Genomic DNA, 72,089 nt, shown 5'->3' on the forward strand with positions numbered 1-72,089 from the left:
TGTGCAAAATCTCTGCACATCATACCTACCTATCACAAGAAGCTAACAGTGGTTAAAAAGATAACAACTCAGTTGAAGGGAAATGTAAGAGGAGTTCATGTAGCTGTCTTACATCCAACTTTAATGTATACAACTTAGAATCACACCAGGATTATCTAGCTAATAAATACACTCCTAAACCCATCAATTCCAATGAAATTTGGGATAAGCAGATAAACTTAGGTGCCTACAATTGTTTCAGCATTCTTCTTTCCAGCAAAACTTGTTCTAAGCTTTCCTATAAACTTTATTATAATGTATTTTTTTTTTCTCAGCAAAGGAAGTCAAATTTAATAATGGTAATGACACTTTTTTTTTTTTTTTTTTTGAGATATGGGTATTTTTGGACCCTAGATTTCAAAATGGATAGGAAGATAGACATTGCTGGCCTATATGAATTGATACAAAAAAAGAAGCTTATTATGAAACCTGGAGTTGATCACATATACTCTTTGACATCCATGAATATCACATTTCTGTTATGAGAGACCTATTAAAATTCACTATGTTTTTACCTAGCAGGAAAGTTCCAACTGTGATCAGGTAGTCCTCATCTCCGCACAAATATCATCAAAATGGAATGTGTGCCTCAAGGGAGTGGAACCGACTCCCCAGATGCCTTTAGATTTTAAAATATTTTAAACTATGCCACAGTACTGAAATCCAAATTAACAGTTCCTATGGCAACTACAGTTTACACATGGAAAATATCTGTCCTAAACAATCTATTCAGTGATGCATGAACCATGCTGTAGGAATTATAGAATTCTGTATTATGTTAATTTTGAATCATAAAATTCCCTTGCTCACAAAAGCTAGTATCACTTTGTGTGGACTACTACAAGACTTTGCTGAAATGCAAAAAAGTACATCTGTTTGTAGTGAGGATGCAGATAATTCATTTTAATAGGATTTGGACATCTATAATTGCTATGTTCTGTTTGAAGAATATTTCATATAATCTTTATTGGAGATATCCAAACAAAATGATTCATAAAAAGTAATAATTAATTGGAGGAAAGCCAGATATCTAAAACAAACACTACCATTATCATCTCTGGTAAGCCCAAAATAGCCTTGAGAGATGCCACTGTCATGATGAAAAAGCATTCAAAACAGTATGTAGATGTATTCTACAGGTTAATAGAATTCTGCACAGTCCAAGACCTTGAGAGATACGTTTAGAATACCATTTTTTAAAAATAGTCTGTCTACATTATTGCTGCTAACTGACTGCTGTCTCTAATTTAAGGACCAGGTCATGGAACATTTTACTTATGCAAAGTGAAAAGGGAACTCTAAAAGCTCTCTTACTTCAGCTGAGTGCTCCAGTCTAGGAGGACAAAGTGAAGAAAGGAGATTTCACTTGACTGCCTTGTTGCCATTCTTATGTGTGTGGGAAGGCATGAAGAGTGTGGATAGTCGGTAATAACTGCTGCATTGGGTTTGTAAGCATTATGAGACACTGTAAAACCTATAATCAACCTTATCACAATTTCTTTTGTTTATCTGAATTGTGGAAAGGTCATGAACCTTGAATAAGTACATAAGCATGTTACTGGAATTAACTGGAAAAAATATTAGATCAACCAACTGAATATGTTGTAACAGAAAACATGTTAACAGCACAGAGAAATGACCTACTGTTGTTAAATGAGGGTACTATTCAGGACTTATTTAATCGAATTAATCATGTTTCATTGGTAAATTTTCCAGTCAATATTGATAGCAAAAATACACATAGTTCACCATCTAATATACTGGATCAAATTTTACTTCACCAGCAAGAATTGTAAGCACTAAGTTGCAGCTTCCTGGTTCTTTGCCCAGCCATTTTCTTTTGACCTAGTTATTGCACCCTAGACAGTGCTTTTAAGTGCATCTACTGGTTAGAGTCCCTAGTGGAAAATTTAGTGCTGCAAGTTAGCTAAATGTGCATAACCACATTTCCTCCCTGCTCCTCCTTGTACCTCACAATGGCCATTCCATTAGCTAAGATAGGACAGAAGGGTAAAAATTAATTAACCTGTTATATGGGTATATCAAGATTCTTGATCCTCTTTTACAGTCTATTTTATTGATTTAGATGCATTAATGATTTTGTAATATAAATAATGAGCTTGATTATGAGGATAAGAAGAAAATAAAGCTTTCTGTGCCTTCCTCTCTCTCGCAAAGTAGATACTAATCATAATGTTCAATACCAGCCACCAGTGAACTAGTGCGTTCAGGTTTATCTCCTGGTTTTGGAAGCCAGAAGCGTACCTGAGTGAAAGATAGCATTTACACTTAATTTCATACTTTCTATCAACTCAGAGTCCTTCAAGTCTGATCTTTTAAAGGCTGAGAGGCTTTTGTGAGCATACACTCTACTCAAGATCATATTAAAATTATGTGTTTTTATCAGCAGCATACTAGAAATTGACCCGTTTGTTGAGAGTTGTATTTAAGCTAGTGATTGAAAAGATATTTCTCCTGTACAGTTTTGTGAAATACAAATAAACAAACAAACAAACAAATAAGTAAATAATGTTCTGTGATTGGTCTGCTTACTTACGTGTAATTTCATATAGCGTTATATAGAAAAATTGCATATTTCTTATGAGCCAAAGGGAAAAAAAGATGGGTGACTATGAGAAAGCTGTGAATTGAAATCTGTCCTCAATTAATTAAAACTGTACAAATCTTTGTTGGCCTATAGATATGAATGTTCTCTTAAATGCAAAGTGGAAGTCCAATAGCAATTAAAGGCAATCACACTGAGGAGAAATGATTACTAATGTCAGGAAATGTAAGGAAACAATACCCTTTTCCATTAAAATGACATGATACCTTGAAATGTAAACATGTTAGCCATCAAGGAATAAGATTAGCTAGAGGGATGAATTTGTGCATAAGTCATGGTGATTAGAAGGTCTATAAACAAAAGTTCTGTTAAAGCTCTAGTTTGCTCTCCTGCTACCTACAAGTTTTCATGTAGAAATAAAAGGAATTAAATGAAATCAAAGGGGATTTTAAAATCTCTAAAATTAGTATTTCAACTCTTTCCATGCAGCTTTCAAGATAAATTGGTTTGATAATGTAGGCAACAAAAGCAACACAACTTTTACTTCAATCAAGTACTCCAAGGGAAAAACTACTGATTATGTGTTCTCTTTCTCTGCATGCAGTAATTCACCTCATAATGCTCAGCTTCCTTGTTTTCCCATAGTCACTTAGATCAGAAGCACAGAACTGTAGAATTGTTAAGGTTGAAAAAGACCACTAAGATCATCAGTCCAATCATCAACTCATTCCCAAAATGTCCACTAACCCATTTTCCTCAGTGCTACATCCACCCTTTTCTTGAACACCTCTAGGGAAGGTGACCCCACCACCTCCCTGGGCAGCCTGTTCCAATAACTCACCACCCTTTTGGAGAAAAAATTTTTCCTCATATCCTAGGCAAACCTCCCCTGGTACAAGCATCACCTCTCATTCTATTAGTATTATGTGGGAGAAGAGACCAACCCCACCTCATCTCAATCTCTTTTCAGGAAATTATAGAGAGTGATAAAGTTTTCCCTTGAGCATCATCTTCTCCAGACTTAATCATCCCAGTGCCCTCAGCCAGTCCCCATACGATTTGTGCTCCAGAGCCTTCACAGCTTGTCTGCCCTCTCTGGACAAGCTCCAGGGCCTCAGTGTCTTTTTTGTAGTGAGAAACCAGCCTGATCATCCTGCCTTTGTTCCCAGCAACTTTAAACAAAAAAGAGGAAGAGAAATACTTTGATGGATGACAGAGTTCAAGGGTTGTGTAAAGAATTACTGATCTGGATGTCATTGTGCTGCGGAAGTGACCTACTTTAGCTTTATCTGGTGTATCTCTGTTTGCCTTGGTTTACTGATGGCAAGAGATCTTCCTAACAGTTTTCTTGATTGTACCTGCATGCAGTAACACAAACGTTCTTCAGAAGACCCGTTGCTTCCCTTCTGTGCAAAACTTGACAATATATGAATAACTTACATGCTATGACCCATAATATGACACATCCTAAAGAAAAAAAACATCAGGGTGCATAGATGGACAACATTTCTTCAGAAGCTTGACTAGTTAACTTTGTCAAACTTGAAGATTTCTATCAAACTTCACTAGCCCCATTTTCTCTGACTTCTGAAGTCTTCAAAGGAATCCTACAACACTGCTATCCTGATGTGGTTGGAGGAAAAATCACAAGATGACTGATTTGTTCACATTTGTTCCCAGCCATTGATGTACTTACTTCTTTTCAGTAAATTAAATGCAGCTAGAATCACTGCTGGCATCAGTGAGAAGTGCTTAACATCTATGTTGCAAAAATTAGAATGAAGTATATCAAATTTATCTGATGCATTTTTCCTGGCTCATACCATTGCCTTTTGTACTCTCTACTCCTTTGGAACCCATAGCATTAGTAATAATGCCCTGCCGAGTTCACCTATGTGTTGCCCTTGTAGCTATCTTCCAATAGGTATCAGAAATGGGTGATGATTATGTGAAAGGAGTTTGGGAGATGTTAACTCTGGAGATAAGCCTCTGAACAAGTAGATATCTGAGCATGATTAGGAACCTTAATGTCTTTAGTTGACACAAGGCATTTGGTGGACTGGATGGATGTACTGATGGACAGGAGGAACTATAGGTTAATGGCTAAACAGTACAATCATAGTGATGTCCTCTACTATTAGGGTTGCTAGGAAATGTCTCCTGGTAACCTGGTAAAAGATAACAGAAGCAGATAGCCACTTAAAGTATCTGGAAGTTCAGCAAAATATACAAAAAGCCAAAAATCTGATAATTTCTGTATCTCCTATTATTCTGTATCTCGTACTGCCTTCTGGTGGAAAAATGGTACCTTCAGGACAAGGCATTTCCACAATGCTTGGCTGATGGAGATGTAGCCAGAATGTGGTGGCCATCTGACAGAATTGGACCACACTAGAGACATAGTTAGGATGTAAGTCTCTGTCTCCCCCGAACTCTTGTCTAGGCACAGGACTGTGCAAATAATTACATTCAGAGGGTTTTATTAAGCTGGGAACTAGTTAGTGAGTTGCAGCTAGAAAGCTGTCAGATGAGAGCTAAGTACTCTTTCCTTGTAATAATATTAGCTGAGCACATAAAAACTGAGAACAGTTTAGTCAGCTTGTCTTTTGTCCTCTGTGTGAAATAGGTAAAGGATGATAAAACAGCAGTACTCCTGCCTTGAAAGGGGAATTTAAGCTTTTCAGATGGCCTTTTACGTACTTTTTGTACCTTTGGTGTACTTTGGTGGCCTTTTGGTATACTTTGTTCATAATAGCTCATATACAGCAGTTTGAAATTCCAGAAGAGGGCGAAAACTATGTATTCATAAGCCTTTTATAAAAATTCTCACATAAGTACTGATACTGATATGACAGAACAAAAATGATATGCCAGTAACTATTAAACAGAAGTAACTTTTCAGTGATTAAGAGAGAATGTTAAATACTTAGGACTAAAGTGCATCTGAAAGTAAGATATCACTAAGTCAGACCGATGAAAGGCTTTTCAGTCAAAGAATAGAATATAGATGTAGAGCTTAAGTGAGTGTCACTAGAACTATGGTCTCTGTCCCTTGAGGCACCATTCATGTCATTGTAGATATTCGAGTGAAGTGTGTGCTTCATTTTTTCTTTCACCTGCAAAGGAGAAAAAAAGCATTAACTAAAAAGCTTAGTTCTGTCAATGAGAAATAATGCATGCAGGCCCTTGTACCCTGAGATCTAGATATATCAGATAGTAAAATGAATTCACCTTTAGAAAGCCAATTTAAATTTAAATTGAGGTTCTGTGTTATCATTTTAATATAAAATAGTATTGTTTTTAATCATCATGTACTAATCACTATGTAAAGAGTTAAAACAAAGCTTTCTAAATGAAACAGGTAGTAAAAGACAGACAGCACTTCTGCAGTGGTGTATATTAAAAGTAATTGCCAGCAGAAACAAGCTTGGAACTTATCTGTACATTCACTGTAGCCTGTTTTATGTTTTTACTATAGTATCTTGGAGGTCATAGAAAAAATGCACATGAAAGAAATCCATTATGACGTACTCTCAAATTAAGTAAAAAAAGAGATGACTGCACTGGATACTGGGAAAGGTACTATGAGAGATAACAAACTTTGTAGAAGACTGTTGTTTATCTTATAAAACTGCACACTAAGCAAAAGCCTGTGCTCATTTTCTTCTCTTAGTATTTAATGCATAGGAAAAACTGAACACGTATACACCTATGTAAAAGGTCGAGAAAAGTATGACAGTCAAAACCATCTGGACAAACACCCCAGGTATCATCTGGCATTAGAGTTTGCTCCTGCTGTGATTTGACTCACCACGAGGTCAACTCCATGGCCAGAAACACTGTGTCTTGGATCAGTTGGAAGGGGAGTAGCATGACTCCAACAGCATGGACATTAACCAGAAGAGTTTTCACCAGCACAGTACAAGAGGCTGAGCCATGGAATATTGTAGATCCTGAAATTAATGGCCAATGCCTACTTCGTTGATTTGAGGCTCGTAGAAAGGAAAGTGGATCCACTGACTCCTGTGGGAGTCTTGGTCTACAAAGTGATACTTTTAACAGGACTCCTTCCATTGAGTTTACCAGACTTCAGGCTGGGAAGTAGAATGGCTATTCTGAGACAGATTAGGCCAGATATAAACTAGAAGCCTCTCTCCAATATAGAGAATTTAATCTTGAGACAAACTCAAGAAGAAAGGTAAAAAAAAGAAAAAAAGCCAACAGTGACAGAGGACAATAATAAGATTAACTTATCCCACAGCACACTTTCTTCCGAACTTTCATACTTGGAGCTGAAGTGATTTCCTATTGAAAGAGGTCAACAAATAGATCAGAAAATCTCTCAGACAGACTGCTTTGGGTTATTATTATTTTTTAAACCATATGTAAGAATTTCTTTTTTTTCCTCAAAAATTTCCAAGTATTTAAAATTATGAGATTTATTTTTACATGCAATTGCAGCTGACTATACACTCCCCCTTCCATCTTCTGAACACAAAAGAAAAAGCAAATCTGAGCTCCAAAAGCTGCGTTCATTTGCTAATGAGTGTCACCTAATAAACCATGCAAAGGGAAATTTTACCAGCTGAGGAATGTTGCGTGTTTTGACAGTTCAGAATACAGGTGATGGACTTCTACCTTTCACCTATTCCACCTAAGCACTGGGATGTGGCCACAAAAATGATCCAAAAGATAGTACACCTCCCTTACAAAGGGATCTACAGGCTGAGATCTGTAGCTGTTCAGCCCAGAGAATGGGGAGGCCTGAGAGTGGCCTTTCAGTATCTAAAGCGGGGCTCTAAGAAGGAAGGGGATAACTGTTTGGAAAGGTCTGTTGTGATAGGTCAGAGAGAAATGGTTTCAAAGTAAAAGAGGGGAGATTCAGATTGGCTGTAAGGAGAAAGTTCTTTACAGTAGGAGCAGTGAGGAACTGGAACAGGCCCAGAGAGGTGGTGGATGCCCCATCCGTGTAGACACGCAAGGTCAGGCTGGATGGGGCTCTGAGCACCTGATCTAGCTGTAAATGTCCTGGTTCATTGCAGGGTGGTTGAACTAGTGATCTTTAAGGATCCCTTCCAACTCAAACGATTTCATGATTTTCTGAATCTATGTCTGCTGTGTGACTTTTGATCTCTAACACACCCTGTACATCTTTCCATCTTTTGCATCATTTGCACATCCTACTTTTATTTTCAATTAATCCCTTGCTGGTTTTGAATGTTCCTGAAGACTATTTTTCCCTTCTTCTCATACAGCAGATGAGACCGAAGTTCTTACTTTGTCATCTGTAAGATGTAATCTTCTGGGTGCTTGTACGTGTGTGCATAGTTTGGAGGTCATGGAAAAGAGAAATGTGAAAAAAAAATCTATTATGATGTATGTTCTCTTATTCATCATGTTCTTTCAGCAGCCAAGAAGCCATTCTTTATATAGAAATTATTTTGGAAAAAATGCTTTCCCAGAATTCTGACACAAGATTACAACACTCTTATGTGTCGAGGATAAAAAAAATCATTTGACAGAGAAATGCACTGAACTAAAGTAAGGACAGATCACTCTTTTTGTTTCCATTGTTATTTTCTAAAGTTTCAAGAAGATTTAAAGAAACCAGAAAAACAGTCTAAAAATTCCTTCAATCACAAAAGGCTTTTAAATTTCTTGAGAAAAGCAGAGAATAATTTACAAAGAGCCCTTGGTGCCTACAAAAACATAGAGGCCTTTGGAACTTCAGAAGACTGAAATTCTGATAACTAAAATGGAAAGACAGAGGTCAGACCTTGAGATCTGCAGAAGCTTGTAAGGAATTTGGTTGCTAGGAAGCAGTGTATTTTCTAAATGTGTTTTATAGAAAATGCTTAAAGGATTTAAAAGAACTCCATCTACAATATTTTCTTAATTTGCACAGTTGTTTTTATTATATGTCCTGCTTTTATTGCTTTGAAATGATAACACATGTAGTGTCAGCTACTTTCTGCCTCACAAATGCAAAGTGAGGCAGCTTAACCTCTCTGTTACTATGTTACAAACACATCAGAGTTTATTCCTGCAAATGCCAATTTTTTGATCTTTTCACATATGGGTCATCCCATGAAAATCAATGGGAACTCTCGCCACCTGCTTGAATTTTCTTCATAAATCTTATTTACTGCTATTTTTTATGCCAGATGCCAAGGAGGACATCCTTCTACCGGAGAATTCAGTGGCAATATAAAATAGACCTTCTAAATCCACTGGAATAATTTGGGATTTACACCACAGTGTACAGCGAATGGCACTTCACCGATGCCTGGGCAGCAGCAGCCTGTGTACTGCACTGCAAAGAGCACAAAAGATAGGAGCCAGCAGAGTCTGCTCTGTGCACATAGGATGAGAAAAGGAAGCAGATCTGCACACAGTATATCCTGCTTAAGGAAAGAACAGCAACAGGAATATCCCCTACTAAACTGCATGAAAATAAAATTATGAGTAGACTTGAAATATTTGGATACGAGGTTGGTTTCACATTTTACTTTCTATAGTCTGGCTGTAAAACGACATCAGCAAACAGCTCAGGCTTTGTAGCTGTGAATTTGTCACCATGCCTAAAGGTGCGAGGGGTGGTTGTCTGCTCAACTTCCCAGGGCACCTTCTCAGTGATTCAGATCATAAGGTTCAGTTCCTGTGACTGAGGAAAAGTAGTGTATCATACTTTAAAAACTGCTCTGAGAAAGAGTCTGCCAGGTCAGCCATAGTAACAGAAAAAAAAAATGGCAGTGATCTAATATTCTTATTACGTTATGATTATCTGCAGAGCTTTGGCTCTGCAGTCTTTTTCTCTTGTTCTAATCCATGTAGGCATTTCTATTATGCTTGTCACCATAGCATCTGAACACCTTCCAAGCAAGAGGAAATACTACCTCTTTTTTTTCTCCATCAGCGAAATATTAATGTTATCTGAGCCAGAATGGGGTCTCCTGAAACTGTCAGCATGCCAAGGAGAGCATGGCAATTTATCACACAGATACAGCACCTCATTCTCCAGTCTTTTTTCTGCAGTTTGTGTACTGCATTGGGTTTCTCTGTGACAAGGAGAACAAGTTGAAGACTGTGGTATTAATAGGATGTTTATATAATGAATAGTTCTTTAAGTATAGCGACAAGTTTAAGTATGCGGTAGCAACTCAAGAAGTGCTTTTGATAAACTGGGTAACTCCACACAGAGGATTATCCATCGTCTGCTATATTTATATTGCAAAGGGTAGTTAAATGTAAGATACTGCTTGCATTACTGTCTGTCTTCTGTGTGGCTTTGTCATACAGTCTCTGACAGACCTAAACTAAGTCAGAAAATAATCACAAGTCACTGTGTGATAGATGCTTTAGGCATGCTTTATATGCTTTAAGTCTCCTGAAAAGATGCTCAAATTCTAAGTTATGTTGTCTTGACAGGACTTTAATTAAAGTTTCAAATCAGTCATCTCCTGTTCATCTATTGACCAGGGAAGTAGACTTGAGTCCTCTCACCTCCATGTTTCAAAATGAATGAACCTTCTGACAGTGCCTCGTTTCTATTTTCACTGAATAGAGAGACAGGCAGAGAGGTAAAACGTGAAGTTCTATAGAATTTTAAGAATATTTATTTTATCTTTATTCTTCATATTAGTAATTCAAACTTTCATACAATATGCTTCAAAAACGAGACAGGAAGAATCTTGTTAACCTCTTTCTTTTTCATTTTTTTTCATTTTTTTTTTTTCAGAAGAGTCTTTTGAAACCTTATTTGCATGGAAAATACTTACTGAAAAGCTAAGCCTCATGTCAGGGTTCCTATTCTACTCAGAGGATGTAATTTTGCTTTGTAAATTGGTCTCTCATCTTGAATGAGCAAATAAGCATCCTGGTGGATGCCAATTAGGTGAACTTTTGTATCCCAAGTAGAACTGCTGAGAGCAATTTTGATGGACTGATTTTGCATTTGAATGTGCTTTCAACTGGATCTAAAACACATTTTAAAATCAGGCTGACCTCTCTAGAGTTTTTGTGAAGAAAAATTTCCAGTTGTGCTCAGACATTTTATTCAGACAGTTTCAGAGCAAGACATGTTGATTTCTGTTTAGTTCCTAAGGCTTTTTTTGTTGACTACTCAAACACCGTAACTTAAAAAGTCAATGTGAAAATATTTCAATTTTGCTAAAAGTAAACATTGAGAATGACTGCATCTACATTGTTTGCCTGTTTTTGAGATTTATCTTCAAGGAAAAGACTGGAACACTGATTCTTATCAGAATCAAGTCAACCGTTGAAATCCTAACATTCTTTTGAAATGTAACTTCCATTCTCCCAGCTCATCTGTAGAAAGAAATGCATTGGTTGCTTAAAATGTCTCCAGCTGCAATAGTCTAAATCAGGAATTTGAAGACATTTTTTACAGACTCTGCCTTCAGTAATCGTAGTGCTGGGTATAATCAGCATCAGGAATAGCAGATTATAGGCGTCAATCAAAAGCACTTCCAGCTCACACTGCCTATCACTTACAGCCAGCTTCCATACCCCTACTGGTATATGTGGTACCTCCAGAACTGCTGGATTTGTACCAGGGTTTCTGGTTTACTGGAGTGTGCACTGACCTGGGCTTTCATTGCTTCCTCATATCTGAGGCTGTTGGTAATGTTTGTACATTCAGAGAAAATAACTTTCAAGAGGAGGTGTCAGTCACTGTCCTCCCACTGCCATGGAAGATATGGAAGAACTTTTAAAATATTTTCCTAAACTACTGATGCTCCAGTGAAAGCAAAATATGCCTTCATCTTGGACAAATGACATACCAGTCTTTTGCTCCAAGGATACATTGTTCAGCTCCACAAAGCTACAGACTAGTGCTATTGATATACTGCTGTAATTCTCATTCATCCATACTCATAACACCAAATCTTTTTGGAGGCAACTGACAGGGAAGAAGAAAGGTGACAGATTTCCTATGAAGCCACTCACAAATGGTCATTTCTGTTTGTATTTAAAGCTTGGATTCAGTAGTTGTGGGCACTGCAGCACAAGCACAGGCATGGGTCAGTGCTCTGTGACATGGGATCATCTCAGCTGGCTGCTCAGAGGCTGTGTGGTTACCCAAGAAATCCCTCTCATTTAGTTCCTGAAGTCTAAACTAAAAGCCTGTGTCAGTGAGAGGCACTGACTTCAGCACTGCATGTTAAAAAGGAGCCACTAAAGAAAAGACAGCTCAGTGAACTTCTAGATTCTTTAATTCTTCCCATTCTTTAAAATAGTAATGGTAAAAGTACAGTACTTCCCTGGAATGGAGAGAGAGTGAGTGGCCAACACTGATTTCCTTCCTTTTATCTGCAGGTTACTCTACAACAAGAACATTTTACTAAGTATTTTCCAGCATGACTCACCTTATCCCTGAGCTATAACTTATGAGATCCATGGCAAAGAAATTTATCTGCTGTTGTTTTACCTAACCCTGATCAGTATGAAAGTAATAGAGGCAGCTATTTAAAACCAGCTAGCAGAGGGAAGCAGAGGGAGCATGTTCTGGGGCCTGTGGGTAATGAGGAAGTTCTCTCCAGTAGCAGTCTGCACAGGGCAGCTAACGGATTGCTGTGTAGCCCAGTGTCCTGAGGATGAAGCCCTCCTCACATGGCCTCCAGAGCTGTTTCTTCTGTCATCACATTTACAATTGTCCTCATGCTGCTTCTTTGTGGCTGAAGGGAAAATGAATTTACCAGAGGATGTCTGTTCAACCATCAAGTCTCTGTCATGATGAATGACTCTATGGACAGCCAATGTCAGACAGATAATAACAGGGAACTGGAAGGGAAGAGGGAGAGAGAACTGTATCATTTTGATGTCTTTAAAGGCTACTGGTTTCCAGCACTAAAGATAGCCCTTACCTCTTCCATACCCTCCAGCAGTCAGATCCCATCTCCCACAGACTGCTGGGTAGTAGTACTCTTTGAAGGACAGCCTCTCAGTTTAAGTGCTCTATAGCACATAAATCCATGTTTTTATGGCAGCTAGACAAACTCAAACATCTCACAACAGACCGAGTTCATATAAGATCCTAGTCTTCAGGGAGCTAGTGGATAAATATGAATCTGTTCTTCTCAAAAACTGAAGACCATACCCTTAAGTAGAAAGTTTTGAAGCAAAAGACAGCTTTGTTTCTTCAACAATGCCCACAGTTTGGAGATATAAAATTTGACTCTATTAAAGCTTACTAGAAGCACAAGTAACACTTAGCTACAGTGAAGAAAAACTTTCAAATTATTAAGGGTTTAAAGCTTGAGGTTGTTCATTTTTCTGGGCTAGCTCCCTGTCTGTGCTCTGATTTCTGTAGCTGTAGAAAATGGTATGCTGCAGTAAAGAACTGTTTGGGAGAAAATATCTATTACATCCAGATGGAGGGGTTGGGGCTTTTTACCCTCAGGAAGACCCTATGAAATGGAAAATATCAAAAGCAACCCATAATTATTTTTGTATTTTTCATTTAACAGTGTTTGTGTGTATGCACACGTGCACATTTTGGCACGCCACTTTGTTCTGACTTATATCAGGTGGCCATACTTCATCCTGTGGGCCAAGTTTGTTATAGCTATTTTTCTTCCCAACAGAACTGGCTCAACATCTTCACCTCTCTTCTATCCAGATACTCTGCCGAGAGGTCAAAGTTTGCAGGGTAGTTTCCAGAGACTCTCTCTGCAGTCAGTGCCAAGCTCTAATCACCTTCAGCAAGATTATCCAGGTCATCTTGCCCCTAGGGAATTTGGAAAATGGCAAAAGAAATAACAGTCCTCTCCAGAAGGCTCAAAAGCATTTAGGTTGCTTGGCCCTAGATATGAGAGGGAAAAAAAAGACAGCCTAAGATTCTGCTTCAGCTTCTTTTTGTTGGTGGGCAGCTAGTTTTGCTTACCTAGACCTCTCCTCACGGATGCAAAGAGTTCCCTGGAAAATGTTCATCCAGTGCTTTGAGAACATGAAATGGAGATTTGATGCCAGCTAACCCAGGAGAAGGCAAGATCTTCTCTGGTTCCATTGCATTTTTTTTCCCCTCATCAAACAAAACTTCCAAAGAGTAGAAAATCTTTCCCTCACTGAAAATCATTTTCCTTAGAGGAAGAAAGTGAAGTTAATGAACCCGGAAAAGGAAAAATAAGTATTTGCAATACTGTACCTTTCCTATTCATGAGGAACACTGTGTTTCAGTCTGCCACACTGAACAGTCATTATTAATGTCATTTAAAAGCACAGATTACATTAAGATTATTCTTCTGCATTGCACAACACTACATAGCACTGAAACCTCATGGAATCAATACACAGAATTACAGAATGGCTTAAGTGGGAGGGGTCCCCAAAGACCACCTATTTCCAAACCCCCTGCCATGGGCAGGGTTGCCAAACACTAGATCAGGCTGCCCAGAATCCCATCCAGCCTGGCCTTGAATCACTCCAAGAATGGGTCATCCATAACCTCTCTGGGCAGCCAGTTCCAGCATCTCACTACACTCTTCTTCCTACTATACAACCTAGACTTCCCCTCTTTTATTTTAAAGCTATTCCCCCTTGTCCTGTCACCGTCAGACTGTGTGAAAAGTTGGTCCTCCTTCTGCTTGTAAGCTCCCTTCAATTACTGGAAGCATCAAGGAGACAGAAGCTAAATGGTGTGGTTAAGAAGATGAATCTATTACAGCTCAAACTACAAAAGTATCTGACCTGTGGTTGCTGCAGCTTGAAAGATCTACTTCCTAACAAACTACTCAGAGAGAGGCAGAACAGGCAGAACTTTTTACAAGACATCGAATACGAGCTTTTTCTTGGCTAACATTTTTTCCCTCATGACAGCACTCAGTCAATTCCAGCTGAAAGCATCTGCTTCCCTGGAATGGGCCACAGCTATTCTGACTTCTCAGTCTTGCCCTCATGACTGTCAGAATTTGATATACAATCTTTTAGTAAAAAGCACATGTAAACTTTTTTTTCTTTCTTCTTTTTTTTGTCTCTGGAAATCTTCTTGCAAAGATCTCTAAAGCTACCACATGTTCCATCACCTCAGAAATGCATTCTCTGCAATTCTTTCTCTCTGTATTCTCTTTATAACTGCTCAGTGTGTATATTTTTGACTGATTTTGATTGTGCATGTAAATTCCACGATACATTGCTGTTCTTTGTCATTAAGTGGTTATTTGTTTTTGGCATTCCACTTGCTGTAAGACAATAAAAACACTAAGGCACATTCAGATTTTTGGCACTTTTTCTGGCTTCCACAAACACTTTACACTTTGAGGATCCAGTTCTTTTAGATGCTGAGTACATCTAGCAAAGTTATCTTCACAAAGGGAAGGAGGTAGCAAGATATGGCTTTTGGCTGCTAGATTTTCTTACAGAGAAGTGGCTGGGTTCTCCCTTATGTCTAGAAAAGACTATGTCCCTGTAGCCAAACCTTCCCTACAGTTTCCTATTGTCTGCACTGAGTAACTTTACCACACGCTGCCTATTGTAAACTCACACTGACTTACTGAACTTCCCCCTCTTTTTACAGGGAACCTCACTGCTCTACTCAGGGTGTGAATTTTTCCCTAAGAGCTGCTTGTTTGCATCTAACTCCCTTTGCCCTATGGCACAGAGGCATTTCTCAGCACCCAGGTCTGGATGTCAGTCTGAGCTATATGACACTGCAATGAAAACCACCACCTTATTTTGGGTGTTTAAGAACTGAAAAATCCAAAATCAGAAGCAATCTTTGAATGCACTACACTTTAAAACAAGTGAGTCTGTTTGGGTTTTGCTTGCTGCCTCCTACTCCTTCCCAATCCATCTTCCGGATCTGTACCAGCAGCCAGAACTACATGACTTGCACTACAGGATGAAATGATTTTAAATGGCAACGTGGCTGCAGTACAGCATTAACATCTCAGCAGCAGACAGTTTGAGATTAATGTCACAATTAGCAAGTGGATGTTTGATATCTTAACCTCAAGGATTCATTGCACTTGTAAATCTGTGGAGGCTCAGTTGGGTGCTCTGTTGTTACAGATCCCTGAGATAATGTAAACAGGCGTTTGCTGAGGCCTGGTGGAACCAGAAGGTTTCTGTTTGCATGAGCAGCCTTTTCAAAAGGTGAAAATCTTGTTATAATACAAACATCAGGTGTATGTATGTAAACGTTGCTTTATGGAAGAAAATGGAATAAAACAAAATTCAGTAAACACCAGTTAAAAGCAACTCCACTTTAACTACTGAAAGGAGGAAGAAGCAGCTCCCTTCTACTTGTGAACTCAGGAATGATAACTCTAAGCAAACATCATGGGCAGAGTTCCTCTGTTCCTGGCAACCTAAAGAAAAACATAACTGAGGACATTAAAATACTGCGTACTATTGCATGTGCAGATCCTGAGATGGGAGTACTGGAATAAGGCATAGAGAGCTGACATTGATGAGCTTTCTGGATGTCAGCTGTGAGTCAGTGCCTGCAGCCCCCATTGTGTACCAAAACTGAACAAAAAATAGTGATCCTGCCAGGTATAGCCCATGCTGGTGGGGGTACTGCTGCTTTCTGCTGGTGCAAAGGCACTGTTAATAAAACATTTCTGCATGTGCCCTGCTGATGTGAACTATCTCTGAGAAAGTGAATGCTGTGGATAAGAGCTATGCAGAGAATGGGCATTCCTCATCAGTGAACATGCTGAGAGTTTCAACATTTATATTTGTATCTGTTTTTTTTTTTTTTTTTTAACAAGTGCCAGAAGGTCTTCACACATCAAAAGGGAAATAAGATAGGGTTTATCAAAATATTTTAATTCAACAAACCAAAATGTTTTGACAGAGCTTTGAAGTTTTCAGTTACGATATGTGAAATTACAAAAATAAAAATGATTTTGAAAAGGAAAAAATGTCCTCTGAAGCCCCCAAAACATCATACACATATTTTCTCTGCTTCCTGCATCTTTTCAGAAGATTTATTTCATTCATAGAACTTCAAAGTAAATGATAATCTGCTTATTCCAAAGAAAAGGTATAATGTATTTTATTAAGACCTAGCTTTTGTTTTACCTTCACGTAGGGACTACATACATACTCTATTTAACTAATGGACTTTTTTTTTTCCTCCAGTGGAAGAACTGTCCCCTGTTCTAAACAGAGTTGAAGCACATTAGATTAATCAACTGAGTGCATTATTTAAAAGAGTCATTATTGATTCCATGTAAAATAAAAACTAAGGAAGAGAGTTGTAAATAAACTTAGACACTGTCACACACATATACTTAAAAAAAATCAATGGAAATTCTGCATATATACTAAGTCTAAATGCTATTCTATTACTAACACAATATATAGTGAATATCTTTTTTAAACAGAACTACTAAACAAGATTTGTATTGGCTTTTCTACAATAGCACAATAAGGACAAAAAATGTTTTCAGATCCAACAAAGCACAAAGAAAAAAAATCACCTAAAGTACATAATATTACTGATGTTAAGTGATCCACTAACTTTTAACTCATGGTGAGCTCTGACATTAAAGGGTACCCCTTTGCAAATGTATTTTTATAATTGGAACAAGCATGATTCCTCCTTAAGATGCAGGTCTTTATCACAACTACAATAAACACACAAGAACAGCATAAATATACTCAGCTCTAATACATTATTTCCCTTTGTAAACCAAGCAGGATATGAAGCCTTATCATTCCTCTCTATACATCCTGCTATCACAAAAACAGCCACTGAAAAGTGCTGCTAGGCAGTGAATGAGTTTTGTAGATTTTGAGAAAAATTCCCTAAGTACATCTCCCCTGGCTGTATAATCGAATCCTACAGCTTTTTGCTCCTGTGTGGACAGAATTTGCACCCCTTGGGTACACACAGAGGTTATGCTCGTTGCACGTTCAGCATGTATGCACTCTCGGGTCTAAGGTCTCAGATAATCTTCCTATGTGCTTCTTCAGAATTTATGATTTGTTTTTAATGGACTGTAGCAAGCCTAAGAAGCTTTCACAATGTTCATAAGCAGAGTCTCAGTATTCTGTGATATATATGCCACTCTATGCTTTTAAAATGTTCTAGAAAAAGGCAGTATTTATGGAAGGTTTTCTACAGTGTTTTAGAATTGGGTTCAGGACATGTCATGTATCTTATAGATTATACATAATAAGGAGAATATATTATCTTCTCTGAGAGGCTCGCAACCTTCATTGACACTAATAAGATTTACATGTCCCAGTGGGCAAAGGAATAGACTTCAGAGTCCTTAATTCGATTTATTAGAATGAGTGGCTGACTCAGAGTTGAGAAGGAACACGACCTTTTGACACTAGCTGTTTGCTTCTAGGGCCAGTGTAAAAAAATTCCTTGTGATCCTCAGGGAGAAGTATATTCTTTGAGTGTTTCTTCTGGCCATTTTGGCCACAGCAGAACAGGTCAACAGAACAGCAGCTTCTTTTGCTTAAATGGTTCTTTTCACGCTCTTAGTGACTGATGATTTTTGCTGAATCAGGGCCTTGGGAAGTATTTCATCTTCAAAGATAAAGCAGTGCAAAAACAAGTAACATCACAGGGTGACTTGTTTCCTTCTCTAAGGTGGTGCCTATCGACAGTTCTCAAGGGAAGAGCTGAGATTTTTTTTCCTCTGTTATGTTTAAAGGGGCCACATTTAGATCTCTTTATCCTTTTAGACACTTCCTAGGATTAGAAAGGGAAAACAGAAGGTGTACTTAAAGAGAAAAGAGGAAGAAGACTGATGGAAACATAGGCAAGGGAAATCAATTCATTTAGATATATCTTGTCACTGAAGTGATCCATATCACAGTTCAGTAGTCATGAAACTATCTTCATAGACATTACACTTGTAACTTCTGAATTTCAGAAAAGTTACAGGTAGTCAAGATCTAATTTATTTACTGAAATCCTTGGGGTAATGATCAGTAAAGACATAAGAAGTCACCTTGTGACCTTGCCAATATGCTTCATGCCATTTATGTATCAGACTGACTCAATGCCAGTTCAAGCTCAGTGCATGAACAAAATGATCTCACTGACCTAGATTTATATTTCTAAAGAAAACAAAGCTGCTTTCTTGATACAAAAGATAGTGAAGTTTTGGATGTCAGTTTCGAATTAAAGTTAATCATTCAGATATTAATGGACTATCAAAGACACATGCAAACTATTGTAATAACAGTACCAAGTAAAAACAGTGTAAAAGGAATGCAGTGAAGTCTAAGTTTCTGAGTGCTCCTTCAGTAGGTTAATGCTGTCCATAGAAGATTCTGAAAAGTAAGCAAAAATTATAAATATTCTATGCAGGAAATTTTGTCTTTTCTATCACCTGGAAGAGTCCATACACACAATGAATGCCAAAGAAACTTAGGGATGAGAATTAAACAGAATCAGAACCATAGTTCCTGAAACAAGAAGCTCAAAGACAGTTACAAAGAGGTGTAGTGTCCAACACAGTGAATCTCTTCTCATTTGATCCCACTGGAAGGCATGTGCATTCCTAGAGATCTTCTGAAAAAGAGGGCAGGGGTCATATAACTAATCTGGTATCACTTCTATGCCAGAGTGTTTGTGTATGTCATATACACTGTGCTTGAAATCTTGTCATGGGCAAAGAGAGGACTGTATCTGATATCTAAACCCAAGATTTTATTGTTAATCTTGTTTAAAGGCTTGACTATATAACCAAGACACAGAAAACAGTCAAAGCTATTAGCCTGAAAAAAGTTTAAAAATTTCTTTTAAAATTATATCTCATAAGCAGTGCTACATTTGAAGGTTGCAATAACATACCTCTCCTAGATCTAACGCTTTTTCTTTGGTGTTGCATTTACTGCACCACTGCTCCACTTGCTACATTTACCTCTCCATCTACTAACGCTGACAGTTTTTTTTTTTTTTTTTCCTGAGGTAAGAGGTGTGATAGAAAGCTGTCATCCTGAGATACTCGGGAGGAGTATGATTTTCATGTAGGAGATTTTTCCTCTTTGCTAGGAAAAACAAGGTATTGATGTTAAGTGTTTCATCCTCACTCTACGGACCATTTTGGTGTATATTTATGTTTGTTTATGTGTATCCACCTCTATTTTTCTTCTGTAGTTTGCCACTCTTATATTACATCTACCTTTACTATATGTGGTAGGATTTATACATGAGACACTTGATTTTTCTGTTATCCCTAAACTGCTTTGGCTCAGCTCCTGGGCTTGCAGTATCCTTTCTCATGACTAATTGAGAGCCCTGGGGCCTCTATCATGCCATACCTCCATAATAGTCATTAATCTAGAGGTTCAGGGGTCATTTTACACAGCATAATTAATTGCCATTCCTATTTATACAAGAACTTTTAGCTATAGGCATTACATCAATTATACAATGATAAGAAAAATGAAAACAAATAAGGGAAAAGACACCTGATCATTAGACAACTGCTGTTAGAGGTAAACAAGCTGAAACAAAGCTACAAGCTGGCTGAGACTAGTCTACATAGAACCTGACAAACACTCAGGACTGTGTTAACTTAATACAAAGCCTGTGGCTTGTTATCAGCAACAGAGATGTTGTTTTTATATAAAGACACAAGACACTCTCAGTTGGAGTAGAAATGTCAAGGGATCCAGTCCTTTTTTTTTTTTTTTTTAACCATTTAATGATTAGTTTTGCGTCTCTGAAATATACAGCATTTAGACTGAAATTTAGAGTGAGAAGACAAGTACAGATTTTGGGCATGAACAGTTTCGAGAAATTTGAATTCACAATGAATCAGTGAGAACTCTAAGAAAAATGGAAAGGACTAATTCTACTGATCTTCCGTCATTCACATCTCAAAATTGGACCTGATTTCTAGGTAGGATAGGTTTGAGCTAGAAACGGTGTTAGAACCTAGGAAACTACAGGCCGAGAAGCCCACTTTCCTGCTTCAACTTACAGGTCATTTGGAGTAGGGAAAGGGATTTGTCTGATTTTCATCAAGACTGTTTTCTTAATGATTTGTTGGTTCCCTTCTCATATTAACTGTTACATTTTGGAATGAGGTAGGACTGAGACCCAAGTTACAATTAGGGTTTTGGAAAGCACAGGATCACAAGCCCAGGTTCCACCTATGGGCAAGAACTGCAGTATGGTTTTGAGTTTGGGAATTATGTTTTCTATTTAGCATCTTTTCTATGGAAAGTTTAGACTCACTGGGAGCATTTTCTGTACAACCTTGGCTATCTTTTCTATGGAAGGGAGAGAAAATCACAGAATTACAGAACGGCTTGGGTTGGAAGGGACCTCAAAGATCACCTAGTTCTAGCTCCTGCCTCAGGCAGGGTTGCCATCCACCAAAAAAAAAACAAAAAAGAGAACTAGAGCAAGTTGCCCAGAGCCCCATCCAGCCTGGCCTTCAACACCACCAGGGATGGGGCATCCACAGCTCATCTGGGCAGAAGTGACGTTTCATGATTCCACCTGGTCTCAATAATTTACTTCCCTTGTGCACAATGATGTGTTTTTAACAAAACAATAAAATTAAATAATGAGAGGATGATTAACACATCTTTCATCTAGGAACATCTAGGAACATGCTAATCTTCTAAAACACAAAAAGCACATGGTAAATAACAGTTTTCCCTCTTGCTTCTTCCTCTAAAATATAGCTTCTTCATTGCAGTCATCCTTCTAGCTCGTGCATTGTTCCCTCCTGGAAATTCAGAGTTGGGGGGTCACCGTGGGCTGGCTCCAGCACCACGTGCCTGTCAGGGCAGACCTGCCATTGCTAACCACGTGTCAGAGCCTGAATTCGGGAAGTGAATCTGGAGATACTGAGTGGATTTCGGCACTTAGAGCATGAGCCATCCTGTGAGCAACCCGGGCCTCTGCCGGGAGGACGCAGCCTCAGAAGGCACAAGTGTACGGGGTCCCCCGCGGTGTTATGGCGCCCTCTGGCGGCCGTGCCCCGCTCTGCTCACTGGCGGCAGTGTGGAGTGGGACGCGTAGTCCGGGCCAGCCGCGCTCCCCAGCTGTGCTCGTCTGAGATCCCTGGCTTTACTGGGAGACGTGTGGACCGGGGATGGCTGGGCTCAAAGCAAACCTCTTCCTGAGGTGAAGAGAAACGCATCGGTGAGTTTGCAGCCACTTTTCTTGAAGGATCACAAAGCGTCGTGCTCACATATCCCTAGTTTGCCAGAAACTCAGGTTAAGGACTGAAAAATAAACAGGTCACACCAATCATTCCATGTCTAAGTATTTTGTTTTTACCAGTGGTCAGCCCACCTCCTTCATGCATGACATAGGATATCCGATCAGTACAGCCCTATATTTATCAGCTTTCAGGATGCGGTGTGAGGTCCATCTCATTCTGAGGCACTTGCTTGAAAATGTTTGAGAGATGTGTTTGCTCATGGGTTTGTTTCTTAGAGATCTTGACCTTTATTATTCCATTAGGACCTCCAGAAATTAATGTTGATGCCACAGTTCAAATTATTCATTTAAAAAGAGATTTATTGCTGGAAATGAAACCAGAAACCTTGCCACTGGAAATCCATTATTTTCAGTACAAACAAGGAATCAATCAAGTGAAGCATTACAGATCAGGCAGTAATAGAAATCCGGAAAGTACAAATTGTATCTTAGTCATGTGCTGCTTTAGGACAACTCTCTGCACAACTCTTGCTAAGGCTTTGTGCACATGATTTTCAAAATTAAGTGTAGAAGGACTGACGTTTAGCTTGGCAAGTGCCTGTCAAGGTGCTACTCTATGAACCAAAGCCTAATAATGACTCTTGAAATGCCTTAAATTGAAGGTGTTTTATTTTTTTTTATACATAATTTATCATATTTCAAAAGAGAGGGTTGCTCCAAGACAAAATTCCAAAAATATGTTTCATGTGCTTAGAAAGAATGCTGGTTTTGTTTACTGTAATTAATTCTTTTTTTTAGTTACTGACACAATAAATTAGTAGGAGCTAGATGGGAGCAGTTCTTTGTTAGCTATAAATTTGCATGGATAATAGATCTCTGCATCAAGGTCTCACAAATGTGCTTTGCCCCAGGGACAGGGGCATCTCAACTGTTCTGCCCTGGTGGAAGTGACTATTGCAAATGTCACTGGAAACGTGCTCAGATGGAGGACTATTAATTACTGTTGTTTTTTGTTTTGTTTTGTTTTGTTTTGTTTTTCATTTTTACTTTTATTTTTATTTCAAAGTTGAGTATTTAATTGTTAAAAAATGTTTCAACTTGCCTTTATGGCATGTGCAGGAACTGACAGTTACTGCAGTTTTTTTTTCTCTCTCATTGGTTCTAGAAACTTAGCTGCTCTCTGCCTCCACCTTACTTTCCTGTCCTCCAACAACTGGATAGCAGCAATTACAAATTCCACATACATGCAATTTTTAGGTTTGTGCCCCTCAGCAGTTTTATCAGAACACTGTCACCAAACATCCAGATTTGTACTGCCCTTTGTCATATGCCAGTTAAGGCTGGGAGTTTGGTTCTGTTAAGCTAATGGAATGTCATTGATGTCATTTTTTGTTGTTAATAAAACACAAAAACATGAGTAGTGAATGGAAATTATCTGCTGATACTTTTTAATGTTAGGATTTTCTTTTTTAAGACTTTAAACGTGTCAGTTATCTAACAGCTGTTCTATATTATCCTTTTAAGCCCTCTCACTGGAAAACACAGGACACTACAGTATGAATTTCCTGAGAACTACTGATTACCTACAAAACATATTGATTGAAATAGGAATATTCCTTTGATTCATGTAGGATTTATCAGTGGCTAGCATCTCTGTAGAGCAGGAGCAGCATGTTTTTCAGTCTTCTTATGATCCTTGGTAAGTCAGTATAGTTTTGCAATGCTCAGGCTGTACCCAGGGCTTCAATTCACAGCTAACAAAAGTCTAACTGATATTGTTTCATTCCTACTGTGTTTTATTTCAGACAGCAAGCAGGATGAAGAGAAGAAAGTGCACAGATATAAAACTAGGCTACAAGATAGGGAACAAATGGCTAGAAAAGCCCACAGTCTTTCAGATTTTCTTTGATTATTATATCTGTGACTGCATCAAAAACAAACTTGACATTCTGTGTGTCTGTGGCACAGGTCAGGTGACAGTATATCTCCTTATCTTCTTTTCTTATATTCAAGTCTAGGAATTGTTGCTTGATGTAATTCCCAGCATCTTCAAATGTATTGAGTCCTAGTAGAGATGACAGTAAGAGACATAGGAGATACATATCAACTTCCTTGTTTGTTTTTGTGGAAATTAAGAATTAGTTATTAGAAGCTTGTATCTATACTGCCCATCCAAATTTAAATTGCAATTCCAACCAAAAATCCTCATTTCTTAAGTGAAATGCTCACAAGTGAGTAAGGAAGTGTTAAGGACTTCAGAAAGAGAGCAGAAAAGTGAGACAAAAGGGAGAAAAAAGGAGGGACCGTAATTTCTGAGAGAATTAGGTACATAATTTACTGCTGTTTGGCAGTACTTTGTTAGAGCAACTGCAGGTTTAAGCACTGGTACTGGGACTCAGTGTAGATCCAGAGAAAGATAAGGTCAATTTTAGGTCAGTATGTTGATAGATTCTCAGAAAAGAAGTGAAGCAGCTGTTTGTCAGGAAGTCCACACAACCTATCTTCCATTAATAAAATTTATTGAAGTATGCTTTATTTCAGGCACTCTCTATCTGAAATATAGGAGGTTAATACTAAAATGTTGATAGCATTTGTTTTGCACATCCTGACGTAGCTTCTTGTATTCTCTTGCATTAACAGCAGTTATTCTCTTTTTCCAGTAGATACCATTGTGACATACAAAAAGAGGCAGAATTCCTTTACAGAAATGGTTTTCCTAATGGGGACAGGAAGACCTGGTTAAGTATGTGAGTGAAAAACCACTGACTTCTACTGTGTGGTTTTTATCATATAAGACTTCAGCCATTTGACAATTCTAGTTGTCACAGATTCCTCTACTTACACTGGAGAGAAATAAGCATCTCCAGAGACAACTGACCCCTAGCTATGTACCCTGAGTAGGTGAGATGAATTATTTCCTTTCTTTTGAGGGAATATCTAGATGTCCAGGTAAGATGCTTAGCCATTAAATGGCTATCTGTAGTTGACCCGAATCAAAATCCCAACCATTCAAATGCATTTTCTTTTGAAAACCCCAAACTTACCATTGTATTCAGGGAAGCAGATATTCAGATGAACTTTTGCTATTTTCTCTCGAAAGAGGTCTTTTTTGTTAAGAAACAGCACGATGGATGTGGTTGCAAAGCACCTGTGGTTGCAGATGCTGTTGAACAGATGAAGGCTTTCGTGCATTCTGTTCTGTTGTGATGCAAAAGGTGAACATGAGAGACTGATAAATCTTACCCCATATGTCATTTCTACTGTAATGTTCTTCACTGACAAGAACGCATACAGCGTAATAGCCTTTAAATCGTTCTAAGGGAACGGGAACTGTTCTGACAAGCCATCAGAGAGTACATTAAAACTAAGCAGCAAAAAGGATTGCTTGTTTCTTCTGACTCACCACTTCTTTATCTTCCACCAGAACCATGTCATAGGCACTGAGTGCAGCACAGAATATGATGCAGGTAACTCCCTCAAAGCAATGAATCCACTTTTTTCTCTCTGATCGCTGTCCACCCACATCAAACATCCTATGCATAAAAGAAGAAATAACATGCACAATGTGAAGCACTAACTAATAGGGATGTAGTCACACTGCTAACATGCAGAGTGCAACATGAGAGGGATGACAATCAAATATCCATTTTGACAAAAGAGATATTTATTGGTCTATTTACACCTCAACAGGTGAAGGAGAGCTATGTATTATTTATGTCTCTATATGTAAAGGCTTAAATATCATCTGCACAAAGCAGATATTTTCAGCACTCTCTTGAGGAAGTGGGACTCTTCACAAGAGCTTAGGGCAGGATTTAGCTCTGCAGGTAAGGATTTTTCAGGGCAGAACTCATACATGAAACATTCACTAAGCAATGATCCTGTGTTTGTAGTATTGCTTGCGGTGAACTGACATGCTCACCAGTAAGACATATGATTGGAAGCCAGCCACTATCTGATCCTCCAGTTATGCTTCATTGGCTGGTGTAATTTTATATTTAGTCCTCTATGTGTGATCATTTGGGTACTGTATAACCAGAAGCCTGTGTTTATGTGTAGAGGTCTCTGCCTTATTTAGTTTCTCATCTCATTTAGTTTCTGTTTAAGCAGTAATTCATGGGGAGCATAAATTCATTCATTTGTAGAGAGGTAAATGCAGAGTTGTCCTTCCCTGCATTATTTTCCTTCAGCTTTTTGCCAGAAATTGCGGCCTTTGGGTAGAATCCTATAAACCTTTTATGGACTTTTTGTATGGGTTCCAAAACTAACTGAGTATAAGCTTCAGTACAGTACAGTTTAGTGCCTAATATAGATGGACCTTTTGTCAAAATTACTGTTGTTTTTCTTAGCACTAGGTTTTAAAATTACTACTTATATTTGCAGGCTTACAATGCCAAGGGATTAGTCTCTCTCTTCACTATTTTTCTCTGCACAAAGTGAGCATTTTTCAAGTGCATAGGCATGGAGAAATATGTTAGAAGTCTGATTTCTTGTGACCATTATGTTTTTTCCCTGTTCAGTGTGTTGTTGAACTTAAATTGTAAAGCCTAATCCCCTCTTACATGAAACTGTATTGGGTCTAACACTTTAAGTGTATCTCCTGCAGTATCTATAATTAAATACAATGCCCTTCTACTAGCAAATTGATCAACCAAAGTTGATTCAGTATGAGAAAATCAAGTCAGTAGTAATTAGAGCAAGATAAATTTGTTACTGAAACACCTTTTTTTTGCAATACATCAATTCTCTTCACCATCAGCAATACATCTGATTGAAACAAAGTTTATTGTTTATCATTTGTTCATCCTTCTTAGGAAAAATGAAATCCTTCCCAATTCTAGCAATAAATAACTTGGTTAACTGAGGACCAATTAGAGAAAATAATACTTTTAGTACATTTCATCTCCTTGATTTTTGTGTGTCTACCAATGTGAATTATTAGGAAATCAGGAAGTTGTTGTGGAACAAGGTTTGATTAACACCAGTGGCATTCTTCCAACACATCTTCCCTGAGTTCATTGAGCTAAATTGAGTGAGATCAGCATAAAAGCATCTTGACTTTTGGTTCTGATTGTTGCCCAAAAGTCAGTTGACATTATGTGTCTTCCTGGGTTTTGTGGTATGCAACTCTGAAATCATGGACGTGGGAAAAAAAGAAACTACAAAATTTAATCTTAATTGAAGTTTTACAAACATAAATTATCATACAAATCTATACTCACTTCCTACAAACTTTTAGCATATGGCTCTGTGAATATTCATAAGAAGCCAAGTTAAAATAGTAAGAGATCAAGGCCAGAAGCAATGCTTATGGACAGTTTTATTGTACTGAGTTTACCTTGCTTAGTTCTTCTCTTGTCAGTCCAGAACATATGTGTATGTAAAGCTGAAGTCATGTAATGAGTAGTATATTGCTGTTGTTAACTTATTCTTTTATCAAGATAGGCTAAGTTAGTCTTGAAAGCTCTGCATTTTTTTAGCACTGCTCATGGAAAATCTAGAAAATCTGGAAAATCTCATGGAAAATCTATGTATGAGACTAGCTGTGTATTCATTTGTGCCAGCAGTGTGTATAACGAGACCCGGAGGCTAAAATATAGCTTGCCTGATTTCAGTGAGACTCTTCCTAGCTCTTCAGTGGGTACTACAGCATGAGAGGATCTTTGGAGATAGATCTCCTCTGAAAAATATGTATTCTCAATTCTGGAAATCAAAGTCAATTAATGGAAGAAATTGAAGACAACAAGAAAACTAAATTATTTTAAAACAGCAGCATAATGACTAAGAAGATAGCAAATAAAAAGTCGTGTTTCCTGTGGAACTGCAGTACTGCAATATTCAGACTTCTACAGAACGAAGTATTTTCTGCTTCATCCAATTCAGAGAAGGATAAAAACTTCAGTGAATAAGGCATCTGTTCATGATTTCCTTTTATTCACATTTGGTTTGTGACCCCAAGGCCCTCTAAGTACATCAACTAAAACTCATTCTGAACACTGAAGTGTCCCTCCCTTTATAGATGTTTCTATGGCACTAATAAAACTAAGTGCAGAGTCATCAGGATCTCCCAGATGTTTTGCATTGCTCTGGCAATGCAAACTAGCTGTAACTGGCTGCTTAAGATGGATTTATTGCTGTTCTGCATCCCTATCAATGAACACAGCTCTCAGATTGTTTTATAGTGACTTCATATTACTTAAGTCATAAAACCATCAGTTAATTTACTGACATAACACTACTGTGATGCATAAAAGACACTAATATAGACTTTTTTGGTGTGTTTTCAATGTCACTAGGAACCTCTTCCTTGTTTACAGACATTCAGATAGAAATCTTATTTTCAGTTGTGCTACATTTCATCTGGACCTAATTCTAATACTTTATTATGACTGGTAGCATTCATCTCATAGAGAGTTTGCAGACTGACAATTTTGTTCTCCATTCTGATTTAGTTTTTTTTATCTTGCATAAACTATGGTTGTTAACTGTGTCAATGGTCAGATTTCCAGTGTGCAAAGCAGTCTGAAATATATTTATCAGAGAAAAAAGAACATTATGTTTATGACTTTACACTATAGCATTTGGTAGTGAGTGCTGAATTAGGAAAAGGCTCTTCACTAGAGGGCAGTGGGCATGGAAGTGGCTGCCCAGGGCAGTGGGCACAGCCCCATGCTGCCAGAGTTCAAGGATGATGTTCTCAGACATAGAGTTTGATTTTTGTGTAGTCTTGCATGAAGTTAGTGATTGTTGTAGGTCCCTTTGACTTGTGATATTCTATGATTTTATGATGGCAATTTCCAGAGGTGACCTATTTATAGGTGATAATGATTTCTTGTTGGGCATCTATTTTAGAGTCTTATTTGTATGTATAATCTCAGTTAGATCAAAGCATCTGTGTGGTTAGGATAGATGGTTTGGGAGATATTTAATTGCCACAAAAGGAAATAGTAAGCTCTTTGAAAACTGTAAAAACTAGAATCCTGATACTTCCTACAACTGTTTCTACAGATATTTTCTTCTCTCAGCTACATTCCTTAATACACACTGGGGCCTTTAAAGTAAGAATTAAATTGAATTCAATCCATAGAGAGAACTGGGGTTATAGAACACTGAAGTGATCATAATTCATTCAAATATATTTTAACATAGAATTATGTTTTCAGTTTGTTCACCAAGCGTAATTAAATCTGGAGTATCTGAAAATGTCTTTTTTTCAGTCAAATTTATTAGAGACATTATTTTTGAGGATTCATTTTCTGAACATTTTGCTTTTCATCTTAAAAGAGAATGATGGCATGCATGTTAATACTGAAATTTCCCATGGGATAGATTATTTTTTTTTTTTGCCAACAATGTAATGTATTCAATTGTTAAGAGCAGTTATTTCTGTTCCCAAAAGAAGAGAGTGAAAAGTTGAGAATGCCTGCAAATTAGTAGTCATCAAATGTTTTGCATGCTGTTAAGGACTTTCAGTTAGGCAAATTTCATAAATGTCACAAGCAATTATTCAAATGGCAGAATAGAAATAATGCTTTGTAAACACTTACATATGTAAAACGTCCTTTTAGAATCTGATCTTTTGAGATCTCCTAATAACAGTCCATTATATACTTACAGTTGGAGTGCTAATACTAAAATATCTTCTCTGGGACTTACAAACAGAAGATTCAAAAATATCACAATTGGATTCGTAATAATATAATAAATGCCTTTGATTAAAAAAATACCTTATGAAGGTAAAGCCACACAAGCCTGACAAATGCATCTTTCATACCTGAAGTTCAAATCCTTGAAGGAAAACTGAGTCTCAATAATCCCAGTTGTTTTCACTCGGGAGTGCAAAACATCTTGCTCACTAGGCACGTAGTCAGGCATTGCTAACCTATCCAAATCATTGAGGTAACTGAGGAGAGTAAAAAGAAATGGTGATTGGTGAATTCAAAAGGTGAACTGAGCATGACATATTCACTAGTCCATTTGTATTGAGATTACACACTTAAAATACTATTTTTTTATATAATCTTAATCCACAGTCTAGATTTTTTTTATATTACATATATTAAATGTCATGAATCTAGTTGTATATAATAAACATCTTTCTGATATTTCTGAAGTTCAGGAAAACCCATGTTTTTCTCAGGATGCTAAAAAAACACCTTGTCAGGAAAGAGATTTTGTCCATTTGACTTCAGTAAATGGAAATAAGTACCTCAGGGGAAGAAACATTGCATCTTCATAGCAGCGACTAGAAATATTGTAGCATATGAAACCATTCTCTTGTAATGACATCTTCCTTCCCAAGTGATAGAGAAGGCAGGAGAGTTTGGAATAATTTACAGTTAGGAGCTGTTTTCCCCCTGGTTAGGGGTTTGTTTGACATGTTTACAAGGGAAGGGTTCATGACACTTAAAAACAAATATTTTACAATCAAAAACAGACGTTTCAACCAAGTTGAGAACTCATGAGGTTAACAGTCTTACAACTCCCTGGAAAAGTGAATTATCTCGTTTTGCGTCTTGCATACAGAGATAAAATCAGCATGAAATGAGAATCTGAGCAAGATCTCTGAAGCTAGCTTTTGGCCTTCCCCCAACCCTTCTCCTTTCTCTTCCCGGGAGAAGAAACTTTCTACAAATGCTGAACAGAGTTCACAAATATTACTGAGTGGTCTAGGAAGCAATCAAGTTGGTTTTTATTTGACAAAAGGAAAAGAAGCGATGTGTGAGTAGTTTTTCAACTACTAACTTTTCTAGCTAATAACAGTCAAATAATGAACTAAAAGCAAGAAACCACATACAACAGTTGAAGCATTTTCAAGGTTTTTCACTGTCACACTTGGCACCTTTCTCTCTGTAGTATGTGTCTTGTCTCCAGCAAAGAGAACACAAACTCTCTAATGTTTGTTAGTGTTCATAATTCTTTTTTCTTCTACAGTACAATCTGCCCAGCATAAGGTTTTGCTGTTCGTCTTAACCAGAAAGCTGCGCCTGCAATATTTAACACATCTGTGATTAAAAAAAAAAAAACCACAAGAACAAAACCACTTCTGTATATACTTTATTATAAAGATCTGGTGGTGCGTGGTCATAAAGACCATAAAATACAACTGATCCAAGTGCAATTGCAGGTTAATTATTTAATTAATAAAGCAAGAAACATCTTTAGATTCTTTTCACCACTGTAAATAGCCTCAGGAGGGCACTTCTGGACAACACTCCATTGGCAGAATGAGGAGCGGGTCAGTAGATTAGTTTAAAAGCCTGATCTTTCCTTGTCTTAATATAGGAGACATGAATCCTATCCTGAGAGGCAAGTGCCTAAACATGTAGTAAGTGCCACTCAATTACACTTAAGGTCAAAATTTGTGGTCATAATTTTGCCCTTTCCTTACCGAACACTCGTTCTTACAATAAGAGAAAATCCAGATGAGTCCAGGGAAGAAGCTCCAGCTAAGTTTGATACAAAGGGAATTTTACACTGTTCACATCTCAGTTGTTTTACTGATTTAAACACAGTTAAAGTAGAGAGATCAAAATTCATTAACATAAAGAACTTCAGAAAGTCAGAGTTTATATAGTATAAATCCTTACTCTGTTGAGAAATGGGCTTTTGGTTTCAAAACAAATTAAAATGTAGTTTTAGATGACTGATTAAACTGATCATTAGAAGCCCAGCAGCAAGAGCAAAAATGTAAGTTGGCTTTAATGGCAGGGCCAAAGATGGGATTTTCAAAAATGTTAGGAACTTGAAGATGGAGATGAAGGATTTGTGGGATATTCAGATATGTCCAAAAAGAGACAACATATATCCATTTCTTGTTGTTAAATATAACTATGGCAATAAATAATTATTTTCTCCTTTACAGTATGCATTGGCTTCTTTAAATACTGATATTTATTGCTTCAAATTATCCTAATCTACCAGTCACAATGCACACAGTAAATGTTAGCTGTTAAACAGGTAATTGTTTTCATTTTTCTGCATGTTTTTATTTTATTTTATTTTAAGATGTGTTTTTACTTTTAATTACCATTACTGACTTGTTATATGATTTTAGTGCTCCTAACTGCACAATGGCTTATCAGAAAGGGCAGAAAAAGAAACAGAAGATTGCTCTGCACTTCTGTCAATCATTACTGCCATAATACAAGGCCAAAGAGAGAACTGACCTGAAATAATGACAATTTAGGCTCAAATTAGCACGTTTTCCGTGTATAGGTGTCTTGCTTAAATATCTGAAGGTATGAATACCTGAAAACTTATTTCTTTCCTGTGATATATCTCTTCTATTGTCTAAAATTGGCGAGTTATTACTAACCAGAATCAGGCAGACTCTGACCATGCCATTTTCTGCCAGGTGGAAGCGGCACTTAACACCTTAAGTTTTCCTGTGGAGGGGCCCTCATCCAGCAGGAGGAGCTGTAGGAGCAGCGAAGGCTCAAGGTGCAGCTCTTGGGAATAAAATGGACCTGAGCTGGAACAGCCCTCTTCTCCAGGTCCAGGGTCAGATTTCTGCACTCTAGGACAATCATCTGTCTTTTATCTTACAATCAGCACGCTGTAATCTGCGCAATCATCTGTGCAATCGTCTAACTCCATAGAGGATTACTGATCCCCAGCTGGATCCTGACCCTCAGTGAAGTCCAAGCTGAGCAGCACTAGTGTCTGCCATTTCCCAGGTCACAGAAAGGGAATGGAGCCATTGGGCAGCTGCAGCATCACAGACCGAGATGGATGCTGAGATGCTAACAGCCCAGGGACCGCCAGGGCTTGCAGCCAGATTCCCTTATAGGAAGCGTATGGTTTCTGCTGGACTTATGTTTAGCTGCTTGAAATCTTGAATGTATTAAAGTACAACTTCAGATAAAACCCAGGTTGTTTCAATTCACTTTTTCCTCCATTTTCAATCCTAGATTACCTAGAGGTAATAGACATTTTTAAAAACAAGAAGAAGACTCACAGAATTGAGTTATTTGGTTTTGCTTGCTTTCCTCAATTGAATGTCTCTGATACATTATTAACAAATCAGCAAAACCCTCATTCTTTCTCAGGTTAAGAAGCAATAATTTTCATAGATTACTCTACACTTGTGAAAAAGTTCTGCTTGCAAGGATCCTGTGCTGTTGCAGTAATAGCTAGATGCCCAACACCTGCAGGTTGTGTCACTTACTAGGCTGCCGAGTCATTGAGCTCATACTCTGATGCCCTTGCAAAGCATGCCTGGATCCCACTGTCTTTCCACAGTTGTTTGATGAGTTCAGCCAGTTCAGAAGACATATTGCCATCATCCAGATGTGATTCCATGTCACGGAGTTTCCTTTCATCTTCCTAATAAGAAATTTGAGTAAATATTCTGCAAGCATGCTGTACCCTCCTTGAGGATGTGCTCGGTTTACTAGGAATTGCAGTGTCAGGGAAATTTCTCATTTTCATAGTATTTTCCACGTAGCTGTACTCACATGTGCACACAAGCATCCTTTTACATGCTCACTTTCCATTAGTGAGTGCAACAGTTAGACTCAAATCATAATATGGAGGTTTTTTGCTTTTTTACTGTTTTCTTTTATTCATACAAGGGCACAGTTTCATCTCTTTGTAAGTGTTCACAAAAGGTCCAACTTTGAAGGAAGACTTATATTTTAAGACAGAATAGCAAATTATCTAACACTAAATGTAAAAGAGTAAGTGTTTTATGACTATACTAGGGTAGAAATATATGGAAGAAAAATTTTTGAGTTCTACAACACCATGAGAAAGGAGGCAAAGGAAATATAAACAGTGAATGCATTTTCTATTTTTTGTTGTTTTGTTTGTTTGATGGTTTTTCTTTTATTTTTTCTCCCCAGGAGAAGAAACCTGAAAAATTCCAAATATTTTATATATTCTCCAAATTCTTTCTTTTGCAGTCATTCCAAAAAGTCTTCAAGCAGTCTGTTACATTAAAAATCTTTCTTTTCAGTAGTTAATGACTTAGGGATGCACTATAAATAAATAATTAAAAAAAAAAGGACTAAAATAGGGTCAAACAGAGGGCAATTACAGAGCATAATTGCTTCCTAGCTGTAAAGTAGGCAACTGAAGCTACTTGCAGTCAACAGTTACAAAAGTACAAATTAATTCTGACAGACCCTGTTTTGTCAGGGAGTGCATTTTATTCAAAAGTGGAAAACATTTTCACAGCATTTTGTAACAAATTATTTCAGGGATGTTATATATTTTTTACATTTCACTAAAAATTGCATTCTGTAGAAATGTTGTGAAAATCAGAGACCAATCAAAAGAAAAAGATCGAAAGTTTGGTAAAATATTGGTGAAATTAAGTTAACATGCAGATATAAGGTGGAAAAATAGAAACTGAAGTTTTGCTTAAAAGAAAAGAAGAGAACACTACTTCCTTGTACATCCAAAATCCCACAGTTTCATTCTACAGCCCCATCCTGCAGGTCAGTGCTGGGATAGCAGACCTGATTCATCATTTCTTGTATATGCAACCTCATTTGTCTTTAGGGCTGCTGTTTGGACTGCACACATGTTCAGCTTCAAGATAAGAATTGGAAAGTTCTCAACTTCATGGTATCACAAATCATCTAATGTTTATAACAGTTCTCCTGCAATACTATAACTTTTGGCTGAGTAGTATATAATGAGATGCCTTGAGTTCACTGGCTATTATGCATAAAGGTGGCAACCCTGGATTTTGTTTCTTACGTCAAAGAGGAAGATAGCAGCAGACAAAGAGGAAGATAGCAGCAGACAGAGCTTATCATTGTCCTGATTTATATAATGTTTTGCTTGTGTTTGCTGTTTAGACAACATGATTTAAATATTAAGATTACAATGGGGAAACAAACAAACAAATGAAGAAATGAAGCAAACAAAATTACTAACTAAGCAAAGAAAAAAAAAAAGAAGCAAAAAGATAACCCCAAACCTCTCTCTCCCTAGATCAGGTGCTGCTCAGAATTGCTTGTTTAGGCACTTTCAATATCACAGTTTTTATAGGCAGTCCTGGAACATGGTAAACCCACGGTTTTCAGGGCTGAAGATAAGCTCAGTCAGCACCGAAATGGCTTTTGTCAGATAATTCTAGACCAGAACTCAGCAAGAACGAAGTCCAGCTGAAATCAAGCTTTATACCTGAGCAGTTCAAACTTATGTATGTGTAATGATTTTACACAAAAAGCAAGCTACCTTTAGAAGAAGGGGTAATGTTTATAAAATGTGACTGAAATTTCTTTAAAGAAGAATCTTTAAAACTTAGAGCCAGATTGTTCTTCTGTGATTCTGGGGGAAAAGAAACAAGTCACTGCAAATGCCTTATACAGGTGTAGTTGACTAGAAATAATTAAATAAAAATCGATCAATTATTGGTTCTCCAATCTGTGAAATCCCTTGGAAATAATTTCTATGAAACTGGTATAGATTTTTGGATGTAGCATTATAGGATCTGCTTGCAGTGATTCTTCTAACTTCAATTTTCTTAAAGTAAATGCACGCAAAGGAAAAGAATAGAAGTTTTATTTGTCTGTTTTTGTACAATTTGTCAAACTAGCTTTGGGCTTCCTTTCATATTTTAATTTTCTTGTTGAAAATTGAATCTTTGTATTGTTGCTTACAATGTGGATTGGAGGAGTCTCCTAGAAGCAGCTGGTACTTGGTGTATGTTCATTTCTGAGAACCAATAATTGATTGATTTTTTTTTTAATTGAATAGGCACAGTTCATTTCTGAGCATCATACAAAACAAATGCAGAAAATACAGACATTCTAAGTTCATAACTTACAGCACTGTAAGTCCACCCTTTTTTTCACTGACACTGGCAGAATAGGCCTCTAGTCAACTACGCCTGTATATATTTTAGAATGATGGCACAAAGTGATGTAAGAAGGTCATTTCCAGCCTCAATTTTTTCAATGGTTTTATGGTTCCTGTGGCTTAAAAGTTAATTTGCTGTACTGTATACCCTACATCTGTATTTTGTCATATAATAATATAATGGTTTAGGTTGAAAGGGACCTCAAGGATCATCAATTTATAAACTCCCTTAAATCTGATCTTTAACACCTCCAGGGATGGGGCATCCACAACCTATCTGGGCAGCCTGCTCCAGCACCTCACCACTCTCTCAGTAAAAAAGTTTCCCTGACACCTATTCTAAATCTTCCTTCCTTTAGCTTAAAACCATTCCACCTTGTCATGTCACCATCCACCATCTTAAAAGTTCCCTCATGTTTATAAACTCCCTTTAAATACTGAAAGACCGCAATGAGGTCTCCTTGCAGCCTTCTCTTTCCCAGACTGAGCAACCTCAGTTCCTTCAGTCGGTCTTCATAAGAGATGTGCTTCAGCCTTTGGATCTTTCATGGCCCTCTTCTAGAACTTCTCCAAAAGTTCCACATCATTCCTATGTTGGAGTCCCCGGACTTGTACACGGTCCTTCTGGGGCCTCACAAGGGCAGAATAGAGAGGGACAATAACCTCCCCCACCCTGCTTACCACTTGTCTTCTGATGGAACCCAGGATACCATTGGCCTTCAGGTTTGCAAGAGGGAAGAATAATGAGTGAACTTGTATGAACTTGTAGAACAGAAAGTTTGGTAGAAATAGAGAAATAGGCTGAATTATGGAGTGTGGACAGAACTTATCTCAAGTTTGGATTTCAAGTATAGGTTTTATACCGTTCAACAGATTTAGGCCATGTAAGCTGGCAAATGTATCCTTTTGCAGTGCCCATTACATCTGTCTATTACAATTGAGCCTGGGCCATAATGAAGCATATTCACATGGGCCTATATTCTGAATGCTAGTGTTGGGCACTTTTACAATTGTTTGCATGATTTGTGGATGTGAACTCTTAAAAAAAATACAAGAAGAAAGCATTAGAAGAAAGCCAGTCTTCGCTTGTCTTTTGATAGTTTTTGCTTTAGGGCACATAAAAGGGAATTGAGTTTTCCGCATTTTTTTTTTGTCTCTCTAATTGAACTTCTGATCAAAACTACTTCCTGATGATTTCATAAATCTAATTTAAAATCTCTCGATGAAGTCCACAAGGCTCTGAAATCAGTGTTACAAGTTCCTTAAAGAGACTGGACAGTCTGGAACGTGTTGCTTTTCCTCTATGTTCTTGTGTATAGGATTGCAAACCAAACCAGAAAAATCAAACTCCACTTCTCTGCTTCTGTACATGGAAGACATCTCTACTTCAGGAGCAGGACACAACCAAAGTAATCCCAACAGGTCTAGATGACATTTCCTTACTTGAAGGAGTTGAGCTCCAGGTTTTATTCTTTAAAGGGAAAAACTTATCACATTTCCCAGTATCAAAAAAACAAGAAGAGTTTTTTTTTTTTCTTTCTTTGCTGTGCATTTTAACATACAAAGGACATCTTGTTGCATCCATAACACAAACTTAGTTTTCACTATTATAAATCAAATACTAAATTCTATTGCTTTACAGTTATATTACAATAAAATGAATAATGAACTCTCTTACTTTATTCTATTAGAATCTACTGTTTCTTTCAAAAGAATGTATTTTGATGCCTACTTAAGAGAAAGAACTTCATACTCACAATTCTAGCTGGGTTTTCGTAACTGATCCCTAACTTAGTCATTGCTTTCACGATAGACAGGATAGACTGCACTGTGTTACTGTAAATGATAGGTCTGAACTCCATGCGTTCTTGGTATGTGAAACCATCTTTATGGATGATCCTGGAGTAAAAACAAACAAAAAAAGTGTACAGGTTGCATTAAAAAGCATGGAGAAGCATTTATTAATGGTTAATCTGCCTATTCTGGTGGAATGGGTTAACAGTGGTTTCTGAAATGACACAAAGCTAGGTTTTGACTTCCCAGTTTTAGTGAATAGATAACCTATAACTCAAAGTAGTGCTGTATGTCTCCAGTATAGATCTTCAGCCCACTCCTGTGGATTCAAGGCAGGATGCATAGCTGGACATAGATCTCAAATATTTTACTATTAGAATCTTCAGTTTTAGACTTTGGCTGTCACAGTGCTTGTTGAGTCACTATTGTTTTTAGCCCAAATCTTATCTGAGTGGAAAAAACATGTAGTTATATTAAAATGCCCTGTAAGATGCTTCTCAAGAAACGAACAAACAAACCAACATATATTTCTTTCTACATTGATTACAACTTCCAGTTCATGAAATATGTTAATATCATTATTTATAATAATATATTTGGGAAGATAGGTATAATTCAGGACTATTTGCCCTGCATTATAAAGGTCAAGGAACTTTAACTATCAAATTTAATTACTGTGATTCTGAGAGAGGGATTGTAATTTCATAATGCTCCCTGACTTAACTATAGTGTGGGGTTAAAATTCTCCAAGATCAGTGTGCAGATTGTGTCTTGATGGAAAACAAAACAAAACAAAACAAAACAAAACAAAACAAAAACATTTTTCCACTAGCTGTGTAAAGGATACAACTTTAATTTGTTTTGGTGTCGTATACTCTCAATGACCAGACTGCAAGGTCCTTTGCCTGCTGCTAGATTGTTCTTTCTCACCTCAGGCGTTCAGAGATGAAGGCCAGGTTATTAAAAAACCATTTTCTTTCCTCCTTTCTTGCCAGAGATAGACTTAGCAGACCTATACAAGCTGGAAAGGATGATGTGAAAGGATCTGACAGTCTAGCCCAGAATGGCTATGGGTGTGTGCCCTGGGGACACTTCCCCTGCAAGGGGAAAGGTCAGTGCTGTCAGAAAGTAGTTCACTTGCACACACACATCCCAGATCACAATTGAATGTTCAGGAATCTTAATATGTCATTTATATTATGGAATTCAAATGTTCCCTGTTTACATCTGTAGCACCGTAGGAGACACTCTTTCTGTTTCCACAATCACTTTTTGAACAGGCAAATCTATATACCCTATTTTGAAGCCTTTTTATTTTGTATGGTGCATTCACCATGAATTCATACGAATCTGCAAGATTCAAAGGAATCTCACTGTGCTTTTGCCAGCACATGAAGTGTCCATACATCCCTGTGTCAACATGGTGATTTAAATGACAGGAAGTCTCATTGAGTGGGAAGATTTATTCAGCTGGAGGAGTCTGATACATGTCAATGGCAGTACAGTGGATTGGGGATGGCCTATGCCATGGTCTGTGTACAAAGCACCATGTATTCCAAAGCTCTCGACTGCTGTAGGTGGGCTCCTTTAATGGGTCAGATCACCTTAAAATCAAAATTATTTGAACTCTCATCACAAAATATGAAACGTATTTAAGCATATTTTCCCCACCTTTCCACTTGCTAGCTGTGAAAGCAGGTGCTTTTCTATAACAAAATACAAAGCAGCCAAAGCCTCATGAAGCACATAAGCTTCGTTTGACTGCTTTGATCCTCTCACAGTAGTGCCCAGAACAGGATGCATGGAGAAGATGAGTGTTTTGCCTGTGGCTGCAAAAATCCAGGATAAGAGTGAAGGCAAGACCTTAATGCAGTCCCCAAATGACTATTTTATATGTTGTTTTCATGCTTTCCTTTGAAGAACAAAGAGAGGAAGAACATTTAAGATCCTGAAATAAAACTAGAATATATAATTACAGAACAAAAACTTGTTTTCGCTCAAGGCTTTTTTATGTGCTATATTTTTTTCCAATGTATATATATTTATATCCTCTGGAAGAAGATATGTTAGCCAGCCTGTTAAATCAGTAGTGAATTTTGCTTCTTTTATTAAACATCCATCATTCTTAAGAAAGGATTTTAAAACAAGGTGACACCTCGTATAGCCAGAAGGAACTTTCTATTGAACAGAAAATCTTCCTTGGATAAAATAAACAACCTATAAAAAAACCATGCAGGATGCTGAATCTGCAAAGTATTTTGCTGGTCATAATATCTAAATTATGTTTCTACAGGATGAAAGATTTAAATCTCAACATTTTATTTTATTTTATCTTTTCACACAGGATAGGCTTCTTACCAGATGAGTGGCATTGGTTCAGTCTCAGCAGGCTTGATGAGTTACCATATATTTTGTTTCTTGCTTTTTGTTTACTGCACTGTTAAAATTCTAAGTCTTACAAAGTAGATTTGCATGGACAAAACACAGAAAGACTCAGTTTGGTTTTAAACAAGTTGTCTCACATATTGGAAATGAGAGAATTTTTTGTTTTGTTTCATAACCATCCTAGATTTTTGAGGGTCTTGCAACATATTTATATTTGGAGCACCAGAAGGTACTGTTGATGTTGAAGTGTAATGATTTAACTTTGATTGAAATCTTCACTCTGGAAAGAATAAGGTCTATGAATTAGAAAATTATATTAATTAGAGTAAAAATAAACCTGATTTGAGTGTGAATTTGTTTTTTCAGGAATGAATTCCTTTGTAAATATTTATCAGTCTTCTCTGGAAAATGTCTTCTCTGAAAAAATCCTCACCAATAAAAATCAACTTATTTAAAACTGTAGATTTTCCCTTTTTAGAAAAATAAAAATAAAAATAAATGGTTATTAGAGAAAGTTGACATTTTGTGTGAAAAACGATAGTTTTCATCAACATTCCAAGAAAACTTGGAAAATACCTCATATTTGTGCTCAGGTTCATATATGCACAAATCTTTAAGATAGCTTTGTAATTTTCTGCCTTCTCTTTGAAACTATTTAGGGTTATCTGCCGTATTAAAGTGTTAATTCAAAGGAACATCTTCAATCTGCTCCTACTCTGTGAAGTTTTCAGTCCAATAAGTTTCAATGGTTTACTTCATAGCGACTGTTTCCTAACCGAAACTCTAAACAATAATAAAGTTATCCACCATTAAAATGGAAGAAAAAATAATTATTAAACTACTGGATGCATGGTTCTAAATCAGTATAATTAGAAAATTAGGTACCTAAGTAGCAGATTAGTTTTATGATAGAACAGTTTTTACTTCACTTTTTAAAATATGTTGATGAAGATATTAAATATTGAAGAAAACAGTATTTAGGAAAACTTAAAGTAGAAATGATATTTCTGATTTAGTAAAACAATTTTTTTGTTACACAGGAAGAGAGTGGGGTCATGACTTAATATTTACAATGCCTATTTAATTTTTTTTTCTGTACAAGGGCTGCTTTGGAAGTAATGCCTTCCATTTTATGATGTTGGCTTATGATGTCAGATGGGAATTTTGGTGGTGTGACAGTGGAGGTTGAATCATTCCACTAATATTCTCTTGCAGTTTTTTGCTGTGTGACAGACAACAGCAGAGGAGCAGTCTGACAAAATGGCATCTGACATGGAAGCGAGTCTGAAACAAATGTTTGGAACTGAATTCAGTTTCCAGGGGGAAAAAATAGCACTCATTGACATTCATCGATATTTGCTGAACATTTATGGAGAAATAACACTACTGACTTCAATCCATGTAGATAAACATTCTTGTGGCACAGTATTTGTGGAACACAAATATTCTTGTGGTAGATTTATGCATAGTCACAAGTTCTTCTATACCAGTTAATCCAAATTTGAACAGGGATTTCTGTGTTTGAGCTTGTACAGTCTATTTTCCTCCCTTTTGGTTATTGTATGATTACCCTGTTGTTGCTGAAAGCAGTGCTCTCAACTGTTCTTATTCATGCTACTGGGTAGCGACTCACTGCATAGGTTTACAACTAAATATTTTTTTCATCTGAACTGTGAAAGGCCGGAGAAGAATCATTCTGGCTGCTGTCAGGATCTGGAATAATAACATGGAAACCAACAGTGTTCCAGACAATTCAGCTTGGAAAAACAATTACTTAGCACTACTATTATATAATATGAATATTTCAATATTTTCATTTGAAATACAGTGAAATCAAATGAAATTAAGAAAGAGTAAATTAAAATTGAGCAAAGGGAAATGATTGACATCACGTGAAATTAAAACGTGGAACTGCTTGTTACTGAATATTGTAGATGTTTACTCTGGTTCAAAAGAGATTCAGGAGAAACTGGGCATGAAAACTAAGGACTATTAAATATAATGATATCATCACTGGTTCTCTGCTTCAGGATGCTGTCTGACTCACAAATTGCCAGATACTGGCAGGGCATTCAGTGAAAGTATTATAATGTGCTTCCATTTTTGGTCTGATAATCTTCTAGAAACATCCTCCAGCAGATAGTGGAGGGGACAGGATAGCAGGGTAGGTAGATCTGCTATGGCCTGTTGTCTTATATCTCTGTGATCTCACCACAGTGCTGTAACTCCTACCAAAGACAGTTCTAAAGCTTCCCTGCTCTTCAGCAAGAAGATGTGCAAGTTTTGAGCAGGTAGAGTTGGTTACCAATCCAGGTGTGTGCATTAGTCACTTTGTCTTTATGTGACTGAATGAGAACTTGATTTTAATGATGTTTCTTTGCATATTATTCAAATGAGCATAAATATTGTATAAAGACTTTAGCTAGATAACTACAAATACCATTTTCAACAGCTGATATGAATATTCATGTACTTACTTCATTTGCTTTACAATAGTGCTCTTTCCTGACTCTCCAGCACCTGCAGAAGGGGAATTTTAAGGTCAATACATAAATAAGTAGCAAGTATTAAAAATACCACCCTGGAACAGAACTTTGTATCTATGCAGAGACATACAGATATTCTGGATCCTCATTTCACTAACTATAATCTTCTCCAGTGATTAAAAATGACAAAACCTTGGAGAAAGTATTAATTCTGGAAAAAGGAGAGGGATATTTGAAATGAAAGGAAAATGCAGTCATTTAGTTCAAAAACATAGTCACTTCAATCATTAAAGATGTAAGATGAGGATCGTATTTTGATTTTGTCCCCATCAGCTGGATATATGGGCAAAAAGCTACATCTCCTGACAGTGTGTTGTTGTATTATTTGTAGCTTCTCATCAAAAGTGTTTCATGACTTTATAAGCCAATCCCTCCAGTGTGTTTAAATAACTGGAAAAGTGGAGCATTTGTGTGGTTTATTTCATGGTGCAGAGAAGCGCACAAACCCATGTCTTGGTAGAGCTACATTGACTCTGTCCCATGTTCTACTGCTACAGGAGGGAATCCTACAGAGCCATGTAGCAGATGCAGCTTGGAAATGATTCAGTAGTAAAACTCCACAGGTGTCAGGGAGATGCGGGCACTTGGTTGCACAGTCATTTCTCAGAAGTGGGGCTAACTTTTGTTTAGATTATTCTGATGAATTTGGCCGTACCTCATTCAAAGTTACTAATCACAATAGACACCTTTCCATTGGAAATCGGAGTGAGTTTAACTGATTTTAATTTCTGTCATTGAAACAGAAACAGGACTTGGCCACACCTGCCAAACAAGAGCTAGGTTTTAAAAGCACATGAAGAGAGGATTTAATTTTGCATATGAATCCTCGGGACAAGATTAATCATTGCTCTCCTTTTTGCAGGTTATCATTTACCTAATTGGACAGTGCTGAATACTTTTGACAAAAGAGGAAACCTGAGACATAGCAGCTGTAATTAGGGGCTTCTCAATAAACGGAACAAATGAGTTACAGATTTTCCAGAGTGATTTTGTAAATCCAGTAACATGAAAATGGCAGAGATCAATTTACTTAGTTAATTTACCTAAGACAGCAAACCATACACAAAACATTCTCTAATGCCCACAATGGGAACAGCAGAAAATGTGAGAGAAAACACCAAGCCTATGCAAAATGATCTGATGCTGCCATCTGCCACAGTTTGAACAAAATGCAAATCTGCTATAGATCATTTTTTATCTCTTCAGTTCCTCTCTGAAGAACTTGGTAAAACCAATCAAGCAAGGCAGCATTTGCTGCACTTTATGAAGAAAAACAAGTGAGCAGTTCTAGGAATTCACTGAATCTCATAATCACAGAATTGTAGGGGATATCTAGACCAACCCCTCTGCCAAATCAGCTCCCTAGCCCAGGTTGCACAGGTGTGTGTCCAGGCAGTTCTTGAACGTCTCCAGAGAAGGAGACTCCACAATTTCTCTGGGCAACCTGTGCCAGTGCTCTATCACCTGCACTGTGAATTTCTACATTCAACTCATGGAAAGATGTCAGGAAGCATAACATAGAAAAGAAGCTCTCTTCCATTTCTGGAAGACAAGGTTAAAATAGAGCAGGCAGCATAATTCATATCTTTTGGAACAGAGTTAGAGAAGCGTTTCTTTAACTCTGTTCCAACTCCCCTGCTGTAAGCAGGGAAACCCTCCTCTAGACTGGGTTGCTCACAGCCCCATCCAGTCTAGCTTTGAATGCTTCCAGGGAGGGGACATCCACAGCCTCACTAGACAACCTTTCAGTGTCTCACCTCTCTCACAGTAAAGAATTTCTTCCTAATATTTAGTCTAAATCTGCCCTCTTCCAGTTTAAAAACACTTTCCATCATTATGTGTCCTTATAGAAAGTCCTTCCCCAGATTTCCTGTAGGCCCCCTTCAGGTACTGGAATGCTACTTAAGGTCCCCCTGGAGCCTTCTCCAGGCTGAAGAGCCCAAGCTCTCTTAATCTAGCCTCATACGGGAGGTGCTCCAGCCCTCTGAAATAACAAATGACTCACAGACATTTGCTTTACTCTGGAGTACTCTTTAGTCGTAGCAGCATTTGTACCCCAGGAGATGGGTCAGAAACAATTCACTTTACACCTGCTTCCTCTCTTCCTTCCCCTTCCTGTACAGCTTGCTTCTCAGGATGGGAGAGCAAGGCCAGAGCTGTATTTCCAACCCTGCAGGATATTCTGCTCATGCAAACAGTGCCAAAACATTGTGGTAGCCCTTGCAAGACGGCAGGGGGAGTTGAGGGTAGCTTTCCTTTAGGAAGCAATGCAGAGGGAAATTGTAATCTAGCCCAAAATTTCCACATTAAATATATTGTAGGACTAAGGCTGAAGTCAGTCTTGTCTTAAAGCCTGGAAAGTTTAATTGGCTTTTGAATAACTCCATGAAGATTTATAGCTCTGCCTGACAGGGACCACCAGTAACATGCCATAGCCTGTATTTTGCATTTCACATACTTCTAGTTGTTCTCAAATTTACCTTTGATTTCTATATCTCTTTTCGGATGCCAGGTTTCCTTGAGATGGATAAACATACAGAAAATAAAAGCACAAATATTTCAATTGGTGTCCGAAATTCTGGCTGTGCCCTTGGGAGCTAAAAGATACTTGCTGTGCCCCAAGGTGTTTTATATTCACCTTTAACAGCATTCTTCACAATCAGTAATCTGTCAGCCTGCAACTGCTTCTCTTCTTCACTGGGATGTTTTGAACTCGACCTCCCAAGTCCAATGCTGATTTGTGCTTCTGGACTCACTGAGGCTTCAGGGACGACTCAAAAAGAAGTTCACTGTGGTATGGCTGAAAGCACAGAGATGCTACAGAGCCTCAGCCAGCAGCATGATTAATTTTTCCTCTGCTCTGGGAAGGCTCAACCCCTACACTACAGACCATAAAAGTATATAGATAGAGAAGGAATAGAAAAAAAAAAGGAGGCTCCATGAAAGTCAGGGATGGTTGCTCGAATTCGAAGTAGAGCCAAAACCAAGACTTCAGCTGCATCTTGACTCCACTACTTTCATAAGAACTTCACAGAATCACAGACTGGTTGGGGTGTGAAGGACCTCTGAGTCCATCTGTCCAGGTGGAGACATCCAGAGTAGGGTGCCTAGGGCCAGGTCCTGGAGGCTTTTGGAGATAGGTTCATAGGTTCATAAGGTTGGAAAGGACCTACAAGATCATCTAGTACAACCATCCTCCTATCACTATCCCTACCCAACTACTACTAAATCAAATCCCTTAGCACCTCATCTAAACGCTTCTTGAACAGCGCTAGGGATGGTGCCTCAACCACCTCCCTAGGCAGGCCATTCCAGTGCCTGACCACTTTTTCAGAAAAAAAATGTTTCCTCAGGTCTAATCTAAATCTTCCCTGGTGCAACTTGTGGCCATTCCCTCTCGTCCTGTCATTATTTATCAGGGAGAAGAGGCCCACCCCCTCCTCACCACAACCCCCCTTCAGGAAGTGGTAGAGTGCAATAAGGTCTCCTCTGAGCCTCCTCTTCTCCAGACTAAACAATCCCAGCTCCCTCAGCCGCTCCTCATAAGACTTGTGCTCCAGATCTCCAAGGACATGCCTCCACAGCCTCTGGGTCACTGTGGCAGTGCTCTGTCACCTGCACAGCAATGAAGTACTACTGGAGTTCAGATAGAATGTTCTTTGTTATAGTTTGTGCCCATTGCCTCATGTCCTGTCACTGGATACCACTGAAAGGAGCCTGGCTCTGTCCTCTTTGCTCCCTCCCTTCAGATATTTATGGATATTTATGAGATTCCTCTGAATCTCCTCCAGGCTGTAGAGTCCTAGCTAGCTTCCTCAGCCTTTTCTCACAGGAGAGGCTCTCCAGTCCCTTTGTCATCCTAGTGTCCCTACGCTGGATTCTTTCCAGTATGCCCATGTCTCTCTTGTTCTGGAAAGCCTAGAACTAGACACAGCAGCAATGCTAAATCGTGAGGAAGCATCATCGACCTCAACCTGATGCCAGTACTCTGCCTAATGAAGTTCAGGATATGGTTAGCCTTCTTAGCAGCAAGGTGTGCTGCTGGCTTGTGGTCAACATGGTGTCCACCAGCACCTCCAGGTTCTTTTCTGCAGAACTGCTTTCCATCTGATGTCTCTGGATTGTCCTGGTGCCTGAAGTTGTTTCTCCCCACATGCAGGACTTTACACTTCTTGTTCGTGAACTTCATGAGGTTTCTATCAATACATTTATTCAGCGTGTCAAGGTCCGGCGTATCAGCCACTCCCCTTGTTTTTGTGTCATAAAAAAGTTTGCTGAGGGCACACTCTCTGCCATTGCGAAGATTATTAATGACTCTTCAAAGATTTGTTTGATTCTGTGATTCTGTGAATATTTATGGATATGCTGTTGAAGAAGTTTTGTGGTTTTTTTTTTTTTAATATATTATGCTTTTCTGTCTCAGAAGAAATAGCTGTTATCTCTTTACGGTTATTATTTATGTGATAATAAAGGTTTGGGTTAGGAAATTTTCCAGAAGGGAAGATAAGAAAAAAGAAAGTACTAACACCTGAATATTTTGTTTGAAATTTGTCTCAAAAGTCACTGACATTCATATGAAATGGCAAAAAAATGGGGAAAGAAAATCCTCAGGTTAAGATCAGAACACGAGTTTCACCTCTGCCTGAACCTCATTTGTGGTGCTTAGAGCTCTGAAAATTATATCTTTCTGGTCCTCTTACCAAACTGAGCAAATTTCTCCACAGGAGAACAAACTGGAGTAGATCTAAATTCTTCATTAGCCCTATTCTCTCTCAAGGGAATTAAGTCCTTAAATGTCTTCCCCCTCATCCCCCCAGAAAAGTAAAAAATAAATAAGCCAGTGTCATCCAGTCAACAGGATTACTGTTCTTAAGTCTTTGCTTTCAGAACAGATACTGATAGCTGTAATTTTAACCCATCCCCAGAACTCTGGTAATTGTGAAGGCTTAGATTCATTTTAATTGTCTGCACTGTGAAACTCTGTGTTTAGACCCATTATCAGAGATCTCTTGTATTCAGTGGAGACAAATGTTTGTTTCTAAAATGAAAAAAAAATTCATGTGAATTTTTATCACCCTGAGGTAGATTAAATACTCTAAAAACAAATATTTCTGTGTGAGGTGGAGGTGACCAGCACTTACCACTAGAAACTGTCGTGGAATAATAAACTTCAAAGTGGTAATCAACTTCGAAGTTGTAATAGTTCTCTAATCTACAAGTGAGTTCTTATTTCTAGGAATGTCGCTGTTGATACCTAGTACTGTACCAGCTGTTGTGTACTTTGCACTTTACACACAAATTACAGACTGGCCTAGAAAGTACATAAACTTCATGCACTGTGGTTCAAGGCTTGATCATATCTATTTATTGATGCAAAAGAAATAAAACTTTCATCTTAGAGTTCTGATATAATTCTTTAAAGTATGAATATTCAGATAGTAAACTTCTGGCAAGGATGGCCTTGATAGCACAGTAGCATTTAGCACAGAGGACTTAGCCCTCCTGGCTCCTAGGCAGCTTCTCAGAAACATGATAAAGAGACACTGGTTTTCTGTTGCTTCCTCTCCCTGTGTGTTTCATAAACAGTGTATTATCAGCTCTGTATTGTCTGTGTTGTCTTTAGTTTTTATATGCCATTTGATTTGTATAAAATGATGTATCAGAGGACACAACAAGCTCTCAGCCTGGTCATGGCTGTTTCTCAGAGGCAGCTCTTTGCAGTCTGTCCACATCTTAACACAGAGGCCCACTCCCCTTTCCCTTCAGCCTTACCTATCCCTTCTAAAAAGATTGTAAACATCAATCTTAGTATTTCAGTCATGTCATTTGTCCCACTATGTTTCCATGATTGCAATTAGGTCATAGTTTACTAATTGCAACATGATTTCCATCTCCTCTTGCTTATTTCCCATACTCTGTGCATTGGTCTACAGGCACTTCAGCTTCTTGGAGGAACCTCCCAAATTCCTTTGGGATAAATCGGAGGTTTTCCCATTTCTTCTTAAAATGGCAGTGTTCCCTGGCTCTTCTCTGTCACTCAGCAGTACATCCCCTTCCTGCATTGAATCTAGCTCATCTAGCTTAAAGCTCTGGTGATAAGGCCATATAGCTGGCTGCTCATTTCACAAGTTGGCTATAGAAAAATTGATGTGTTGCCCATTATACACATTTCTTCATCAGTTGTTCAACAGAAACATTTTCACAGTAACTTTGTACTAGATTCAAAACAGACCTAAGTTTTATTCACCTCATATTTTTTTTAAGATCAAGCAAATGTAGGTTCACTGTTTGTCTGTCTGTCTATCTGTCTCTTTATCTATTTATTCATCAACCGTTTAGTTCCTTGTGATCTACATCCCAACAGTTCCCCAGAAGAACAGCACTCATATATAAATTTGAAGTTCTATTCTGTGTATTATGAATAAAAGTAGATAGTATAGAAACACATACAATAGAGAAAACTTCAGTAATGATATATCAAGTTCAGATGATTTTCTTGTTTCATGAATAGAATTTGAATAGCTGAGACTGAAAAATGTCAAACTTGAATTAAATTGGAGTCTTTTTCATACAGCTTGCAGTGGATCTCAAAGCGTTTTACTGAAAGAATTGTAATGATGAGATATTAATAATGCAAAAAAATACTATATATATAAGAAAACTATGTGTTAATGTTCTTAATATTAAATAAATACATATTTTCTAGAATTAGTTTGTGTCCAGTGTAAGACAGCTTACAGTATGAGTGCCAAGAAGTGAAAATTTGAAGGTCAAAATATATCATCAAGCTGCTTATCTTACAAATTTCTCTGTATTCTCTAAATTCCTCTGAAGGATTTAATGTATTTCTTCATGGGTCAGTGTTGGTCGGAGACACAATGCTGGAATAAATAGACTTTCGATTACTTTGCTCAATAATATAACAAAATTATTGAAACTTTATGAAAGTTTAAATATGATTGTGTCTTTGACAAACTTGAGTTTGACTCAGCTGAGGGAATATTGTTCATATTTTGTTATATTATTTTTAATAACATTATTTAATTTTACTACCTTTTGTTCTACTATCTGAATTTCTGTACATAAAAAAAAAAAAAAAAAAACCCTCCTAAGGGCTTCTGCAAAAAATGCAGTGGAACATTTTGGAATACAAACAATTTCAACAAGTGGTGACAACTGAGGATATTCTGTTTAACCGTTTGCATCACTTAATGCTTCTGCAAATGAATGTCCACAAAAAGTGTGCATATATATGTATATGTATATATTACATTCTGCTTAAGTAAGCATCGGAACATTTATTTCAACAGCAACTTCTTGTTTATCAAATCTTTCCATTCTCAATGATTTCTAAAGTTTTAAATTAAATACATAGAATCATAGAATGGAAAGGACTTTAAAGATATATAGATTAAACCTTCCTCCTATAATGACAGGATCATTTTCAGTGCATTCCTTGTGTCTTAGTTGTTGGCTTCATACATATCTACAACCAGAAAACACATTGTACATGTGTTACAGGACAATTTTCTTCCTGTAAATTTGGAAATTCAGAGAAATTCACTGTTCTAAAATGTAATTATAGAGCAAAATAACACATCAGTGGAGGAAAATTATCAACAATTTTTATTTTATTTACCCAGAAGGAGTAGTTTGACTGTCCTGGCTTCCCTCTCTGCATCTTCCTGGAGTTTCTTTTCCAGTTCTCTGGATCTCCTGGATGACTCCTTGCTCTCAGAACTGGCTCCACCGCCCATCGTGAGATGTTCACAGTCCTTTCTTTGTCCCAGCTGATTTATTTCTAGATAGACCTGTTGCTTTTATTTCAGAAGGGCAATAGCCTGTTCATTGAGAAGATCTAAAAATCTCATTCGAACCCTGTGTTCAGCTTTCAAATCAAGTTGTCCCTTTTCACATCATATGATCGGAAGACACTACAGTTGAGGATTTGCATAGAAACATAAAATGTACCGTTGTGATGTCATGGATCAAAATGATCTATTCAAATTAAAACAAGGTCTAGATGGTTCTCTGTCCTTGTTTGGACAGCACAGAGTCCCATGCATTTCAAAGGAATATGCAGAGTAGCTTTAAATTAAAAAAAGCTGGAAATACCTCATGGGAAAAAAAATTCAGTATGTGAGTCAGTGTTTGTGCTCTGAAGAAAAAAATATTTATGTCTTTGAAGCATTTGTATAATTTATTTTTAATCCTTCTAAATGATCATAGCTGAATATGTTTATCATTTAAACACATTATTAATCTGCATACAGACTGTTTGATACATTTTCAAGTTAAGGCAAGTTATTGATAGTATAGTAATGATAGTATAGTATAGTAATGATAGTATAGTATAGTAATGATAGTAAGTTCTTCACTGTGGTTTGTAACATCTTTTGTAATAGTTTTGTGTGACCATTCATAGGACTTTTCCATTGCTCTGTGATTATATTATTGGTTTCAGCTGAGAGTAGCACACCTTCTTATGAGTAGGTGAAACAGGAAAGAGGTCAGATTCTCTTCATTGATGTAATTATTTTGTCTAGCTTTTTTGCTCGCTACAGTTGCAATATAGAAGTATTTTATGTCATATGATAGGTGTGTGTGCTGTCAGCAGTATACTGAGAAAATATATTATATCGTAATCCACACCTGGCTGTAGTGGGTAAGAGTAGAATTACTGTCAAGACTGAAAAATGGAAAATAATTCCTCTTCGGTCTCTTCTCCTGGGATTAAGAATTTAAATAAAATATATCGCATTGATGGCGTGCAGTAATAAAATTAATTGCAATTGTATTTGCTTTATACATAATATTTCAGTTATATTAAATATACAAATATGTATAAAATGCTCTTAAATTTTTACAGTTATTGACTAGCAATAATCATTAATGCTTTGACTTCACAGGAAATAATGTTTAAAGGAAGTATAATTATTCAGATTTGTTTGAGTTATACTGGTATAGTTTTGTTAATTTTGCATTAAATTTTTAAAGTATCTAACCAAAATTATGCAATGGTAAAATAGAATCTATCCAGTTATAGTGGAAGGAAATGAATGTAAATAAATAACAAAGAAAACTTTACATCATTTTGCCTAGACGGAAAGCAATGGAAAACCAGGTGTAATTTCCATATCATACATTTCCTACCACCTTCTGTTGCTGTTACGACTTATTGTTGTTATGTTATGACTACATATAGGAACTGATTTTACATAATTAGATATTTGATAGAAACAGGCTGAAAAGAGAACATCAATAGAAATAAAGATAGAAACTGTTTCTTCATACACGTGCAGTATCTTTAACATATTACCCATCGATTTCCTTGCCTACAGCTTCTAACTGTTAACTAAGTAGTTTTCTGTAAACTACAATGATCTGCTTCTATTTATCTGGAGAATTAAAGCAGATTTGGGAACATAAAGAGGATTCTGATCTGCTTTGGACATCATCATCATCATCATCATTGTTATCAATACCTGTATTCTAATTATGAACTGCCAGCTAATAATAAAGCCAGAAGCAATGGGCATTGGCTTATAGGGTTCAGATGAATCTGAAATGTGCTGCAATAACTTTTGTTTTTCCATCACTTCTATTTCCAATAATAAAAATATTGTCTTCATGTCTCTCTTCTGTTGTATATATCACGTATGGTTGAAACTGAACTCACTGAAAAAGAGTACATCTGGAAAAAGTGCCTCTGAAATACAGTCACACTTTGTGAAGAGTATTAACTTTATATAACTGGACTCGTTTCTAGTGATGCACTAGATATGCACTAGATGGTGCTGATATATAGAACACACATTACAAGAGATATGTAGCTACTGTGGGATTTTCTGAGACTTTCTGAAAAGTTCTTTCAGATGGTCAGTTCCGAAGTTTGGATTTGGAAGTCTAGATTGCAATTCCAAATTCTGATTTTGGAATTTAAATTGAAGATGTGCTGGTTTGGGATATTTCTTTGTAAATGTGGACTGCACTCATTGTATGTCCTTTCCATTGACTTTTTTTTTTTTTTTAATTCAGTTTCTTTAGAAAAGCACCATATAAAACCACACAAAAATCCTTCTTAGTCAAAGAAAAAGCAATAGCTTGTAGCATAGCTTACTGTACACCCCAAGGATATTTTTTTTATTTCTTTCTCCTTTATTTTATTTTTTCACATTCATGAACTGAAGTCTGTTCATCTTTTCCACATTTCAGTATAACTAATGTTTTTCCCTTTTCCCTGATAACATTTGGAAGAATTACATTGACAAAAAAAAAAAAAAAAAGAGGAAGTTTTAGTAAGAATAGAATTCTCTAAATATAGAAACTTCAATACATTTCCTTCATTATACTCCTAAATAAGGAAGCCTGAAAAGTTCTCAGTACAATACTTGTTACAATCAAGGGAAACTCTTCATCTCTTTCAGTTGTTTCTGTTACATGTTGTCCTTGTTAGTGGAGAAAAAAAATTCCTTTACACCCAGAAAGTTGGCAAATCCATCTGGACTTATTTCTAACTACTTGAGTGCAGAGAGACCTTGTTGAATGACAGATATTACAGAGACATCAAAGCAAGTACGGATACTCCTTGTACACTCTCAGTCAGCTCTGCTACTAGCTTAGATCCATGGCAAGCTACATTAACATTGTACAAAGCTATAACTTTTAAAACTTGTTAAGAATTGATGTTTATTACCTTTGGCACTTGACCAAAGTCGTGAGACTTAAATGTTTGTGGATCTGAGGTACTATCTCCACATAGGCTGTTTCAATATGGTGTATTTAGTTTGGCTTGTCATCTGCAACGTATTAGGTAGACATAACCGTATTGTTTGACTGTGATAAGCAATGAGATACCAGATATCTCAGGATATTAATGCTTCTGTGAGCTTTTCATCTCCCATACACGCAAGAGCAGCGGTGTAAGATAGACATGAAAGAAGGTAGTGGGGTTAACTTTGAACTGGCAATCCAGCATAGTAGTAACAAGTAACAGGTGGAGAACCTTTGAGTAGTAGTTTAGCCTTTAAATTCTTAAGTTATCTCCCTTAGCCACTCTAATTGTCTTCCAAGATGTTGTGATTTAGTCATAAAACCGAAACAGTTGAATCTTGAGTGTGATATGAAGATCTCAAAAAGCTGTCCAAATAGATCCTCTTAGGAATTGCTTCCATTCATTGATAAATCCTGCTGTTAATTCTCTTGGTTCAGTCAAAAAAATAAGAAGGAGAGGGGAAGGAGAGGGAAAGGAGAGGGAAAGGAGAGGGGAAGGAGAGGGGAAGGAGAGGGGAAAGAAAGGGGAGGAAAATGGGAGGAAAATGGGAGAGGAGAGGAGAGGAGAGGAGAGGAGAGGAGAGGAGAGGAGAGGAGAGGAGAGGAGAGGAGAGGAGAGGAGAGGAGAGGAGAGGAGAGGAGAGGAGAGGAGAGGAGAGGAGAGGAGAGGAGAGGAGAGGAGAGGAGAGGAGAGGAGAGGAGAGGAGAGGAGAGGAGAGGAGAGGAGAGGAGAGGAGAGGAGAGGAGAGGAGAGGAGAGGAGAGGAGAGGAGAGGAGAGGAGGAGAGGAGAGGAGAGGAGAGGAAAAGTGCACAACACAAAAAGTATGACAGGAAGAAATAAATTAAAAAAAAACAGATCTAAATTACTTTTCTCATTATTTTTCATAAACTAGAATAACCCTAGCATATCTGTTTCAGTAGTTTTGCATATGAAATATTATGGACATAACTGAATGGAGTCTCAATATTGTCCTGGATATTTGCATGGTGAACTATTCTCTGTATTTTATATGCTATGGGAAACAACTTTAATATAGTATGGTTAGCTAATATTCAAGTAGCATGTAAGAAAATATGAATGTGCTTACTCTCACTAGAGACTCTTATGCCTAATTCTCAAAATTTCTTTTTGCTTCTTTATTTTTATATGAGTTCCACATTTTTAGAAATCAAGAAGTGATTGTGGATTTAATATTTATGTTAACTGTAGATATGTGGGGAAATGATGATTAGCAAGTATTTGTTTCTCTCTTTAAACAATATTATTCTTAAACTGCAGACTCTTGAGCTTTTCCAACTGGAAAACAAACAAACAAAAAAATAAAACAGAACAACAACAACAACAACAAAAACAAACAAAAAACAATCCCACATCAAGCAGACAAAGCAAAAATCAAAACCAAATACTCAGTTTTTTATAGGAAAGGATTTTTTTTTCAGTGTAAAACAATAAAATGCAGTGAATATATCAGTAGTTAAATTCAAGCTGGAAATTTGGCCTTGTTCTCCTTTAGCTATTAAAAAAAAGAAAAATAGTTTTTTGGGTTTTTTTGTTTGTTTGTTTTTCTCCTTCCATTTAGTTATAAATAAGTAAATGAAATCTAAGAATTTCTTTTTCCTAATTTGTCATCTCCTTTCTAGGAAATAATGCCAAATAGCAGGACAGAAAAGGGAAGCTTGTCCCTTTGTTCTATAATACTAGGAAAAAGTAATGGTGTAGTTGCTGGTATTTTTTTATTACAGAGGAAAAAAAGAAAGGAAGTAGAAGGAAAGAAATAACTTTAATCGTGTTAATAAAAATGTATTTAAAAAATAATAATGAGCTGTTCAGTTTTTAATCCTGACAGATTTTTTTTCCAAAATATTGACATACCCAATAATTTGTTTACCTTTATGTGAAAATCTTAGGTTCACTGTGAGATACATGAATTGTGCTGGCTTCAGTGCACTCATTATCCTCAGTTCTATATTTGCCACACATGCTGATGCAATGGAATATGTGACATTGTGTGTTCTGATGGGGGCCAGCCAGCTGAGTATCAGTCCGGATAGGAGTCACATAATTCTCGTGTGTTTAGAAATATTTTAGTTGGACATATGCTCTGAAATTAGTGAATCTGTGCCAAATTTGTGACAGCAGACATGTGGCTAAGCTTCAATGTTCAAGTAAAGAACCAGTCATTCCAAAAATGTGAAATTTGCTATTTAGATTTGGTTTACCAGTGAAAAGTCATAAAGAACTCCAAGCTGCTCAGTTTGTCTGAAGTCAATGCCCTAACTGCAGACCACACCATGTATGTGATGTAGCTTCTAGTACAGGGTGAACAGTCAACACAGAACATAAAAAAAAAAAATTTAAAACAATGGAGAGATATTTTGTCAACATCCGACCGAACATTTCCAATTCCCTGCAGAGCCGTATAACTGCCAAGTCCCACAGTGCCTTGAGAATGAAGCAAGAGTAATAACAGACAGAATTCTAATTTGAAATGTAGAACTCTTTGAATAACAAACATTTTAACCTTTCCTTTTGTTTTTAAACTAGCATGAAGTAAAAAGTAAGAAAAGAGCAAAAATGCATTTTTCCCTGCCTCCTGGTATTCTTCCTTATAAGAATAAACGCCAGATTCTGCACCTGGGAATGGGCAACCTTGACTATGGTTAGAGACTGGGGGATGAGATGCTGGAGAGCAGCCCTGCTGAAAGATATTTGGGGATCTTAATTTACAGAAATTTGAACATGAGTCAACAGTGTGTCCAGGCAGCCAGGAAGGCCAATTGTATCCTAACTGTATCGAGCATGGCATTATGGAAGTTGACTTCTGAATGATATTTGTTTCCTCCTTCAGAATCCAGGCCATGATATTAAATAAATATGATTTTTATGTTAGAGGATGGTGACACAGAGGAATATTTTGTTTCTGAGCACATTTCACTGTAATATTACATTGCATTAGACCTGATGAATTTGAAGAATGGAGCATGGTAGCCAGCTGTGGTAAAGTGAGAGAGGGAGATTACCTGGGAAAGTCAGCCTATAATACTGAATTTATTCTGTAAAAGCTGTTTCCTGCTCAGTTTAACTTCTGTAAGAAATGTTACATCTCCAGACAACATAAGCTGTCTATCATTATCTCTGTAGCCTGCAAATATTTGAACCCCTGATTGAGCCCTACACATTCTCATTTTCCTCTGTGGTCAGGTTGGCTTAACTTTCAAATGCCTTCAATCAAGATGCCCAAATAATGATATCCTGACCTAGTGTTTAGTAGCAGCATGATATGCCTCATCCTGACATGTGTAGCACATAGAGGAAGTACTGGATTTTTTCTCTCTTTGGGGACTGTAAAAATTGGTGTTTGTATTCTTTTATGCTGCTTATAAAGCAGTGTTCTAATTAATGCAACTTGAGATGACACTTCCCCTAGAAAAATGTGCATTGTCCTGGGAAGAATTTAAGGGAAAATGGAAATTATCTCATTCATCTCAGCTCGCACTAGCCTTAAATAATCACTTAAGGGCTGACCATTTCTTCCGGAGCTGGGCCTCCACCCCAGAAATGTTCTGTTCTTAGAGAGGAAAGGAAAAACAAAAACAAAATGTTTTTACTACTCTCCTGAATGTAATGAGTACAGCTCAGCCTCTCCCTGGATATTTGGGAAAGGAGATCCTAAGCACATACGTTAAAAACTCCACCTACATGCAATAAGTCAATGGGAAAAAAATCCCTCAGGTCTCATAAGATATGACTTCAGGACTTAGGAGTAAAGGAAATGGAAGAGTCTGCAAGACTAGCCAGACATTCTATGCATGCCAATAGTGTCTAATAGCGTTGTTCCACAACAGATCACAGTTGGGAGTGGATCTCTATCCTCAATGGCATCCAACATCAAATGAGTAAAAGGAAGTGCAAACCTCACTTTTAATTAGAGAATAGCATATTCAGATGGGGAATGCCTCCATTAGGCAGCACATTAGTTTATGCCTTTAGGAGTGACATTTTTGTTATTCAAACCCACAGTTGCACTTCCCAAATTAAATATTATCCTTCCAATTTTATTCTGAAAGATATAACTTTAAGTGAAATTATTTTCTAGTCTCCTGAGCACTTGTTCTCTTGGCATCTGCAGATGCTTTAGGCAAATGTCTCCTTAATTTCTTGTCTTCCCAGCATTTGTTGTATCTCAAAGACTTTATCTAAGTCTATCTGTACTGAACTGCAGAACAGAATCTGCAGGTTCTTTGGACAGTGACTGCATTTTCCTGTTTGCTCAGTTTACTCATCACAGATTCTGAACAGGCTGCATCAGTTTACTGTATTCTGTGGAATATCTTGAGTTATCCGATGTTATCATGTCCCATGTTCCAAATGTTCTGTTTGCTTTTGCAATTAATTTGATGGTTTTATATTTATTATACAGTTTGTTGTGGAAGTACTTTCATGTGATGCGGAGTAAAATCCCCTCCAAAAGTCCTGGTAGCATCCATCCCTTATTTTAAAGTTAGTGTTGTGCAGATGGTAAGCTGTGTTACTGATGCTTCACACATATTTGTCAGACTATTCGTTTATCTGCATGTTCTCTGTTGCTCCAGAGTCACCTTGATGGAAAGTCATCTCTGGTTTGGATGGATGCCATGCCCTGCCTTCTATGATTCCATTTCCAAGGAAGAGGAGGGTCACATAACTGTCACAGTTCTGATTGCTGAGGAGTCATGCTTCATGCTTCAGTGTAGTACTCTGCTTGGGTCTTAGATTTCATTTGCGCCTGCTCAGTTTTTAAGTCCCTCTGACTTGCAGATGCTGCAGGGCTGGATTCCAGCAGTTGAAATCTGATTCCTCATACATATTCAGCCCTATATTCTGTTCAGATTTTCAGTTTGCAGTTCAACCACTCCTACAAATGGCTTAGAAATGCCATTTGCCTTTTCAGATGACCAGCTCTGTTGGATCATCTTGAGGTATGTGACAGAATGGAATGTCTACTTACTCAGTGTTTGCCCTTTATACTCAGTATGTGTTGAATTTATAGGCAGCAGCTATATTTGTATATTCGAGAGAATGCCGGGCTATTATATTGGAATGGGACCATTAGAGTTGTTCTAGAGGAGAATTTGGTGTGTTCCTGATTTTCCCGAAAAGTTTGTGGACTTGACTTGGCAATGATAACTGGGACAACTAAAGGAAATTTTCTCAGAGCCTGTTTGGCTTGAAAGATTTGACGGTTTATTAATGCAAAGCATTTTCAGTTACTGATAGTGTAAGACATATGTTCTTAAGTTGGACAAGTGGTTTTCAAGCTCTCAGTTAGCCTTTCCAGAGTTTACTTTTAAAAGCCTTATTCTGCATGACACCTTCCTATGCTTCTTAAGTTAAAGTTAGAGTTCCTGTGTTCCTAAGTTAGAGTGAGGCTGAGATGGTTTCTTTGCCCACAACATGCACGGAGGTCAAACACTGAAGATAGGACTTTTGTTTACAAAAATACGTTGTAGATCTGATCCAAATTTTGGATCAGTACATGTATTTTCCAGTACACGTTATGTGAGTCTAACATAATATTGTTGAATCATTTTCTACTTTATGTCAGTATGCTGGCTGCCAAGACAGTTTATCTTCCTGGATTTTTTAATCTTTCCTATAGCCAAATTTTGTCTCTCCCTGTGTGCTGAAATACCCAGAATTATTACTACATGTAGCATTAAGTAGTGCATTCAGAGAACAAAATGATAACAGACACATTATTTGGCATGTGATTTCATTAGCATCAAGTGTTAGAGCAAATTAGTCAATAAATGGCAGACAAGAATGCATTTCTCTTCAGATGGCTGATGAATCCTATTTGTTTTAAAGCACAGCCTGTGTTGGATACTCATGTGTGAGGAACACAGACAGAGGGGCCACAACCTCCCCAGGCTACACATAGAGAGTCTTGATGTCCCTCTAGGGCCTGAAGAGATAGGTTTCATGAGTGCAAGTGTGCGCAGCTGGATTAATATCTTGAGCAAATTGCCAGTTCACTAGGCAGTGTAGTATTCAGAAAGTTGAGTGAGAATGTGTGGTACTGTGCACTGACTTGGTCTGAGTGACAACACTGTCTTAAGTTCCCTGCAAGCAGAATTTAGGAAAACTTACAATCCTGAGCTGATGGAATTGATTAACTCATAAGACAAGGGAGACTGGACCCTAATTCCTGCAGAAGGAGTATTAATCTTGTCACCAAAGTGACTGTATGCAACAGATATGAGGCTCTGGGGCTAGAAAAAGAAAGGGGCATGGGCAAAAGTCAAGACCCAGGAAAGGGCCACTGTGCAAAGCTGGTCCAAACAACCACCTGTATTAGAACCAATGCCACGAAAAAAAAAAAGAGGCTACCAAGCCTGATTAAGTTACAGGACTACTACCCATTACTATTCTTTCATATAGTGCTGAATGAGTCTGCAACAAAGATACTCTGAAATATCAAAATAAGATTTATGTTCCTCTGAAAGATGTTGAAGGGATCACAAACACAAGTAGTTTTTCCTCTATCCTCTCAGCTGGAGACTACCTGATGTGGTTGCCAAGCCACTGTCCATTGTATTTGAAAACTCTTGGCTGTCAGGCAAAATCTGATGACTGGAAAGAGAGAAAGATCACTCCTATTTTTAAGAAGGATGGAAAGGAAGACCTGGGAAACAGATCGATGAGCTTTATTTCTGTGCCTGGGAGGATCATGAAACAGATTCTCATGGAGTCTGTGTCCTGAACATGCAGGATATGGAGGTGATCTGAGAGAGCCAGCACAGTTTCATAGAGAATCATCTGAATGGACTTTCTTCAACATCCTCTATTACTTGTCCTTCAGGTCCTAGTGCCTCTCACCTACTATGTGAGGGCACATAGGAAGATGAGATACGTTGTGAAGGGGTTCACTTGTCACCCCAAGCAGGGATCTATTTCCCCTCTTCCTTGTCTCTTAGGTTACCTCTTTCTGTCTAATGGCAAGATGATGGAGGATCTACTTCTACTTGCAGAACATCCTCCCAGTGCCTCCTTTGCAGGGATGACAGGGTATGGATACTCCAGACAATCTTCCTTTCACACAGTTTGCCAACCAAATTAATGCAATAAGATGACATAATTTGTAGGGTATGCTAGATGTTGACACCCTGAAAAGTAAGTGCTGCCTTCAGATACGAAGAAGTGATCAGGAGCTTACTGGTCTCTCTCCCAGCTACTCTGTTGAAATTATTTTCTTCTGCTCTTTGTATCTTTATCTACACCCAGCATTTCTTTTAGCTATTTAATTAGTATCTTCCTAGAACATATGATCCTGTATAGAAAGGAAAAATGGTGAAATGGTGAAAATGTCTTCTCACTTCCAAGAGCTTAGGCTGAACAGAGTTTTTGGGAGAACACCAAATAATAATCAGATGCTGCATCATTGTGAACAGAGAACTAAAGTGTAAGCAGCACTATCCTTTTCCTTTTTTTTTTCCTCTTGGTATGTTAGAGAAGTCACAGTGGACAAAGTTAAAAATGTAATTGGCTGTGTGAGAACAGTAAAAGCAAGAGAAAGAGATGCAACTTTTAAAAGATTCTCAAGAGATATATCCAAAGACAGAAGAGGATATTTCTCTGACATGTGTAAACTTTGGGAATGGCCATCACGTTCTCCAGGGGCATTTCTATTTATGTGACACTGTGCAAGAAAGAACTGGAAACTCCTCTTGTTTTATCACCATTTGGTAGTCCAACATGTTATTTTTAGCATCCCATTTGCATAATTTTGAATCTATGAAAACAAAATGTTTATAGATTATTTTCTGATGTTTTAAAAGAGCATATTTGTGTATATGTATTCAATAAGGGTTTATTTTATTTCAGTGTCATGTGTTTTTTATTGTTAATTCATCAGACTAATGAATGCTTGATAAAACTAATTGCTACCACTGCTGTTAAAATATTCTAACATTTTTAGTTGTCTGTAAAATGATTTCATTACCTAGTGGGCAATGAGCCAGTTCGTACACGATCAGGACAGATAGTGCTTTTTATTTAGTCCTGGGTGCTGATGAACATTTCCACCAATCAAACACATTAGTGCAAGTTTCTTCACTGCATTTATACATTAAATTCACATGTACTTTGCCTACCTTATACAGGAGAACCACCTACCACCTACATAATCAAAAAAGATAAGCAAGTATGGTACTCCACCCCCTTTTGGTTACTTTCCCCAGCTGTCTGTGTTTGAATGGGGGTCTTGCTGGACTCTTGGTTGTCATTTGGAATGTGCTCCCCTTACTCCTCTTAACCATAGACAGTATCATGTCACCCTGGACAGTTCCCCTCTTGCCAACTTTCCTCTATCCCTTCCAAGGAGAACAGTTGTCCTTGATTAGTGGCCAAGATTGTCCAGGATGCTGTTCTGGTTAAATATAATCAGAAAACATAATTCATGTTTAGTATAAACAGTGCTTGATTTAAGAATTCTACATTAATGTTTATTAAACACAGAAACTATCTCCTTAGAAAAGAGAAGACCCATATTTCCATTGTGTGTGTCTCCCCCTTCAGAAGTTTCATGCATCTACCTGGTATCAGTTGATATTATTACAGTCTATATCTGAATGAAGCATCTTCTATCCTTTAATAGGCAATGAAAAATAATAGAAACTTCCATAATTCATTTTCTGGTCTTATATGCAGCAGTATAGAGGTATCATATTTTACTGCTGAAAATTATCAGCAAAAATGGTAAAATCTCTATATCCACCTTCTGTGCTCTGACTATCATTCTCACAATGGTTATTCTGAACGTGGTTCTGAACATGGTTCTCATCAGAAGTGCATATTTTGTATCAGAAATTTCCAGGCTTTTTATTGTTTTGTTTTGTTTTGTTTTTGTTCTTTTTTTCATTGCTCTAAATTCAGTATTTCCCCAGGGAGAATTTAGATAGTGTCCTTCTCTCATGCAAGTTAAAGATTTCTTAACCACAAAAGCTAAGGATGAACTGATTTTCTCAGAGCAATTAAACAAATAACAATTTAATCAATGTCCAGAAACTCAAACTGCTCCAATGTTCATTTTCCCTGTTTAGGAAAAAAATGTGTAAAGAATTTGATGTTAGGAGCATTTTCAGTCTCCAGTGAATGAATACTTTTGACTCATTACTAGTAGTAGTTGTAGTGATTAGTGACAATCACTCAGGCTGTCAGAAACATCAATAGCAATCAGAGAAATCCCTGTAAACTTCAAGGCCTATTTGGTCTGCTGGTCAAAAAGAACACAATGATCTAATGAAATGTCCAGTACAGTTTACAAAACTGTCAAAAAAATTGGGAAATGTCCAAAACTAGTAATAATTTTCAATAAACAAAAATAGGATTGATAGGCTAGAAAAAAAAAAAAAACATATTTCATTTTAAAAGTTTGGTGGTTGATCATTGATCGTAAAATGAGGAAATAGTGAATAAGAACAATGGAAGACAGGGACAGACCCAGTGACAATAACTACATGCATCTTTGTGCTGACAAGTGCTCTTTTGAGTGTGACTTATTTTAGTCTACAGAGATAAGATAACATATTTTATTTCACTTTAGAAGATTAATTGTATAGTTTAATCATCCATCTAGGTCTCCCTTTTGAAAGGATATTTTTATGTCAGAGGTTTTATCTAATTAACATTTATTTGTGAATTCCATCTCTGAATTAATTCCTACCTGCTTCATTGTTCAGTGGGCTGAATGTTAAAATATTAGTTCAGAAGTCATATTTTTCAAAATAAGAAAAAATTAAAAAATCAATGTTACAGACAAACAAACAGAACTCCAAAAACAAAGCTGAACTGATTTGTCTAACAGCCAAGGAATTATATATAAACTTCATAAGCAAGCAAAATTGGCTATCGTGTGTCTGACTGCACAAGCAGAACACTATAGAAAAACATCTTTTTTACTAAAGAATCATTCTGGGTGTGTATGAAAATGACATGGAAAAGAATTACAGGTAAAACTCGGGGGGTAGGAAAATTCTCTCTATATACCCACTTCTCCATATGTACTAAGAGAAGGAGAGGGAAGTGGAAATAAAGATGTCTTCTAAATATGGTGCCTGTCTTACACCGAAGATTTTTCATAACTGCCATACCTGAAAGGAACTGTAATATCCAAGTCAACATAGTCAAGGAGAGTTCTTCATGGAGATGACATTATACTGCTGAAATAGAAGAGGAGGATTTATATGAGACGTTGCTTGGTTCCACAATCTCCTTAGAAAAGCATGTTAGAGCCAGGTACAAAAGAGCCTAAAGGATGCAAAAGTGGAGAAATGACCTTATGTCTCCTTGTTACACATATTCTCATTGAAAATAAAAGGGACACTAGCAAAAAAAATTATATACATTCATCTTACTGCTTCCTAAGTTAACACCAAGTGAATATAACAAGTATATAGGAAAGCACCAGACCTCAATAAATACATTTATATTATTTATCTGATATTTTGAAATTATTCTAACATTTTTGTCTAAGGTAATATATACAATATGAAGTATGATCATTAAAATTGTTATTTGTAAAAGTTTTGAAAGATTAGATGTAACATTCCCTGGTACAGAGGGAAACAATGTTTAATTAAAAAAGAAAAAAAAAAGTTATATTAAGCATTAGGAAAAAATGAACATATGGAAACAATGCTCACAGTTACAAAAACAAACAAACAAAACTCCAAGCAGATTTCTTTCCTAGTTCAGATAATTGAGTAAAAAGAAAATGAGGTGTGAGAGTGCAAAACCAATACCAAACACACACTATGAGTCAGAAAATAAAGGATGATTGGAAATTATAACAAGGAAGTTTCTATTTGGTCTTCTGAAAAATGTAACTGCAATGGTAGATATGAAAGTTATGGAAACCTCAAAAAGTTGAATGAATTCTACTGGGAACTGTGATAGCATACTAGATCTGGACACATCTAACCTAGAATTGGATCCTTTTGATGTCCTGCGTACTACTGCATTTTTATTACTTGCCTATAGAATAAGTTAACTAAAAGCAAATCTGTAGATCTTCTGTTTGAACAATATGATTTATCTCCTCGTTCATGCGGATTCTACTGTTCCATTATGCATATTTAGCTTGTCCAGTTACCTCTTGTTCCTCAGATAGTCTTCTTAGCTACTAGCAAAACTCCTCACTTTCCCTTCCCTTCCTGAAATACTGTATTTCATGCCATAGTGATGTGTGTCAGATCAAAACGTAGACGTCTAAAGAAAATAGCAAAGATTTCAGAAAACATTTTTAAGATTTTTTCTACAACCTCCAATTATGTGGTCATTAATTGCTTTTAACAGGGCTCAAGGAGGGTCCAGTGTGAAGAAAAGAAATATGAAGGAAACATAAAATTATGTATGTACTTCATTGAGAATAATGGAGAAGTGCCTCATTACCTCAGTATGTAGTTGTTGATATAAACCAGATTCAAAATGTATACTCTGACCACCTGAGTTAGCAATTCTAGTGCACAGAAGGGCTTGCCTGGCCTGGAAAGTAGGATAGAGCACTGAAGACAGGCACTGAGATTCCTGATATAGTGCAAGACTGACACCTCCCTTAGAAATGCTGAGCTCTCCAAAGAGATGCTGAATAGAGGCATGAGCATGATATTTTGCTTAGAATCCTCTTCCAGGAGCAAAGAACAGAAAGGTTATCATAAAGTACGATGGCTCTGTAAGCCAGTCTTGTGTTGGTAGCATGCAAGCATTCAAGAAGATAATTTTCTTTTTTATCTAGATTGAGCCAACTGGTAAAAACAGCAGAAGAGCTTTGCCATATCTTTTCTAGATCACTTTTTCAAGTTAGGATTGTAACGAGAGTTATAAGATAACTTTAGTGGCTGCTCTGATGAAGAATTTAAAAGAATTTATGATACAAAATATGATTTTTTTCTGAATGTTGCTGTGTTCAGCATAACATCATAATGAGCAAATATTACAATTCTCTTTAATCAGCTCAACCTTCTTAATTGCTCCTGATATTTATCAATGGCACAAAATTAGGCAATCTTAATATTCTTTGTTTTTTACCATAGATACAAATGAATTTGGGTGAGCCTTATTATCTGCAAATTGAACTTCAGAAATTCCTGTGTTGTTTTACTTTTTAAGGATGTGTCTGAGACATCAAAGTAGTTATTAAGATAAGGAAATTGACTAGCTAATTTCTGTCTGTTTTCCTTCTTTTGTTGAGCCTTTAATAAAAAAAAAATAGAACATTGTGTAGATGGTGATTTGAAACACAGGTAGTGGGCTGAAACCTCCTTCTATTGTATGAAAATTTACTTGTGTTATAACTCCCTGTTTTCCCTCCCTCCATTCTCCAGTTATTTAATTAACTGATGACAATTTATACAGATCTGGAGTAATGTAAGAATGAAGCTGTTAAACAAGAATTCAGGGAAATTCCATGTCTTATGTTAAGAGTAAGCAAGGTTAACCACAGTGCAGCAATGGCTTTGTCCCTTATGTACTGTTTCATATGGTATTTCCACTCAGCTTTAAACAACAAAACACCTGATATCCACTCAGTGCCTTTAGGTTCAATGGTAGCACCAGGCACATTAGTGATGAATAATTGGGCCCCTAATGGCTCATAGAAAACAGAAGCTGGCTCCTTACACTGACAACATCTAATTGATTAGCAAGCTACTTATATGCATAATTACATATTTTGCTGTGAAAAACAACCAGAAATTCTGTTGACATAATTTTTAAAACATATGGTTATATGTATCTTCTACCTAGCTTCACATGCTTGTCTCATGAATGAGAATATTTTGTTGTCTCATTCGCAAGCCTACAGATGTAGGATAAGTGCACATAACACATTTTTGTTTCATGTATTGTCTCCTATTCTATATATTCTGCCTCTTTATTTCATGATATGACATCCAGGAAATGAAGTGATTCAAAGCTAACTCAGAACTGGACAGAGGGTTTCCTGGAGCTCTGTAGTGATGCTAGACCTGAAGTAAGGGACATGATTTTTCTAGGCATCCGGGTGACTCTGAATGCTGTGATACCTTGCATATAGCTCTATCTCAGGGCCTCTTATGTGGCCAAACAGCAGTGAGGAAGGAAAGAAGACAGAGAATGAGTTGTGGCTCCCTCAGAAGCCCTGTTTATGTGGACAAAGGGAAGGCAAATTATATAATCTACCTGGACTTCTGCAAGATCTTTGGCATGATCTCCCACCAAATCCTTATCTCTTAATTGGAGAAATATGGATTTGAAGGGTGGACTATTTAGTGGATAAGGAATTGATCAGAATGTCACAACCAGAGGACTGTAGTCAATGGCTCCATGTTCAGGTGGAGACCAGGAGCAAATGGTGTCTCCCAGGGGTCCGTCTTTGATCCAGTACTCTTGAACATCCTTATCATTAACATAGACAATGAGATTGAGTGTGCCCTCAGCAAGTTTGATGATGACACCAAGCTGAGTGGTGCAGTTGATACAGCAGAAGGAAGGAATGCCATCCAGAAAGACCTTGAATAAGGAGGGCCCTTGTGAACCTAGTGGGGTTCAACAGAGCAAAGTACAAGGGTTGCACTTGGGTTGAGGTAATCCCAGGTATGTATAAAATGTGGGAGAAGAACTCCTTGAGAGAAGACCTGCTGAGAAGGACTTTGGGGTTGTGGCTGATGAAAAACTTAACACGAGCCAGCAGTTAAGGCCTGTGGTACTCTGGACTGTATCAGAAGAGGGGTGGCCAGCAAGGTGAGGGAGGTGATTGTCCCCCTCTGTTCTGCCCCTGTGAGACCCCAGATGGAGTACTGTGTCCAAGTCTGGGACCCCCAACATAGGAATGATGTGGAGTTTTTGGAGAGGGTCCAGAGGAGGGCCATGAGGATGAGCCAAGGGTGGGACTGTGTCTACTATGAAGGAACTGGGGTTATTCAGCCTGGAAAAGAGAATGCTTCTGGGACACCTCATTGCAGCCTTCCAGTATTTAAAGAAAGCTTTTAAACATGAGGGAAATAAACTTTTTTACACAGGCAGATAGTGATAGGACGAGGGGGGATGATTTTAAACTAAAGGAAGGGAGATTTAAATTAGATGTCAGGGGGAAGTTTTTTTAATGAGGGAGTGGTGATGTGCTAGAACAGGTAGTGAATGTCCATCCCTGGAGATGTTTAAGGCCACGTTGGATGGGGCTCTGGGCAATCTTATCTAGTACTTGATCTAGGGGCTGGCAGCTCTGCCTGTGGCAGGAGGGTTGGAACCTGATGATCTTTATGTTCCCTTCCAACCCTAGTCATTCTATGAGTCTATGATAAGTAAAATTAAATTATATACTGTCCATCTAGAATGCCTATCTTCTAACCCAGCCAAAGCATAGCTGTTTGCACTTAATTTCTCTGCTGCCTTATGCTATTAAGGGCTTCACTGGAGTTAGGTCAAAAGTATGATAAACTTTGTAAAAGAAGATGCTGTAAGACATGCCAACTTTTCTGTACATCCATTATCTCCTCAGAATGACAAGTAAGACCATTATTATGGTGTGTATTGTTAGACAATCAAAGCATTATATAGGATTTAGAATTAGATGTCATTGACTGACAGGATTTTTGCCTGCACAAAGGATTGGATAAGCAGGAATCTTTTGCTGTATGTTTCTTCCTAAGTGTATAGATGCAGTAGAAATGCATGTCGCCTCTGTTTTTATTTTGTTTGTTTGTTTGCTTGTTTCTTTGTTTTTATTTGTATTGCCTCTTTTCCTCAACTTCTACCTCTTAAGGAGCACAAAGTAAAATTATAGTCTTGGTCCTGGTGATTATTCACAGATTGAGAATGCCAGAATGTAATTGTGTTCTGGAAACTGATGGAAGTGAGGAGGCTGCCTTGCAGTATGTATTCCACTAGAGAGCTCCAATGCAACAGCAGAATTTAAGATGCTATTGTCATCTTGGTTTTGGGCTCCCCACATCCTCCTTGGTGGTTTGCTTAGATGAACTCAGCATGGGGCCACTCCCTGTCAGGAACAATGATAAATACAATGTTTATTTATTACTAGGGAGGATGAGTTGTGTAGATCCTCCTGAGACACCACTGAGGTAGCAGCCTAATAATATGAAGAGTATATACAACAATATCCATACTTCAAGCCATAGTCACCATTCTTCCCCCAACCACAAACTGATAAAATCCCTCTTTCTTCCTCTCTGGAGGCTGGAAAACATTCTCCTTCCCCCACTTTACCTCTGGTCAACTTGTTCCAGTACTCTATCACTCATGCGATAAAGAAATTCTTCTGCATATTTGTATGGAACTTCCTGTGTTCAAATTTTAGGCCACTGCTCCTTCTCATATCACTACACATGAATGAGAAGAGTCTGGCCTCATTCATTTGCCTCCTACCTTCCTTTAGATATTTGTAAACGTTAATCAGTTCCCCTCTTGATCTTCTTTTACCTAGGCTGAACAAAGCCTGGTAATTCATCCTTTCTTTGTATGGAAGATGCTTCAGCCCCTTAATCATCATAGTGTCATTTCACTGAATTCCTTCTTGGAAACGTCTGCCTTTTTTGAACTGGGGAGCCTAGAACTGGACACAGTGCTCCAGATGTGGCCTCACCAGGGTAGAGTAGAGAGGAGAATCACCTCCCTCCACCTTCTGGCCATGCTCTTTAAATGCCCCCCAGGATCCCATTGGCCTTCTTGGCCATAAGGGCACACTGCTGGTTCATGGCCAACCTGTTGTCTATCAGAACAGCCAGGTACTTTTCCACAGAGCTCCTCTCCAGCAGGTCATCCCCTAACCTGTAATGATGCATATAGTTATTCCTCCCCAGATGAAAGACTACGCTTGCTTCTGTTAAATGTCATCCTGTTCCTTCCTGCGAACTCTCCCTTCAGTACAGGTCTTACTGAATGGTAGCCCAACCTTCCAGTATGTCAGCCACTCCTCCCAGCTTTGTATCATCAGCAAACTAGCTGAGAGTAGACTCTTTCTCTTCCTTATTGTCAGCGTTTTGCGGGCCAGTTTGACCCGGTACCGTGACAATTCAGGCAAGGAACCCATGGGCCCACACCCCAGGGAAGAGGAAGGGGGAAAGGGAAAAAGGGAGAAGGGAGATGGGTGTAGGAACAAAACTGTGACAACGATCTGAGGAGGAAAGCTAATTTACTAAATAAGATATCAGAAAGCAAAACACAATATAATACAATATAATTGGAATTGAGACTAATGAATCAAATAAAATGAGTAAGAGTGTGTCCGATAAACCGAAGGCCTTATGCTAATGCTGAAGGCGGATGGCTGCAACAAACACCCACTGCTGAGTCGATCCCAAAGGGGAGAGAGATGGGACCTGTGACCACAGACAGTTTTTATCTTTCCCTCTGAGTGGAAACACATAAAAATGCAAAGCATCGCAAAGTCCTCTGGGGAATGTAGCTCTTCTTCTCTTCTGAGACAGGTACACCCAGAACTATTGATGATCCACAGAGTTGGAGCATTAACTCTTTAACTCCCAATATAGTACATGATGTTATGATGTGGAATATCATTAATATAACAAAAATCATAAAACCATGACACTTATCCAGGTAATTGATGAAGATGTTGAACAAGACCAGATCCAGCACTGTCCCCTGAAAACACCACTAGTTACAGGCCTCAAACCAGGCTCTGTGCTGCTGATGACAACCCTCTGTGCTCTGCCAATCAGCCAGTTCTCAATCCACCTCATCATATGCTCATCTATCCCACACTTTCTATGTTTTATAAGAAGGATGTTCATCTTTGTCTGTTCTGGGACAAAAGTATTTTCCTTAGGGTTATCTTACAGTGACTTTCTAGAACCTAGACTTACTGCATACAGCAATTTTCCACTTAGAATATATTCAACAGAGACAGCTTATGCCCTGAAGCAAACAATGAATTTTACTAATCCAAGAAATAGACCTGGGAGATTGGCTGAAGCTGAGCAAATCACTCTACAAGGAAAAGGAAGCTGGTGTGAAAATGTGTCAAGCTGGTCTGGCTGTTTCTGATGTCACTTGGAGATATGGAAATAAGATAGTGTCCAGATGGGAAGAACTACTGTTTCTCCTCCCTGCAGTACTTCGAGACAGTCCACTCAAGACAGAAAGATAAATAATCTTTGCAAGGCTACTATATGATAAGGGGGAAAAAGACAGCAGGTGTTTTTAATAATTATTATTACTTTTAAGATCTGCTTTCTAAAGTAACTGCCTACATTGCTGTGGCTAAGTCAATCATCTCTAGGAGCAAGCTGATACTACTGTATACTTTACCTGCCATTGCTAAGTCTCCCAGTCAGAGTAAAGAATAAGAGAATCTAGTTTCTCAGAACAGTACTGACAGAAATGTCTGTTGCAAGTACTCAAGCTGTCTTTTGTTTACTTTAATCTATTTCTGGTACGGCGAAGTGCTGTGTGAGCTAACTTGCCAAGCTCTAAATTGATAACATGTTTATTGGTATTAGTCCAATCTGATGAGAGTTTCCTGTTGGGAAACGTATCAGGTGCTTCTATAAAAACTGCAAACAATTGTGATTCATTTGGTACATTTAGTACTGTGGGATCCCTGTCCAGAACCAGTTACTACTACACCTCTTTTCAGTGATTATCTCCAAAAGTGTAAAGATGTCTCTTCTCTCTTGGCTATGCAAATGCTTTGCAACTTCTGGCACTAAGGTTCAAACTCTGAGTTTAATATTTATGTATATTACAAAAAAGAGGTTCATAGGTTCATGGAGATAATGTGTCCCTTTGTTGATTAGCAAACTCCAATAGAAACACACTTCTGGCTAGAAAAGTTGGTACCCAGAAATGGTCAGAAGATTCCTATTCTATTCCAGTATAGCAGAGCTCACTTTTGTACTTGGTTTTCCTTAGAATTTTTTGCAGACTTCTACCATAATTCTGGTAGATGTGTCTCTTTCCTTTTCTCAGCAGAAATGAACAAATGGCCATCCATTACCTATTTGCTGTCTCTTTGCTGTTACTGATTTACCACACCACTCCACATTTCTCAAAACCAGAATGAACTTCTCCCCCATTGTTTTAAAGCTTAACTGGATTTTAGTAAGACTGAATAATGTAGTCTTGGCTATAGTGACTATAGTCATGGCCATGGCTGGCATCCATAGGCATTCATCCATGGCTGTTATACATCTATGTTTTCAGGAATGCTTAATAATCTTTTTAATAATAAATTTTCTCAATAACTTGAATACCCTTTTTGTACTGTACCTAGCTTCTTGGAAATTGCAACTAAGCTCAAGGACTTCCACTTCTCATAGATGATTTTCTGTTTCCTTGGTTGTGATTCACTCAGCTATCACTGCTTCTAATTTGTTTTTCATGTTTTACATAACTGCTGGAGGTAGTTTTCTAAGGAGGATCATGACTGGGTAGTTTCCTTGAACAGACCGAACAACTTCTCTGGCTGTTCCTTTTCATTAGGGTTTTCAAGCTGGCATAGTGAATAATTTTAGGTATTTCCTGAGATGCTTTGAGATTTCCAATGCTTGTCTGAATACTTCCTTGTACTGTTTCACTTGAACAGTGGCTACATCTTGTATTAGAAATGTAATTTCATGCTGAGATCTTGAAATGTTTTTTGAAAGAAGCTATATGTCTTCACGTATATATATTTTTTCCCTTAAAAAAAAAACACAGTAAGGTGCTTTTACTTTGAGTAAAGACCATAAAAATGATAAAAATTTTCAGAAACTTTTCTGAAATGGTGCAAGTGTATAATTTTTAGTAAGCAATAATATTTTAGCTGTATAGAAATCAGCTATAAAGAAGAACAGAATAATATTTAGTGTTGACATGCCTATCTATCTGTATTGTTTTCTGTCATGAAAACCAGCAAAGTCATTTAAAATTTCTGGGGAACTTAGGCACTTTGACACTTGGTGGAAGTGATTACTTCCATTTCCACTTAGTGTGGAAGTGATTATTAGAGTTTTATTTCATAAGAATATGCTTATGGGAGCTCTCTTGAATGAGGGATATAGTTTTGTGGGTGTCTTCAA

General features: G+C 37.5%; 1 protein-coding gene across 1 annotated transcript; it reads right to left on the reverse strand.

Annotated features, from left to right (window-relative positions):
• Positions 1-23,596: 23,596 nt before the first annotated feature.
• GNAT3 (G protein subunit alpha transducin 3) lies at positions 23,597-50,019 on the reverse strand. The gene is made up of 8 exons (XM_065741591.1): positions 49,902-50,019; positions 42,194-42,236; positions 37,295-37,436; positions 32,893-33,050; positions 29,497-29,625; positions 25,126-25,255; positions 24,767-24,920; positions 23,597-23,787 (listed from the first exon to the last, which is right to left on the reverse strand). The coding sequence occupies exons 1-8, from the start codon at positions 50,017-50,019 to the stop codon at positions 23,597-23,599; spliced, it is 1,065 nt and encodes a 354-aa protein (XP_065597663.1).
• Positions 50,020-72,089: the final 22,070 nt, after the last annotated feature.

The sequence above is a fragment of the Cyrtonyx montezumae genome, unplaced genomic scaffold (assembly GCF_038088225.1).
Source record: "Cyrtonyx montezumae isolate F1298 unplaced genomic scaffold, pur_monq_1.0 scaffold_3, whole genome shotgun sequence".
Lineage (NCBI taxonomy): Eukaryota > Metazoa > Chordata > Aves > Galliformes > Odontophoridae > Cyrtonyx > Cyrtonyx montezumae.

Bases quoted from the DNA above. Each gene is read 5' to 3' on its own strand.
- GNAT3 (XM_065741591.1), bottom strand. From the start codon at position 50,019: ATGGGCGGTGGAGCCAGTTCTGAGAGCAAGGAGTCATCCAGGAGATCC. The intron at 37,437-42,193 runs GTAAGTACATGA...TTTTTACTCCAG, and splicing joins ACTATTGTAAAGCAAATGAA to GATCATCCATAAAGATGGTT. The intron at 24,921-25,125 runs GTGAGTCAGAAG...GCATCACAACAG, and splicing joins TGGTGGAAGATAAAGAAGTG to AACAGAATGCACGAAAGCCT.